The following is a 72,089-nucleotide window of genomic DNA, read 5'->3' as shown; positions in this document are numbered from 1 at the left end:
ACTTTATTCCCGACCTTGACTCGATTGGTGTTCCTGAATCGAGACATGAGGGGAGACTAAGCGGAAAGGGGACACTAGGGAGGAAAACATATATTGGTACGGATGATGATTATTTCAATAAAGCGCACTACACAGTTCTATAGAACTCCTCTTTGGTAGATCCGTATATTGAGACACACAAGGATCTCTTACGATCCGAGTTTCCAGGGAAGACTGAAGCTTGGATTACGCGTAAGCACATGGAAACTTTCGGCGGTTGGTTGCGAAAAAAATGTCAAGGTGATGAAAGCATCCATGAGCAACTGTATTTATTGGCTATGCAACCATCATGGCATATCGTCACATACAAAGGGTACAAGATAAATGGGAACATATTCTATACAGTAGCCCAAGATAAAAGGAGTACCAACCAAAACAGTGGTGTCGCATAGATGCCACAGACCCGAATGGGAATAAGCAGACATATTATGGACGCATAGATGAAATATGGGAACTAGAATATGCACCTACTTTGAAGATCCCATTGTTCAAGTGCCAATGGGTCAAGGTGACCGGAGGTGGGATAACAGTAGACAACGAGTATGAAATGACAATAGTAGACCTTAGTAATATTGGGTATAAAGACGAACCATTCGTCCTTGCCAAGGATGTGAATCAGGTGTTCTATGTCAATGATATGTCTACCAAACCAAAAAGAGGGAAAAACGATAATGACTCAACCAAAGAGCCAAAGCGCCACATAGTTCTTTCAGGGAAAAGAGTCATCGTGGGAATTGAGGACAAGTCGGACATGTCAGAAGATTATGAAAAGGATGACTGAATTCCGCCCTTCAAAGTGAACAAAGACCCTAGCATCTTGGTAAATGATGAGGACACTCCATGGTTACGACGCGATCATAACCAAGGGACATACGTAAAGAAGAAGTTCACTGCTGTGCCCACTTGATGATATAGTGATTTAATGTAGTGTGTGTTTGAGATATTATGTAATAATTGTGAATTCAGATGTTTATTATGTCATGTTTCAAATTAAATCAATGTTTGATTTGGTGGGATTTCTCTCTCAAAAAGGTAAATTAGGATATTGAGTGATGAAAAATTAAAATATTAACGTTAAAATGATGTGAAAACAAATTTCCTGTCCAAAACCAATAGTTTTAATAATTTTAATTAAACACTACATTTTTGCATTAACAAAATAATAAATATTAGTTACATTATGTTTTATAATTGTAACAAAAAATAAAAAAAGTTAGGTTATAGATTTTTCCTATGTGCAATAAAGAAAAAGAAAATCCATATTTTTAACAAAATAATTTTATGCCTTTTATTTAATTTACTATGTATTTAATAAAAACTATTGCATTTCTATTCTATTTAACAAGACTATTGCTTAAAACAGGCGGGAAACGAAATTGCAGGCCACCTTTACTCCCGGGTGGGAAGCCCACCCGGGTGTAAAGGTGGGCTGTAGTTTCGTGGCCCGCCAAAAAAACCCTTTACTCCCGGTGCGTGTTACCAACCGGGAGTAAAGGTATACCTTTACTCCCGGTTGGTAACTCGCACCGGGAGTAAAGACCCTTTACTCTCGGTTGGTGGCTGGCACCGGGAGTAATTCTCTCTAGAATATAACCGCCAGCGCGTGGCGCAGATCGATCCGCTCGTCTTCTTCCTCGTCGAACACCGCCGCCCTCTTCTTCCTCGTGCCGCTGTCCGTTCGCCTTCCGTGACACCGCCGCCCTCTTCTTCCTCGTGTGGCCTCCACCGCGCATGCCTGTGCCCCTCCTCCGCGCGCGCCCGTGGCCCTCCACCACGCCCTCCTCCGCGCATGTCCGAGGCCCTCCACTGCCGAGCTCGAGGTGATCAGTTCGTCTCTTTGTACATTCTCAGACGGTGGCCGGAAAACTTCAAAAAATGTTATATTTTGCTGTGATACCGAATAGATCTGAAACGTAGAAATTTGTTCTCCTGAACTGAAAACATTTCTCTTTTGAAAGTAGAACATTGTTTCATGAATCTAGAACATTGCCTTTGCTCAATAGAAGAATTTTTTCTATCTTCATAGATCAATGTTTGTTAACGAAATTTTATCCAAATATATTCATGTAGGGTCTTTTTTTTGAAGGATTTGTTGTAGGATATATAATGGTCAAATAGGAACTCAATTTGGATACCCAGTTTGTGAACTAAGCGTTTTTTAGTTTATAAAAAATATCACATGTGATGATGTAAGCAGTTTTGGTTGGACTTGCATGCATGGCTACAGACAATTTGGGCCACAAGAAAGAAAAAGTCCAAAAAGAAGATTACTCAAGCCGAGATGATGGGGTCAGCACAATACTCTAGTTCGATCGGTCATCTATTTAGCCATCCTTCGCTCTAGAGACTACAATGAATAATGTCTTTCTGCAATAGAGGGACCTTTTCAACATTGTTTCTCATTTCCCCCTAAATAATTGCACTAGTTTTTGTTCCTTATATCACTATTACATCGAGCCTTTTAGAGGCGCATGTAGATGCTCTATATAGGCGGAACTTAGACCATCTTCTAGAGTTTTTGTAAAGCTCACTCTTTATATCATCATTAGAGGGCTATTTGGATAAAAATATTTTCTATATCTTTCTGCTGCCCAAAAGTTTTTTATAGATGTTCTAAAGTAAATTACAAATGTCCTAGATTTTATATACGCAAATATCATATAAAAATGAAGGAAAACTTCAACGTTTCTTCATTTGTGAACTTTGAATATACAGATATAATATATTAATGTTGCTAAAGTAATATGAGCATTATATATTTTTTTCGGGAAGACTATCTTCAAACTTTATATCATAGCATCAGAGATGAAGTACTATGCCTGTAGAAGAAGAAAATAAATTCTTATCATTTCGGAAATAGTAATGGTTATATTAGCAATAAGACACATATACTTACATTTCATAATGACTTATACTTACATTATCAGCATAGAATTTTCTCATATGATGAATGACTACATGGTTCACATGGCACCACCGCCCTTGTTCATCCATGTGTACAGACATATATACGGCGGAGTGGAGCACCGCCACTCTTGTCACACCGCCCTCTCTCGTGGCCTAGTTGATCAACATTCGTATTATCGTTATCGTTAATGCTAAACAATCACACCAAGGCGAACCACGCTGTTGATGTCACCGACGTGGTTCGCCCTAGTCACCGATGCAATTCGCCCTTGGCCGTTTATGTATAGCCCTAATTCACCCTAGTACCGACGCAGTTCGCCCTAGTGTGGCGAATTGCGTCCGTGACAGAGGGGCAAGATTTAATAATGCATATTGTTTGTAGATTTTACGCATGTAAGCAAAGATTTGACGTACTATATATTGGTTTTGTTTTTTGAAGCTAGATGGCCGACCCGAGAAACATGGATGAGGAGGAGTTGATGATGAATTTGATCAACACTGGCACTCAAGTTGCCGGCGATGATGGTGCTAAAAATAACGTGCAAGAGGATGCAGATGACGGGAGTCAGTACTTAGCTCTTGAACAAAATGAGCAACAACATATTGGCCAAGTATATATTTTTTATTATTAGCTATATATATTATCATATGTCTTATGTGTGCTCATGACATTAAAAATAATGTTTATGTTTTGTAGCCCTCTGGATCAACATCAACAACTACAACAAAGAGTAAAAATGTTCAAGGTCCCAAAAAGCCATTGGAGGGCCGCTTCATCATCTCGGAGTTCAATGTGAATACAGGAAAACCGGGGGGGGGGGGCGAATAAAATGAAATTTGTGCACCACTGTGGTTACCTTGTACAGGACCGGCTCCCGATTAGTACCCGTGAATGGAAGAAGAAGACCAATGCTCCTCATACCAGTTTTGTCTCTGATCGTGACAAGATGTTAATTTGGAAATATGTCTTGGTACATTTCACGCTCCAAATAGATGGTTATGATGATATAATAGATGGTGATGAATTGAAGGAGCGAGTTAGGGATTGGGCAATGAAGAAGATGGCCACTCAGTTTCAGACTTGGAAGAAACACCTATACACGACGTATGTCAAGAAGAACATAGCACCAGATTTTACTGTCCCAGGCCCAATCTCAAAGCAGAGGCCCTATTAGGATGAGTTTGTATAGTACAAGACTTCGGAAGAGAGTGTGAGTCGGGTGATAAAGAACCAACGTAATGCCCAACAGAAGACATACCACCATAACTTGGGATCAGGTGGCTACCCGACTGCCATTAAGAAGTGGAACAAAATGGAAGCAGACCTTCTTGCCAAGGGTATCAGACCAGAATCACTCGAGTGGGGAGAACGTGCAAAGAATTGGTTTTTCGCTCATGGGGGAACACTAGACCAGGAGACAGGGAAGTGCGTTTATGGCGCAAGACTGCAAGAAGCAGCAGAAAGATTGTTTTATGCTCAGAGAGCTACTGCTAGTGGTGCGTTCAGGCCCAACAGAGAGAAGGATGAGCTGACATACGCCATCGGGACTATTGAACATGGTGGCCGAACTAGAGGCAAAGGAAGTGTCTCGTGGGAGCATGGATTCCCTCAGGACAGACCTTCCTATAGAAGCCGCCAGAGAAAGAAGGAAGAAGAGGCATAGCGGCTCCAGAGGTTGGAGGAAGCGGTGCGTGAAGCACAGGAGCGGGGAAAAAACCTTGAAGCGAGAATGCAGGAGGAAATCAGAAGGCAAGTGCAAATAGCAGTGAGTGCAAGCAAGCAGGCATTAGAGCCAGGAATCAACATTAGTCAATCTGTTCAGTTGAAAAGCAGCTGCGCTTCCACGGAGATACCAAATCAAGGGGACACAGGACTGCGCTTCCCTGTGGATGACGTCACTGAACCTTGTACAACGCGTGAGCTACACATTCTAAAGGGGAATTCCACAATCAAGGTGGCTATCGGTCTTGTTAATCCTATCGACCGAACCAAGACACCAAGGATTTATGGGAATATAATCCAAGAAGGATATGCTACCATCTTGGTAGATAAAGCTGAAAAAGGTTTTAGTGATTTGCCTCTTGACATTCCTAGAGGTGATGGCGAGAAGACTCTAGGAGAAGTGGAGAAGACATTTATTCTATGGCGCAAGCACTACATCATCATTCCAGGGATGTCGGCTCCACCTCCTCCTGAACTACCTCACCATAGGTACGTGCGGATGAAAACACTACATCATTAATTTGTATTGGCTTAAATAATTAACAATCTGCTCATAATAATATGTCATTCCTTTTTTGTAGCAGATCCTCCCCCAACCTAAATCCAATTGTTCAATCGCCAGATCATCATAGTGCTTTGTACGATGACATTGTGTTGGAAGGCGAGGCTGCATCCACACCATCTCCAACGAGGTCTCCAACGCCGCAGCCGCCACCTCCAAGGAGGTCTCCAACGCCGCTGCCAACACCTCCAAGGAGGTCTCCAACGCCTCCCCCGCCCCCGCCTACCAAGAAGCCTAGCAAGAGGCCAGCCCCTCAAATGAAGAACCAGTCCCCGCCTATAAAGAAAGCCACCGTGAAACCAAGGGCTATTCCCAAAATAATATCTGAAGAGAAGGAAGAAGGAACTGATGCATATAAAAAAGATATGTCTAGATTCTATGACAAACTTAAAAAGAATCAAGAAGCAAGGAGAAACCCAGAGAAACCGTACTTCTTCGTAGCTCCAGATATTCTAAGAAAAAGGGTGGCTTCTTACCAGCAACAACAGCGGGAATCTCGTAAGCCGTCCAAATCAACGTTATCGGACTATGATCGCACTCTCACCAAGTCAATTGAGACAGCACAGAAAAAGAAGTGGGCAGGGAAAGGAGTTGCCCAACTCAGACAACAAGCGCACCAATCAGTCCCCCCGCTAGTTGTTGGTAATGAATATGGTTCGAATTTAGGATTAATGCATCAGGCAAACATACCTCCGGATGTCGATTTGGATCACCTTGGTGAATTTATTGATGAGACTGGTCTCAACCTTTACCAGATGTTTGGTGATGGAAACATTGAGAGTGCGGCGGAGGTTGATATTTGGAAGAAAAAATTTGTACTAGGCCAGAGTCTATACAACCCTCAAGCCTTATCTGATCTGGGGACGCAAATGTACCTGCTAAACAAGTGGTACATGCAGGCGTCTACCGGTGGAGACTTCTGCGTTGGTGTCAGAATTAGAGACGAACATTGGTTCCGTGGTGATGATGTTATGTATGTTGACTTTGCAGAATTTCATCAACTATGCCACCTGACCTCTCTGGACAAAGTTATCATTAGCTGCTATTGCCTGTAAGTAATAATTCTTTTGATCTATTATTAAACTCGTCATATGTGTGTATATGCATATAAATTATCCTAACAAGTACTATATATATGTAGATTTACAATGACAGAGCTCAGAAAGGAAGGCTACAATGAAATTGGTTTTGTTGATCCCCATATAGTATTCAAAGACCCAATTACTCCAAAGACTAATTGGAAGTCTGAGTCAAAGAGTAACCTCATGAACTTCTTAGTGAACCAACGCCACAAGAAGGATATACTCTTTCCCTATAACTTCAAGTGAGTGTTAATAATGTCGATCATCCTTAATGGCTCATATGTTGATTCTAGTTAATTAATGAGTGTATTGCGTTATATCCTATAAACACATGCAGCAATCACTGGATATTGATGGACATCGATTTGGTGAAAAGTCACTTGATAATCTATGACTCGATGAGAAAACCACAACAAGACTACCAAGATATGATAGATATTATCCAGAGGTAATTTCGGGAACTCTAACAACTATATATACACACAAACATGATGATTAACTATATCTGATGACGTGGCAAATTTTTTATTGGGCAGTATTTGGAAAACCTTTATTGAGAAGCAACACATGGAAAAATGCAAAGCGCCACTGAATGTAATCCCTTTGAAAGTAAGTCCCCTGAATCGCATCATCTTTATTAATTAAACATATAGCTTTCACCGGATCACCAGATTGGATGACAAATCTTTTTCTCGTAAAGTGGTGTCTGAGGCAGGAACAGGGGAACAACTACTGTGGTTACTATGTTTGCAAGTTTATCAAGGTGGTCTCCCAAAGAACTCCTACAGAGAGACTCAAAGTACGTTAAAAATACACTATATATTCATTTAATTATTATTATTGATTGTGTTACTATGTCTTTATATATATATATGTACATATATTAATTTATTTTCCTTTAATTCAAACCTGTAGACTCGATGGTTGGAGGAAAAGGTCATACGGCAAGACCAAATCAAAGCAATTCAAGAGTCTATAGCCGGATTTTTTAATGAGCAGGTCATCGATTCCAAGGGCGAGTTCTACTTCGACCCAACACTGCCATGGAAGCCAAGCTAGAGGATGAGAGGAAACTTGTTATATCACAACAACTGTAATGCAATCTTTTTGTAATATATGCACATGAAATAATATAATGTAAAATACACATATGCATGCATGCATGTAAATATATATATGATGCATGCATGCATATATATATATATATATATATATATATATATATATATATATATATATATATATATATATATATATATATATATATATATTTCTATGCTTGAATTGTGTGATTTAATACGTTCATTGTGCTTGAACCGAAACATACTATACGCGCGTATAAATGTATAATTAGCAGCGTACAATATGACTTCGAAAACCTATTTTGAAAAGAAAAGAAAAAAGGAATAAAACCTTTAGTCCCTGTTTGTATTACCAACCGGGACTAAAGGTGCCGGCCATCGTGGCATGTCAGGAGACACTTTTAGTCCCGGTTGGTAATACGAACCAGGACTAAAGGTCCTCCTTTAGTCCCGGTTCCTGACCCGGGACTAAAGGACCCCCCCTTTAGTCCCGGATGCTTGCTCCCGGGTGGGGAACCGGGACTAGAGGGGGTTCCCCACCGGGAGTAAAGCTCCGTTCTCTACCAGTGTAATAAGATAGGTATATATTGGTATTTTGATTTGAATTACTATAGTAGGAGTATTATTAAATAAGCTAGGGTTTCCTTGCCATGTTTGCCCTTGAATGCATTGCCCTATCTCTTTTTCTACTACCGGCTGCTTGCATTGCTCGCTGCTGCTGCATGCATGCATACATCAGCGCACGAAGGTTCTATGGAGGAGACTGTACAGCTCCCCAGATATTCCCGGTCTTCCGCTGGTCTTGGGCGTACACACGAGTTCGTCACGTGATCCAAATAATAAAACTCCAACGAATCAAACGGACAAACACGTAGACGGCGCCGCCGGATAAGAACATTCTAGATGCTTAGAAGCTGTTTTTTTTTTTTACAACAAACGACTTTATAATTAGCAGCAACGAGCTGCAAGTATTTTTACATCGTCCAAGCTTACAGATTGTAGAGCTTGTATTAAAGAGCACTGAGAGACATGATGCTCATTGGAGCAGGAGAATTCTAAATGGGGCTCAGAGGAGTGTGGTCTTCTGCAGCATGCCGCGCCAGGGCGTCAGCTGTGGAGTTTAGTCGTCAGCGCACCTTGAAGATCCTGGATGATCTGGTTCTGGAATGATTGGCGTAGATCTGAGTGAAGTACTTGATTCTCCAATCAGGAGGATTGGAGAGGTCGTCCTTGTTGAGGAAGTGAACCAACTGTTCACAGTCCGACAAGAAGTTGATGCCGGAGAGATTGAGCTTGTCAATGACAGCCGAAGCAAGGGCTAGGCTAGCAGCCTCAGCCATGATTACCGAAGAACATGCAGCAAGTTTGGCCCTGATGTAAATCGCCTGGGCTAGTTGTTCCTGGAAATTAAGAATGAAAATGTCGAGTCCAGCCGGCCTGGACTACAAGTTTGGTTGGTCCGGTTCAGTGGATGCATCTAGAACCTTGTAGTAGCGCCGGAGTGATGATTTCATACCTGTTCGCCACTGATACCTGTGGAGGTGAATGTCTTATACCTGGTCGAGGAGATGACGGTTGTGGTAGTGTTTGTGTCGGTGTAGGTGGTGTGTCTGCATGCTCAGAAGACGATGCATTGCGGGTGGGCATTCCTGTATTGGGGCTGGGCATACCTTGCTGAGAACGTCTCTCCCGGTTCAGTGGTTGTGGTGTGTCTGAAGTGTGGTCTGCTGCAACATTTGGTTGAAGAAACATTGCATGAGTGTGAGTGTTTATATGTGCAGCCACCGCATTATGTACCTGCACAGGGGTCCATGTTTTCCTTTGGAAACGATTATCATTTCTAGCCTTCCAAATATACCACAGAGTGAAAAGGATTTTCTGAAAGAGAGCGTCAGATGTGGAGTTGGATATAAAGCTCTGAAGAATTAATTGGATGCCATTATTTTCTTGAGGGAGGTTATCTGTTCTCATAGAAGGTGTAAAAGTGAACCATACCGCTCGTGGAAGGTCCAAGTGGAAGAACAGATGGGCATCATCTTCCAGAGCACCGCATGCGGAGCAGTGTTCATCTATATGAGTGGAAAACCTGGCTGCTCTCTCTGAAGTGACAAGAGCTCGACTGATAAGCCTCCAAGTGAAGGCTCTGATAATGGGTTGGAGGTTCCTGCTGTTCCATCCACGCCGAAGGATCGGGTTTGCCTGGGGAAGAATACTCCTTGAACCCTGTTGAGGAAGTTGGATGGAGTTTTGGGCGTGGAGGTGCCTGTAAATATCTTTAGTGGTACATATGCCATTTTTGGACGGCATCCATCTAAGTATGTCCTGCTGATCATTAGGAATTGGGCGCACAGAGGTAATTGCTTGAATTGCCTGGTCGTCAAAAGTGTTAGTCAAAAGATCCATGTTCCAAGATTGAGTTGTTAGTTGATCTCCACCAATAGGCCCAACGGCCTATAGGGCCCTTGCCTCTGCGCCCTGATCGGGCGCGCCCAACCCTAATAGGTTGGTGGGCCCCTGTCGCACAGCACATATAAAGATAGGTGGGGATCACGGCTCGAGTAACGAGGTTGGTCTGAGCCGCCATGATCCCACCGATAGAAACCCTAATCCGATCTACAGTGTGCTGCCAGCGACGGGATGCCCCACCACACCGCCGTCGCCTCTGCAGGGTCTCCACCAATCCACTGGATCGCCACCTCGCCTCCTCACCACCGTGCCGAGCACCGGTGTAACATCCTAATGGGCCAAAGTGGGCCCAATTAAATTTCAGTATGGGCCGGCGGCTACTGTAGCAGAGGGTGTCGGGTACTGGAGCAGCTGGACTCCAGGCTACTGTTCACCGAACCACTGTTCACCCGAAAAATGGGCCGGCCAAATTCGGAGTACTGTTCACGCGGTGCTGTAGCACCGCGAAAACACTGTGCAACCAAAGTTTAGTAGAAATCCTGAAATCACCGGATCGACTTAAATACCAGGGCCAGGGACGCGTAGTAACCTTCGGTTAACCGTTTTGAACGAAGCGAGGACGAAAGTTCAAGCGGGTTGCTACGCGGGTGGGACCACTCCTAGGAAGAGTGGGCCTGGGCCATGTATGTCGGGACTGGACGTTACAACCGGCATCCGCGAGGCGGCATCTAGGGCAAACTTGGCGTCTACGTTGCTGCGGCCCAACTACGCTAAAGCGAGGAGCCTTACCCGGATCTATGGTTACACATAAAGGTACACCACGATCCTAACAATGGTATCAGAGACAGGTTGCCAGTGTGTAACCCTAACCCTAACCGAGTAAAAGCAAAGAGAAAAGGGATCGGGGTGGCGGACGTCACTGGAACCCCGGTCACCACCGCCACCACGCGGGGAAAAGATGCCGCACCGCCGTTCTCACCGGCGCACGGCAAGAACAGATCTAGTTCGGATCTGAGGAAAGGAGAGAAGAACAGTGGTTCCCCAACCCTAACCCTAACTGGGTGAAGGGGAAGAACAATAGTGAACCCGATTCGGATGAACTAACCCATCCTCATCCCAATCAGAATCAAAACCGTGAAAAGAAATCAAAAGAAAAGGTTCAACCGAACCGCTAACCCTAACTGGGTGAAAGAAAGAACAAAGGAAGAAGGATTCGGCCTAGAACAGAATCAAAGCCGAACCCTAAACTAGAGAAGAGAAAGGGGAAAGGATCTCAAGAACCCTAGAACAAATCCCCATCTTGATTTTGATTCAAAAGAAGCAGATTTAAAAGAAAAGAAGGGGAAGAGGGGAAGGGGATAATCTCGGAGATCTCAAATCAAACCAAAAGAAAAACCAAATTGGGTTCAACCGAACCCTAACCCTAACTCGAATAAAGAAGGGGTAGAGAGCGATTCAGATGAACTCTGAGAAGAAAGAAATCAAAAGAAAAGCAAAACTCTAACCCAAGATTCCCATTCGTATGAACTCCGAAAAGAAAAGAAATCAAAAGAACAGTGAAACCCAAACCCAAGATCCCCATTCGGACGAATTCCGAAAAGAAAAGAAATCAAAAGAAGAGAAAACCGAATCGAACGAATCGAATCGGAAAAGAAACCCTAACCCTAGAGCTAAACCCTAATCCCCAACACTGGTTCGGATAAGAGAAAAGCAGATCTAGATCGGAGAAGGGGAAAGGGGGAACGAACCTACCTCGCCATGCGTTGGGATGACCCTTTGCCAGCGCGGGAGAAGAAGACCGAGCCGAGGGAGATGTTTCGCTAGGCTCGGCCAAGGGGGCGCCGTGGCCCGGCCACTCGATGGCGGCGTGCTCACTCATTGGGGAGCACGCGCGCTGGCGAGGGGGCCAGCGACAGCGCCATGGCTGCCTCACTCCACCGCCTTCGCTCGCTCTCGGTCACTGTTGGTTGCACTGAGGAAGAAAGAACGAGGCAAAGAGAGAGAAGAGGGAGAGGAGAATGAGATAGGGTTTCAGGAGAGCGGCGCTGTCGCCATTTTTGTTCGGCCGAAGAGCACGCTCAGCCGTCGATCTCCATCGGACGGCTCAGATCGAGCGGGCCAGCGATCGGCCCAGGCGGGCGCACGCGGCCACGCAGCTTTGGCGGCCCAGGCCCAGGTTGTGGCCTGGGATCCCCAGCGCGCGTGTCAAGGGAGATGGGCCGGGCCGTTTTGCCGGCTGGGCTGAATGCACAGTAAGAAATGATCCAGTTTTTTGTTTTTTTCTTTTTCCAGCAAATATTTATTTCCTGGGAAATGAATAAATGGCTTAAAGAAAATAGAAAAGAGATTTGTCCTATGGGCAAAATTTATTAAATTGAAAGTTTTTCCGCTACTAAATAAATTGTTTATTCTCCAGTTAATTTGTACCAACGTGATATTTAATTGGAGAAAAAGATAGTTTTTCTGCTGCTAAAGAAATGTTTATTCTCCAGTTATTTTGAATCAACGTGATATTTAATGGGAGAAAAAGAGATTTTGACTTGATTATGATGTTGTTATTTTCTGACCAACGTTGTTAATAACAATATCGTAATTTTAAAGATTTTATGCATTAATTCTATTTCTGCCCAACGGTGATGTAGAATTAGTGTATAAGAACAATTGTAAATTTTAATGATTTATACATTAATTCTATTTCTGTCCAATGGTGATGTAGAATTAGTGTGTAAGAGCAAGTTATGAATTTTAATGATTTTATGCATTAATTCTATTTCTGTCCAACGGTGATGTAGAATTAGTGTATAAGAATAATTGTATGTTTTGATTTTGACCTACGTTGGAATCAAGGCATGCAAATGGTATTATTTTTGTGTTAAGAAAAGTTTTGACCTAGCCTTCATCTTGTTTGAGTTGGATTGGGTAGTCATTTCACCGTGTTCCATTGAGTCTGTGGCACCGATGAGGGAGACAAACAAGGCTGATGCCGTTTGGGTAACTAAAGAGAGGGATTTTGAATCCCAAAAGATGTTATATGCCCTTGAGCATAGGAAGTGTGTCACTGCCAACAAGAAATGTTTGGTTGTGATAAAGAACACAATTGAGCCTGCAATTGTGGGTTCAATCCCAGAGTGTGACACGGTCACCGAGTACCTCGATAGAATAAAGAGTCAGTTTACTAGCTCTTCAAAGACATATGCTATCCAGCTGATAAAACAGCTAGTGACAGAGTGTTACTCTGATAATGATGGCATAAGAGAGCTCCCGATGCGTCGTCGAAATTATGGCACTATTGTTTAGGCTATATTTCGAGGGGGGGAATAAAAAGACTAGTTAAGAATAATATTCTTCCTACATTAGAGCTCTCAGAATGCATAAAAGGAAAGTATGTAAAAAATATAACAAACGAAGTGCAGGAATTTTATAGATTATTCACACAGACATATGTGGTTATTTTCCTGTAAAGAGTGTGGATGGTTATGATTCGTTCATAACATTCACAAATGATTACTCCCATTATGGCTACATTTATCCAATCAAAGAAAGAACAGAAGCATTAGATAAATATAGATATTTAAAGGCAAAAGTTGAAATTCAACACAATTTAAAGATTAAGATAGTCAGGTCTGACCGTGGAGAGTACTACGGTCGGCGTACCCTAAAAGAATGGCATAGTAGCCTAGTATTCTACACCGGGTGAACCTCAGCAGAATAGAGTAGCTAAAAGAATCAATCGTACCCTGATGGATATGATGAGCAGTATGATAAGTTACTCCACTTTACAGTTGAGCCTGTGAATGGAGGCGTTAAAAACCGACATTCATATTCTCAATAGAGTACAAAGTAAGTCGGTGCCCAAAACACCGTATGAGTTGTGGACAGAAAGAGTACCCTCACTAAATCACTTGCGTGTGTGTGGGGGAGCCCTGCTGAGGCTAAAGTATTTAACCCAAACATTGAGAAGTTAGATCCTAAAACAGTAAGTTGCCATTTGTTTGGCTACCCAGAAAAGTCAAAAGTTTTTCATTTCTACTATCCAGAGAGACATACAAAGTTTGTGAAAACGAGACACGTTGTCTTCCTAGAGGATGAATTGATGAGGGGGAGCATGGTAGCTCGAGAAATTGACCTTAAAGAGAAGTGGGTGTTGCGCCCACTCCAATGATTCATGGGCCAATTTTCTCACTACCTACTGTCGTTGCACTGACAGTGCAAGATACTGTGGTGTCAGCACCTGATGTTATTCTGCCTGTGGCAACAATGAATGACGATGAGGAACCTATTCTTCAAGATCCTATAGAACCTATTGCCACACATGAGGGGGAGCAACAGCAGCCTCAAACAGAAGATGTGACAAATATGAAGGCCCCTAGAAGGTCTCAAAGAGTTAGAAAATCAGCTATTCCTGCTGATTATGAAGTGTACAACACTAAGAAATTTCAAATGGAGGATGATCCCACCTCGTTTGAAGAAGCCATGAGTAGTGATCATTTATCAAAGTGGCTTGAGGTCATGGAAGATGAAATGAAATCAATGAATGTCAATAAAGTTTGAGATTTGGATATAATTCCTAAAGGAGCCAAAACAGTAGACTGTAAATGGGTCTACAAAACAAAACTTGACTCTCAAGAGAATATAAAGAGATAAAGCGCGACTTGTGGCAAAAGGCTTTATGCAAAGAGAAGGGATTGATTACAATGAGACCTTTTCTCTAGTCTCATGTAAAGTTTTCTTCAGAATCATAATGGCATTAATGGCACATTACGATTTAGAATTACATCAGATGGATGTAAAGACGGCATTTCTCAACGGACACTTGGAGGAAAATGTTTATGTGTCACAACCGAAAGGTTTTGTCATGGAAGGAAAAGAAATAATGGGATGCCGCCTAAAGAAATCCATTTATGGTTTAAAACAAGCTTCAAGACAGTGGTACTTGAAGTTTGATCAGACAATAAAGAATTTTGGGTTTTAAAGAGAATGTAGAGGACAATTGTATCTATGCAAAGTTTAAGAATGGGAAGTTTATCTTCCTTGTCCTGTATATGGATGATATCTTACTTACTAGTAGTAATGTCAGTCTACTACAGGAGACAAAGAAGTTTTGTCCTCAAAACTTGATATGAAAGATCTTGGTGAAGTCTCGTTCGTTCTAGGGATCGAGATTCACCAAGATAGAAGAAAAGGGGTATTAGGACTGTCACAAAAGGCATACATAGAAAGAATCTTAAAAAAATCAGTATGCACAAATGTAGTCCCTCACCTACTCCTATAGTCAAGGGCGACAGATATGGGGATTTTCAATGCCCCAGGAACCAATATGAGCTCAATCAAATGAAAGTGGTTCCATATGCTTCAGCTGTCATAAGCTTACAATATGCTCTAGTATGTACGCGCCCTGACTTGGCATTTGTTACCGGGTTACTTGGCAGATTCTAGAACAATTCTGGAACAGAATAATGAAATTAGTAAAGAAAGTCTTGCATTATTTGCAAGGAACGAAAGGCCTCATGATGACGTATAGAAGATCTGATTCACTCCATATAGTGGGAAATTTAGATTCTGATTATGCGAGAGATGATAGAAAATCCACGACGGGGTAGTATTTACTCTCGAAAAGGGGAGCTATTTCATGGAAAAGCTCAAATGCAAACCATCACTACATCGTCCACAATGTATGATAGTTTGTAGTGTGATTTGAGGCAACGGGGCAGGAGAACTGACTAAAGAAGTTCATACCCGATTTGAAGGTGGTTGACGACATCTATAGACCACTTAAGTTATACTACGATTATAATCTGGCAGTACAGTATGCTCACAACAGAAGTCAAGTGGTGCTGCCAAACACATTGACATAGAGTATTATGTTGTGATAGATAAAGTCCGGGATCAAGTCATAAGTCTTGAGCATATAAGTATAGAAAAGATGCTCGCGGATCCGCTTACAAAAGGCTTACCACCCAACGTGTTTAGAGAACATATAGCTAGCATGGGTTTAAGAGAAAGCCTAAAATTCCTAGACAAAAGAAGGCCCAAAGATCAGTATCTATTTCAGAACAGAGTAGTGTGTTGTAGCTGTTAAATCTATCGGTAATGGACCGTGACGATGAGACATGCTCTATGCGCTAATCTGTAATGGAATGAACAAAAGTAAATGATATGAAATTGAAAGATGGAATGAGATCAAGGGGGAGAATGTTAGTTGATCTCCACCAATAGGCCCAACGGCCTATTGGGCCCTTGCCTCTGCGCTCTGATCGGGGGCGCCCAACCCTAATAGGTTGGTGGGCCCCTGTCGCACAGCACATATAAAGATAGGTGGGGATCACGGCTCGAGGAACGAGGTTAGTCTGAGCCGCCATGATCCCACCAATAGAAACCCTAATCCGATCTACAGTGTGCTGCCAGCGACGGGATGCCCCACCACACCGCCGTCGCCTCTGCAGGGTCTCCACCGGTCCACTGGATCGCCACCTCGCCTCCTCACCACCGTGCCGAGCACCGGCGTCCGCGAGGCGGCATCCAGGGCGAACTTGGCGTCTACGTTGCTGCGGCCCAACTACGCTAAGGCAAGGAGCCTTACCCAGATCTACGGTTACACAGAAAGGTACACCATGATCCTAACATGAGTATTAGAGAGCCAGAGGTCGGAGACTGTTGAAGGTACAGTGGTGACCGGCAGCAGCAAATGGTCATGGATAGAATTCCAGACCGGGCACCAAGGAGCAGACCAAATAGAAGTATTACCTGCATGGATCTGGTAGACAGCATTAGTGCAAAGATCTTTTTTAACCTGCATAATGGAAGACCAGAAAATGGACCTAGGTCCAGTATTATTAGCAGTCCAGAAAGAGGTATTGTGAAAGTATTTTGCTTTGAGAACAGCTATGAGGAAAAGATTTTTATTGTTAGCAATGTCAAAGGCAGCATGGGTAAGAAGGCTTCTGTTAACAGTGTAGAGGTCCCTGATGCCAAGACCATCATTTTTCTTGCTTTGACATATGTCCTCCCAGGATCTGAATGCAATTGGAGAGGTGGGGTTATCGTCCTGAACACCCGCCCACCAGAACCTTCTGATGATCGCATTGATTTTCTCCATGAAATTCTTGGAGAAAAGAACAGTAGACATATAGTAGACAGGAATGGAGGAAAGAACAGATTGTATATAGGTAAGTCTCCCAGCGTGGTTGAGCTTATTAGCTTTAGCCCTCGTTAATTTAGCTCTGTACTTATTCATGATGAACTCATGCGCATTGTTCCTGTCATTGTGGTTGAAGATGATGGGGTGACCCAGGTGCAAGTTATTGGGTAAAAGATCAGGAACAGGGAAGATGTCCCTGATTTGAGTTCTGAAGCTGTTGTACGTTCCAAGTAAACTTGAACATATATCGTCGCGCCTATGATCGCACATCTTGCGCCATGAAGGAATCTTATTCAGCTCATTAGATTGCCACGGTTTATCCTCTTCGCAACAAGATTTTTTTTATATCTACTAGGCAACTGAGACTATGCATCAATATTTTGGATATATCACCACGGGAAACAGTAAATATGATGAGTGTTTATTTATTTGCCGAGTGCAATTAATCGGGCACTTGGCAAAAAGCTAATTTGCCGAGTGTAGTAAGTAAGACACTCAGCATACATATTACACTCGGTAAAAAACAAGATTTGTCGAGTGTAGACTATAAGACACTCGGCAAACCACAATACGACACTCGGCAATAAATTAACACTCAACAAAATCGTATCACGTGACCGGCATGTGCAACGACCATCTAATGGTGTGCCGGCCGTTAGCAAAAGTGCAACTTTGCCGAGTGTTTTTCCAAAGCACTCGGCAAAATAATTAGTTTGCGGCAAAATTATAAGTTTGCCGAGTGCTTTTCCCCAACACTCGGCAAATCCAAAACTTATTTTTCTCTCCTGCCCTCCAAACTTTTTCTACCATCCACATACAACATGTGTTGCTACATGTTAAAATTTGGTATATTTCTGAATCCGTTTGATATATTTAATTAATTTATTGCGTTTAGAGGAATTTTTTGGTATAAGTCAAATTTGAACTGCAAGTGATTCAAATAATGGAATAAAATGAGTGGAAAATTATATTCATGTTATTGAGTCCATTTTGAGGCCTTGCCCAGGAAATGAAAAGAATTTTTGAACATCTTGTTCACGAAACCCGACCACGAACGTGTGGCCGAATGGTTTTAAAATTCTAAAAAAAGCAAACGAAGTCTGAAAATCATCTCATGATATCATACATGGAGGCTATGGTAAAAATGGAGAAGGTTTCGGACAATCTGTCACATACGATGTTTACAATCCGAAGTATCTCAGAAGAAGAATCGTATCATAGAGAATGATCCGGTAAGATTTGGATTCAAAGTGGCGGTCGAATTGGGGTTTGACTTCAAACTTTTTGTATAGGCAATAGAGAACATAGATTGATTCATGTGTAATTTTGGTAAATTTTTGGATCCGTTCGATAATTTTAATTTGTTAAGTGCAATTATAGAATTTTAATTGATATACATTGAATTTGATCTACAACTGCATGAAATAATAAGTTTTTTTTTCACTCCTGACCTTGAAACTTTTCTACTCTCCACATACAACATGTGGTACTCCATGTTAAGAATTGATATATTTTTTGATCCATTTGGTAGGTACATACAACATGTTAAGATGTGGTATTGCATGAAATAATAAGTTTTTTTCACTCCTGACCTTGAAACTTTTTCTACTTTCCACATACAACATGTGGTACTCCATGTTAAGAATTGATATATTTCTGGATCCATTTGGTAGGTACATACAACATGTTAAGATATGGTATTGCATGAAATAATAAGTTTGCTGAGTGCCCGATATATGGGCCTAGCTAGGTGCTTCTTCTTTTTTTGAAGGTTATTTGTTAACTAGGCCTGATTAGCATTGGAAGTTTGTGAGTGCAGGTTCCAATACGTCCACGTAGATATCAAACTTGCACAATCACATGTCTAGGTGTGCGACTCGAAGAGAACTTTCTCAGATCAATGACCTACCCATGGTGCTAAGTAAGTGAAGCTAGTAACATATAATTTTCTAATCACATAGCACATTCTAATTTCACCGCCTTTCACACTTTATAGTGTCACGCTAAGTCAAGAAAAATATAGACGGGCGCAGGAAGAACCATTTCGAGGCTCATTATATGGAAACACATACCCCTAGAACAGTTAATAGCCAACAACAAATGCGGGTTCTATGTGATATGGGCAATGCATTAGTACCTCAACGAGAGCACAATAGAAGGAAATAAAATGGTGTGTATGTTTCTCATTTTATGTATATTGGTTAATTCAATAAAACACACTACTATTTTGTCTAACACTTGTGCATGTTGATGTCATCTTGTTTCAACGATAGCATGAGAAACTTAAAACCCCAAAAGCTATTAGACTTCGAGATCAAAGAACTACAAGACAAGCTAGCATCCTTCGTCACGGACGATGTCTTGAGTAAAAGAGTATCTTTCAGGATTGATGAAGCCAAGGATAAGAGTAGTATAGATCCAGAGATGACGAAACTTCTATCGTAGTATATATATTTTTACTGTAACGACATATACATTATTGTAACATTTGTAATATAAATCTTCATGGATTTGTGATGCATGTGATGCTTTAAATATCCAGTCCAGTAACCATACACTACTGGAATCTTGCTTTTTTCTGTGGGTGCGAAAACACACAAAAAAATACGAATACCGTCAGAAAAATATTTTTCTGGCGGTGTACCCTCAGAAAAATACCCACAGAAATATAATGACAGAAAAATCAAATTTTTCTATGGGATCACCGTCAGAAACAATTTTTCTGTGGGTCTCACACGCACAGAAAAATTGTTTTCGCCCAGATTAAAACTAATTTTTCTATGTGTTAATCCACACAGAAAAAAGAAATAAACCAACAGAAAAAAACATGTTTTTTCTGTCGGTCTAGGTGAACTCACAGAAAAATTCATTTCGCCCAGATTAAAAAGAATATTTCTGTGTAGCCAGCCTCACAGAAAAAAAAAGAGTTAAACGTACAAAAAATTTATTTTAAAACAGTAGCAACAACATATTAAAATATATACTTTCCATACAGTAATTTCTGTGCATGACAACAAGGTTTCATTCAAATAATACATAAATACAGTACTCGAAGGGACCTTGATGGGTGACCACACAACCGATCAAGTATCAAGAGTACCAAAACAAGTATCATGCCCGATGTGGCTGGGCGACAAGCAAACTTCAAATGACCGACATCAAAGTTCTAAACCATCACGAGAGGACGACTAGGACACCATGATGAGCTTCACTACTGTGGCGGCGGTAGCTGCTCCTGCTGCTGCTGCAAGGAGTGCGGCGACAGAAAGGTGGCAGTGGTAGGCATGGTCGGCGACACTCCTGCAGCGACAAAGAAGCAAGTGTTAGGACTAAGTTCTCTAGGTTAGGACTAGGTAACTCATAAAATCCAGGAAGGCGAAGAAAAAGCTAAGTCAATACCGATCGAAGCTGAGCCTAATGTAGTGTATCCCTGAGAGTATGATGCTGGATAGGACGCCGGAGCTACACCTGCAAGAAAGGCGAGGTTTGAGTCAGAAAAGCGTAATAAGGAAATTTAAGGAGTGAAACGCGCAAGGGACACAACTTGAGCAATAAATAACAAAGGAATACCTAGAGTCGCCGGCTAGAAGATCTGGTAGAGGTGTGCAGCAAGGCTGACCTATGACTGCCTAATCTGCTCAATGTTTTGAGCATTGGCCGCCACATATGTACTTTTTTTCACCGGCTAGAAAATTCATGGATGCAACTGTATCCATCTAGCCAAAAGATAACTGTAGCAAATTTACTCTCAATGAACTAATCCATATAGCTGAAATGCGCAGATAAACCCCACATATTCATGTCGAATGTATATCAAAACAGAGGAAAGGTACCTCTAATTCAAATGTTATAGCATCTTCCTGTTTGGTAAAACGTTCCTGCTGGCTAAGGTTGTCAAGATAATCAAGGGTCTCCAGACCTTCTATCCTCACTTCACTGGAATCAAGGTGGAAAGTATCAACATATGCATAATATGGTAAAATTTCTAGTAACGTCAGGAAAACAGAATGCTTATTTGTTCTTCTGAAATAATAAACAATGTCATTTCCATAATAATCAGTTAACAAGTATTCAGATAAATGGTTGGACCAAAATTATACTCCTAGAAACGCTTAAAATACAAACCATCTAATTATCCCATAGTAGTAATAAACAGGTCCAAATGCCTACCCCAGCATCTAATAACCAACCTTCTTAAGCCACAATGAAGATCTAATTTCAGCCTGATAGAGTACCAAAATTACAATATTAGCTTCAGGAACCAACCATGTGGGACACCAAGTGTTGTATAATACTTAAGTTGGAGAGCAAAATATTCAGAAAGGCAGCTCATGGGAAAATGGCACAACAATGAACTCAAGTTGGGAACAAAATGCTAGTGCTGCGAATGATTCTGGTGACTGGGGAGGCTGGGGTAGTGGAGTTGGATCAAGATAACTCATGGGAAGTGCATGCTAAGGTGCAGGACAATTCCACTGATCGGGGAGTTCATCATTTCCTAAGTTACAGAAATTATTTCACACAGAACCACAGAACAGCAGTGACATGCTTAAGCAAGTTGCATCATAATAAGAGCACTTAGTTGCAGCCCAAATTAGCATATCTAATTTTTCTCAAAGACACAGTAGCCGGGGCTCATAAACTAAAGATCTTCTATGATATAGTGTAGGACAAGGTTAACTGACGGTAGTCGGGGCTCAAGTTGCATACATACTTATCCCATGGACAAGGTTAACTGACAGACCCAAGTCCCCGATACCCTACTGTATTGCAACAAATTCTAAAAATAAACTGCACAGTTCAATAAGAGCCAAACCTGATCCAATCTGAACAAACATTCAAGTCCTAACTCTTAGCATCAATCGGAGCATAAAAACAAGCTCAGATACAGGTGTCAGCTTAGCTAATATATTGAATTAAAAAAAGTCATGTTCTTCTACAATTAGCAATGCAAAAATCACAGAGGTTTATTGAACTGAGCTAATAGAAAAGAAACTATTGGTCATTCCATATCCATTAGAGAGCAGTATGTCAAAAGCACAAGAACTACATATATTTCACCTGGAGCAAAAGAACAAGAGCAAAAGAACTCGAGAAATGGCTCAGATTTACCCATTATCAGCATAACAACTGCAACTTAATTCACCTGGAACTTAATTTAATTCTCTCTCTCTAATGGGAATTGAACTGGCCACAAAACTGGTTGCTTGTACCGGTACAAGCCATCCTAGTTAAGCAGCAAACAGAACAAAATATCCCAAGTAATAGCTCATAAGGTGCTAAAGTGCAGAAGTTCTCTAATGGAAACTTGATTCATCACAGCCACTCAAGAGTAGTACAAAACAAAAAAAGTCACAAGGCATAGTTAGGGAAGGGGAGAGCAGCGCGGCACGAGACTGGGGTTGATATATGTTGATATTCAAGATACTATTTTCATAGCATCTCCAAGCTGCAGGATGCACCCCTAATTTCAGTCCCCTAAAGCTGAAATATTTTTGAATGTGTCACCTCAGTTTTCCCATCTGAAACAATGTAACAAAAAAGCCTAAGAGAAGGAACTCACTTGGAGCAAAAGAATTAATAAGTGCTGCCCCTAGCTGCTACAATTTGAATAAGCTGTTGCTACCATTTGAGCCTGACACATTCTTTACCTCAAAGACAGAGTAACTGCTAATGCATGGTCTGAATTTTTAGACGCAAGCAACATATACGCAACTGTATTTTCAATTCTACTACGAACCACATATCAATCTCACTAGATCTATTTTTAATTTAATTCTAACACAACCAGACATGACATAGAAATAGTAACTTTTTACTAAATATACAAATGTTACTACTGCTAGTCATCATATAAATTCACAGGACTTATCCTTACTGGCACTTAAAGGCATTGGAATCACCAACCCACAAACTAAAATAAGTACAAACTATGCAATGTAAATATGTGTAACAAGATGAAAATCTGTGTAACATAATTTTAAACAGATGCAACTATGCAAGCAAAAGCCTAGCAGCTAACAAGGCATACCTAGCACATTTTTTGTCAATGTAAATATGATAGTTTTCCATGAATTGTTACCCGCAGGCTAGGGTTTCGTGGAGCACAAGAACCGACGCGGACCGGCTGGAGGAGGCAGCACCGGTGAGCAGGCACGGCGCCGGCCACCGGTGGAGCCCAGCCGCGCTGTGCTCTCGGCCAGGGGGCTTAGCTCGCCCTTGACCCGCGCAGCCATCCCCTCCGCCGCCGCCGGGCCCCCGCCGCTAGATCTCGCCAGTGGGGAGCGGGAGGGGAGGGGCCGCACCGGGGAAGAAGGTAGGGGAGGGGGGAGAGAGGGAGGGGGCGGCACCGGCTGCCGGATCTCGCCGGTGGGGAGCAGGAGGGGAGGGGCCGTGCCGGGGAAGAAGGTAGGGGAGGGGGGAGAGGGAGGGGGCGGCATCGGTCGCCAGATCTCGCCGGTGGGGAGCGAGAAAAGAGGGGCCGTGCCGAGGAAGAAGGTAGGGGAAGCGGGAGAGGGAGGGGGCGACACCGGCCGCTGGATCTCGTAGGTGGGGAGCGGGAGGGGAGGGGCCGCGCCGGATCTCGAGAAGAAGGTAGGGGAGGGGGAGAGGGAGGGGGCGGCACCGGCCGCGCCGAGGAAGAAGGGGAGGGAGGGAAGGGGCGGGATCCGGCGGAGGATGGGCGGGTGCGGGTGCGGGAGGAGGGGAGGGGAGTGTGGGGGGGCTAGGGAGGGGAGGGGAGGGAGGGGGCGGCACCGGCCGCGCCGAGGAAGAAGGGGAGGGAGGGAAGGGGCGGGATCCGGCGGAGGATGGGCGGGTGCGGGTGCGGGAGGAGGGGAGGGGAGTGTGGGGGGGCTAGGGAGGGGAGGGGAGGGTGCGGCGGGGAAGAAGAAGGGGAGTGAGGGGAACGTCCGTGCGTGAGGAGCCGAGAGCGGACGAGTCCGCGGCGGGTTAGGGTTAGGACTTCTTGGTTTTTTTTCCGTGCGTGGGTATGTTTTTCTGTGCGTTTTAAAATAACCGACACAATAATAGCATTTTTTTGTGCGTGCATATATTTTTTCTGTGCATTTTTAAAGAACCGACAGAATAATTTTTATTTTTCTGTGAGTGCTGATTTTTTCCGTGTGTGTATTGTCACGCACAGAAAAATTATACAATTATTCTATGGGTTTTCGTATTTTTCTGTCGGGATATTTTGAAACCCACAGAAAAAATAGTAATTTTTCTGTGCGTACCGAAAAAACGCACAGAAAAATTCGTCACCCACAGAACAATTCGAGTTTCCAGTAGTGATAGGAAATAAAAAATATATTACATAAAAATAATAAAATAAAATAATGAATAGGCATATGGAAAAATCAAATCAGTTTACCGAGTGCCCGATATATGGCACTCAGCAAATCTCAATTTTGCCGAGTGTCATACCTGGTACACTCGGCAAACCCCTTCACAGCCCCACCGAGTAGTTTAGTTATTGAAAATAAAAAAACAAACGGGGCTTGCCGAGTGCTAGATCGCGGGCACTCGGCAAACCTCCCTTGTAACCACCCCAATCCCCACCCGACCGCACACACACGCACAGTCAAACACACAGCCGCGCGCGCGCCCACCCACACCGCCGGCCGGCCCCGCCGCCCGCCCACACCAGCCCCCGCCGCCGCCTGCCCACACCCGCTGACGCCGCTGGTCCCACGACCACCCACAGCCCCCGGCGCCGTTCGCCCACACCCGTCCCCTTCGGCCCTGCGCGCGCCCGGCGGCCGGCACCCCCTGTTGGCCGGCGCCCGGTGCCCTCTCCTGGCCTCGCGCATCCACGCCCACACAGACTCCCGGCAGCCCACGCCCTCTCGCCGGGCGACCCAGCCACCGTCCGCCCCTCGCCGAGCAACCCCGCCGCCGTCCACCCTCTCGCCGACGGACCCCGACGACGTCCACCCCTCGCCGAGCGACCCCGCCGCCGTCCAGAGGCACCGGCTCCAGCGCCGCCTCTCGCACGGTGCGTCGGCCCCCGGCGTCCCGCACCCGGCGCCTGTCCCCGCGTGCCGACGACGTAGGCTCCCGCGGCTGGCCCCCGGCATCCCGCACCTGGCGCCCGCCCCCGCACGCCGACGACGCAGGCTCCGGCGCCCGGCCTCCCGCGCGGTACCTAGGTAATCCCTTGTTCATCTCTTTCATGTTCATCCCTTGTTCAAATCCCTTGTTCACCATGGATTATTAGTTCGTCGACGCACAAGCACTATTTTAGTCGCCTTTCCTGCTGTATCATATCGTTTCAACGCGAGCTACTTATTACCCTTGCCAGTTCAGTAGTGCTGTTTGACCATCCTAGCTAATGGCACTGAGAGGTAGTACATAGTAATCACTCCTAAGCTATTTCAATTCCCAGTGAACTGAATGAGTTAGTGATGAACTGAAAATGCATGCAAGAAAATTTTTATCTCCGGATGGCAGATGACCAATGATAGATGTAGTAGCTGGTGTTCCATTGGATCCCCTATTCCCTTCCTCTACTTGGACAGTTATTGTTGGGACCCCAAAAAATCTACTGGCAGTACAGCCAAGCTGACTGCCATTTGAGTATATATATGAGATTGTTTGCTAGAGTGACACTCCAGACAACAGCTTGGGCTGGGAGCAATTCAGCATGCATGCAGTGCAACGCTGCTGGTGTCACTTGAGGTCAGCATGCCATGCAGCTGGGAGCCAAATCCTAAAACTCATAGACATATGAGAGTTGACTTGTCCAAACTTTGTTGATCATTTCAATGTGGAATTTTTAGCATTGCAACATGATCAGTTTCAGGGTTTTATTTGGACAGAACAGCAGCTGTCAGCATAATAAGCATATAGAAAGGGCACGCGTCCAAGTAGTAGACAAGGATACTTACTCGGACCAATTGGTGAATAGCTCCTAAGCTTGTACCATATGCTGCAGCACCTGGATATAACCCTCTCTCAGCACCAATAATCTGAGTCAAGAACACAATAGATCCACCAGATTTTGTATCCTGGAATCGCTTTGTGATCGCCTTCACAAGAAACCAAGGTGTTATCACATTTACTTTGATGGTCTTCCTGTACTCATCTTCACTTATACTGAGACAATCTTGCACCTCCCCTGGTCACAAAAACACACACAATAATGGGACATTTAAAAAAAAGAATCGGCTGAAGCAGGACGTAAATGTGGACAAAACTGGCATTTCGTTCTGGTGTTTTCAGTGTTAAGACTACATTTAGACTAGCGATACCACTAGAGCCTCTGGTTTGTTTAGGATGCAACATCTCACATGCTGGACCCGTGACAGTTAAAATAAAAGACAACATATCTGTAATATGACACAAGTTATGCAACGGATCAATTTAATTATCAGGGTAGTTCAGTTCAGAGATATGTCTGAACCATGATATACGATGCAAATTCAGTTCACTGGACCCTGTATTTTCCCCACTCCCATAGTTTCCTACGGTTCTCTTTTTTTTTTTTTTTTTTTTGCTAAAGGGGCGCGCTTGGTTAAAAGCCGTAGTGAAATTGAAAGCGTTAGCAATTCAATCCACAGTCCACGAGCATCCCCGTTCACCGTGCAGGGGAGGTGCTGCCGAAATTTACAATTAACACTATTATGTTCATTTGTTGCAGGAGAGGCTATTGCATGGATCATTCCCCACCGTCCTCGACTCGTCACTTTACAGGACAGCAAGGTGAGGCATCCTACACCCCTCTTTCCATATCATGTTCGTATATCGCGTAACCTAGCTAGGCGTCTCCCGTTCGAAAGAGATATGGTTGAAAATATACAGATCTTTGCATATCTATAACCGTATCTGTTTCGAATTGTCCACGTTTTTTGACAGCCGGAGGATGTGTAGATGGAGTTAGTTTCCATGCTTTACTCGGATCCGAGACAGAGTTTCAACAGCATCTCCCTGTTGTTCTCCGGATACACAATCTCCTTGCCAGGACGTGTATTTGGAGAACAGCGGAGAGGTGCTGCCGAAATTCTGTCTCGAATAGGAGTAGAGCATGGAAACTAACCCCATCTACACATTCTCGGGTGGGATTAGAACCTATCTTCACCTATTAGATAGTATAGGAACCTATAGATGTAATTGATTTTTATATTACTTGGTGATATGTTAGAGGATGGATGACCGTGAGTGGATGTACACGGGCCGCTCTAGTCAGGGTTCGATGACCGATGAATGGATTGTGAAGACCGATGCTTTCTTGGAACTAGCATTTGCAAGGGTTAAAGGAGCACGTGGTACTTGGTGTCCCTGCAGCATTTGTGCAAACACGCGTCGACAAACAAAGGTGGTCATGGGTAAACATCTTTACAAGAATGGATTTACGACAGACTATACCCGATGGATTTACCATGGTGAATCCGATCGTGTGAGATACGAGGTCGTGAGACAACGCATCGAGGATTATGATGCTGATGCCATGGTAGGAGACATGTTAAATGACTATCATGAAGCTCACTTCGCTGAAGGACATAGGGAGGAGGAGCCAGAGCCAACCACAAAGGTGTATTACGATATGTTGTCTGCGGCACAGCAACCCCTTCACGGGCATGCCAAGGTTTCTCAACTGGATGCCATTGCACGCCTAATGGCCATAAAGTCCCAATTTAGCTTGAGTTGAAAAGCCTTCAATGTTATGCTGACAGTTGTTGGTAGTCTGCTCCCGGATGGTCACATCCTACCAAAGAGCATGTATGAGGCACAGAAACTCCTTCATGCACTTAAGATGCCATATGAGCAGATACATGCTTGTCCGAAGGGGTGCATCTTATTTAGGAAAGAACATACAGAAGCAAAGTACTGTGTGAAGTGTAAATCATCTAGGTTCTTGGAGGTAGACTCTGGTGATGGTCAGAAGAGGCAGGTCAACATCCTCGTGAAGATCCTACAGTACCTTCCATTCATACCAAGGATCCAACGGCTTTATATGACTGAGGAATCCACAAAACAGATGACATGGCACAAATACGGACGTCGATACAATCCTAAGAAGCTGGTGCATCCATCCGATGGTGAAGCATGGACAAGGTTTGATATGATTCATCGTGAGAAAGCTCTAGAGGCTCGTAATGTACATGTTGCGCTGGCAATAGATGGGTTCAATCCTTATGGAATGGCTGCTGCCTCATACACTTGTTGGCCCATGTTCATTATCCCTCTCAATCTCCCCCCTGGCGTCCTCTTTCAATGATAGAACATCGATGGCAAGGCTGGTCCATGGCCCAGAGTATGATCCGAGTGCCCATGACCTTGATGGAGAAGTGGTCATGAGGGCGGGAGGAGGCAAGAAGCATGGTCGGTTCTGGATTGGCAACGACACCATCGACACGGCCAGTACTCCCACTCTCTCCTAGATTCGAGCACGAAGCACGGGTTCTAGTCCAGCGATACGCCCACAGCCGAACTGTACATGGTTCCAAATGAACGCACTCCAGGTTATTTCTATTTTATTCATCGTTCATTGATTTTTATATACTTTTGCATTGCATTGTAACATTGGGATGAAATATTGTAGGCTCATCTAGAACAAGAAACGAGGCACCGAGAGGAGCTAGAGGTGAAGATGGAGGCAGAGCGCCAGAGGACGGAGGCAGAGCGCCAGAGGATGGAGGCAGAGATGGTGGCAGAGCGACAGAGGTGGAGCTACAGATGTTTGAATATATGAGGGGTGTTTATGCTGCAATCGATCAACCTCCACCACCGTTTTCAGACCCTCCTCCTCCTACTCCAAATACTGTTTCAGGCACTGTGAATCGCTTTACAACCTTATAATCTAGTTTATGCAGAATCAATCTTACTTTGCATCATTTGAAAGAGATCCACTGATAAGGGAGGATTTATTTACATCACCTTCGAGGCTTCAAGGAGATCCACTGATCCACACAATAGTTCATATCTAGCCAACTAGAAAATGGTGTTGCAGTTACGATAGCACTACTGGATGTTGCATCTACTCATGGCTAGGAACATGGTTTTAAATCTTAGGCTATGTAAAATAGCAACAGCAGTTAGATTAAAATGTGGTTTCAAAATTTTACTTAAAATCATTGACATTTGCATCACAAATTCAAAAAAACAAAGTATGCAATGTTGTTTAATCTTGTCTCACACATGCCAATCCATTCTCCTTTGTGCAGCATCAATCGGCGGCATCGAATGAGCCTCATGCCCCAGCCCCGTCCCCGTCGTAGTGGAACTCGTGGCCTAAGTGAAGCCCTGTCGTAGTGAACTCGTGGCCTAAGTACTTGTAATTTTATTTGTATTTGCATTTGTGGATTACCTGTGACTATTTGTTGTTGTGAATGAGTTGTGACTACTATTTGTGGATTATGAAGTTTATTTGCATCTATGTGTTGTCGATATATCTATATGAATTGCCTGTGATGCCTATTGTGAACTATCTATGATGTTTATTTGAATGTGGTCGTGGCTATGACTGAACCAAATAAACTGATTATTTGTGGCATCTTTGCCGAGTGTTACACTCGGCAAAGAGGCTTTTTACCGAGTGCCAGCTATAAATCACTCGGCAAAGTAGACACGTGGCAAAATTCTGTGCATCCTGGGACTAAAATGACATCTTTACCGAGTGTCTGCCCTATAACACTCGGCAAAGAAGCCAAATTCTATGGATTTTGGAACGGTCTTTGCCAAGTGTCCATACTTTGACACACAGCAAAATGAGTCACTTTGCCGAGTGTCCCCTCTTTGACACACGGCAAAAAGGCCATCTTTGCCGAGTGTTCATACTTTGACACACGGCAAAAAGGCAAGCTTTGCCGAGTGTTCAGAGTTTGACACATGGCAAATGGTTATTTGACACTAGGCAAATGTGCCGTGACCGTTTCCGCTCCGTGACGTACTCTTTTTTTTTTTTGCCGAGTGCCTGACAGAAAACACTCGCCAAAGACGCTGTTTGCTGATACTGTAGCTGTCGTGTGCTCTTTGCCGAGTGTTCAACTCCGTAAACCCTTTGCCGAGTGTTTTTCGGGCTTTGCCGAGTGTTCGTGGCACACGACAAAACTACTGTTTCCGATAGTGTATACAAATGGACTTTAGCCCCGGTTTGGAATGGGCTTTAGTCCCGATTTCCCAACTGGGACTATGAATATGTGACTAAAGGCAATGACTCTTTGTCCTCGTTGTCTTGAACCCAAACTAAAGGTCCTTCGAGAATAAAAAATAATGCCTCCCACCTCCGTGTCTCACGTGAGATCCGAACCCCTTGAACCTAGACTAAAGGTCCTCTAAGGATAAAAATTAATGCCTCCCACCTCTATGCCTCACGTGAGATCCGAACCCAAGACATCATGCATAGCCTGGCTCGTACCTTTTCACTCCACCTACATAGCACATGTGACTTTCAATGGGATGCTTTCCTTTTGAACTAATCCATCGGAGGACTTTTAGTCCGGGTTGGTAACACCAACCGGAAATAAAGGGTCTACATTAGTCCGGGTTGGTGTTATCAACTGAGACTAAAGGATCAAGGCTCTTTACTCCGAGTTGGTAACACTACTCGGGACTAATGTAGACCCTTTAGTGCAGGCCGGTGTTACCAACCGGGACTAGAGGTCCTCTGGCGCCCAAAAAACTTGACCACATAGTCCCGGACCCAATTCTAGCCGAGACTAATGTGCTGAACCAAAAGTCTTGTCTCTACCAATATATATATGAGCATCTCCACCAGATTGACAATAAGTGATCCACTTTTTCTATAACTAGGAATAAAGGGATTGAAGGCAAAATCAAACTCCAGCATATCGCTTTTCAATCCATTTTTCTAAAAAAATTCTTGTTTGAGAGAAAACAACACCCTCAATCCCTCGGAAAAAAGATAAAGAATCAGAGAATTTTCTCAATCCCCTTTCTTGCCTCCCCTTTGTTTTGATTCCTATATTTTCTATTCCTTTGTTTTGCATATGCATTTCCTATCATATTCCTATATTTTTCCTATTGCTACATTTCTTCAATCCTGCATTCCGAAGGGATCCATTATATGTTAGTGTATTATGTATGTATGCTACATGCTATATATATGATGGGCTCCAATAGTGCAATCCATGCACGAATTATATATCCTAGCTAAGCTAGGTGTTACGGTGATGAATTCATTGAGAGAAATAAAAACATATATAGATGTCAGGGGACATCGGGTAGATAGACATGAAGAGATCAATGAAGAAGATAGACACGCATGAATCCACCAGTGGCTCTGCAAGTACTTGCCACTTGGTAGCTACGCTTGTACACCTCGCCGGGGCAGGTGGCGCCTATGCATGTTAGAAAAATATATCTCTAGTGTTAATTTATTATTAAATTTCCTAAGCTATCAAAATAGTGGAGAAAAAATAAGATATATTTTCCTAACATAACTTATGATGTTATTTATGACCTCACAAAATTTGGTATTAAAACTCAACTTATACGTGGAGAAACAAAAAAAAAAGTCTGTTATGGGATAAACTAGACCAACTAAAATAGTTAGAGGTAGTAAATTGAACTAAATGTTAGTTTAAGAGGTTATCTGGACATAGGCCAAACTTGGGGAGTAATTTAAACATTTTCCTTTCTATTCTGTATTATATATAGTTTATGTCAAAAGATCATTTGCACCACGGTTTTAAACTCTTAAATGCACATAAATTGCAATAAAAGTAGTTGGATTTGTTTCTTTAATAGTGGAATGCGCTGGTGGGGTAATAATGAACAGAAAATAGGTATATATTGGTATTTTGATTTGAATTACTTTTTATGTCATGGTAGTGTGGTGTGTAATAAATATATAATTATCAACATGTATACATAGGATCATTCTTTCTATTTTTTTCCACAGCCTAATGTCGTTATTTCTAAGCCTTGTGGGTGAATCCTTGAATGTACTATGTAGAAGCTTCTTTCATTTTCCAAAAACTAAGATTATAAATAGAGGCCCTCATATCAGATATGTAGGAAAACGAGTGAAATACTTGCAATAATGCACTGCAGTTAGACAGTCTCATCATGTTTTAGTCCACTACTAGAGTGTGCCCTTTATTTGCCGGCCCTTGTATCTTTTTGGCTGAACCTTTTTCTTTTTTCTTTTTTTAAACAAACCAAAAGCAGTAAAGTTGTCAGTTATATCAATTAAAGCTGTCGGTTATATTAATAAAGAAGAAGATCTAGATTGAGCAAACAATGGTACCATAGAAAACAACAAAAACACTATGACAGAGATAACTCGGCCAACAACAAGAAGCCATTGACAACATGAGCAAACACCAACATAAATAACCATATCAACGTCGAACTCCTACGACCCATTGCGGGAGGAAAGAGACCTCTGCCACAAGGTCTCAGAAGGCATGGCCTTTTAAACCTCTCAATGATTTGAGGAGGTTTGGCGGCAATAGTTCCTTCAAGCAGTCTACAACATCTTGCATTGTGTCCTCATTGAGCTTTCCGTCCTTTCCATCAATGCCCAAATCTTTTAAGACACCACATTGTGCAAGGCAGACACTTTGACGAAGTGAAGACCTATCAAAGGACTTACGTCGGCGTGTCTTGCTGTCATGGCAGGTGGTGAAGGAAAGATATATAGGAGGACATGCCACGTCTATCTTCCTAGCTATGGCAGGCGGAGAAGATGTTGATTTTAGAGTAGATCCTCTTTTAGCTGGGGCACTTCTGCTTTGACCTCGGTCATAGATTGTGTAAGGGTATCTTCAATGGTGATGAGAAAGATAGGGTCCTCAACTATCACTTGTGAGGTCCTTAGCATTGCTTGTTCCCAGGAGCTGGGAGCCTGGGGCTGGGACCATGGTCGCCTCAAACAATGTGTTTGTTACCTACCTCTACCTTGGGCTAGGAGTATTTAATTACTTTTTAACAAGCATATATCTAAATAAATCTATAACTAAGTTATACATAATCCAATGAGTATGAAATTTTTACTATAGTTCAAGCGTACAATAATTAGCCCATCATAAAAATTTCACGACTACAACTATGAATTAATTATAAAAAGCATAGATCTAAAGCTACACACAAAAATATATACTAAAGCATACTATATTATATATTCACTGTGTAGATCTACTCATGTGAAGTCCAACAAAATTTGATTTTCCATTTTATGATTTTTCTGTGATTTACTATGATTTTTTAAAAATTCAGTCGAAGTAAAAAAGAAAAGAAAAAAACAGAACTGCTTTTGAAAACCGCTTATAACCGATTAGGGAGGTAAAATGAACAGTTTTAAAAGTTTAGGGAGGTGGTTTATCTAGTTTTAGAGTTTAGGGAGAAAAAGCAAACTTTTGCAAAGGTTGAAGGAGGTAATGTGCACTTTTTCTTAGAAAAAAGCCCTTCCCCGTAAGCTTCTTTGGAGAAGATAATGGGCCCAAAATCATGGGCCAGTATTCGGCCTCGGACCTTACCAGCCCAATAGCAATACACACCACGGTGGCATCCATTTCTACCCATCCACTTCCAATCGGGTGGTTTGCTCGCTGTCGCTGGCCTGCCCAGAAGAACTCATTTGTGCACGTATCTGTTGAATTGCGATCCGACCAAACAAAAATATTCATTCGTTTCGAGAGAAAAAAAAAAGGTTAAACTGTTAAAGCATCTCGTACTGGCTGTACAATCAGCTCGTTCGTTTGATCGTATTTGGCTTATAAACCATTACTTATCAGCCAACAAATAATATTTTTCTCTCACACCAAATCTATCAACATTATTTTCAGTCACAGCTTATAAGTCAAACAAACCTAAAGCGAATGACAGCACCACTGGAGGGGAAGCACGCGCTCTACACGAGTGAGGAGGGGGCCGAGGCACAGAGCCCCACAGGCCGGTGTTAGCGACGGCCGACCGCCGTCAAAGAATAGTAACTTCATGTGAATCCATTTACTTTTCACCAAGTCCGATTTACTTCCCAATTAAAAAAACGGTTCTTTTAACTTCTCTAACGTTTTAAAACCCTCTGAGTTTGCTCTATAAGCTTACAAATGATCACGTCAGTCATTTAAAGTTTACATTTGTTGTGGCCAGCACGCGCGCTGAGGATGTCCACGATAGCAAATGGAATGCTGGCCGTCCAAGTCGTGATGGGTGGTTCTCGTTGCGTTGACCAACGGGCGTAGGCGTCGTCTGGTCAGAGCCCTGATGCGCCCAGGACGTTGTCGTCTCGCCATTGGTCAGCTCGTGGCCAGTGGCCCGCGCGCATGGGCGCGCCCGAAGGACTAGTCTATACTGTTTATTAGGACCTGCGGTCCGCGAGAGACCACTATGCGAAATGGTCTCTAATGTCATCTATGGTCCTGTTCGCGTGTCTTTAAATCTGGCTTGATCCGTTTCTTTTTTTATTCGGAACAGTGTTTTCCTCTCACAAATTCCTTCAGATTCATCCATAATCCTCCAAGCGAACTGGGCCTATATTATTTAGAATTAATCATTTTGATACATTTCTTATTTCATTCGTTCCTGTTATTACTATGATTATTTTTCTGTTCTAACAACTAGATTAATAGAGTAAACAACTAGATTAATAGAGTAAAGAGTAGGAATCTTGATATAATTATTAGTCTATAATAATGTTTAGTTTTTTTTCAACTTTCCTTTATATTGTAATGAACAAACATTTATTTAGTTTATGTATCTTGTCATACATGATTGTTGTCGGTTTAAATACCATCTATGTCCAAATCTTGGCTGTGTCCCTGCAAGGATGGATGTGTGTTCAGGCGTGTATAAGTGACACATGTATTCATATTTTCGAGAAGCAAGATGTGCATTTGGGGCAGTTCCAATGGCATATTGATGGTAGTTTCTGTCTCTCTTAATTAGACTGACAACTCAGCAATTTGTTGACGTGGCAAAGAAATTAAGGTAGAGGAAAGAAGAAACCGTTTCTAGATGAAGGGACGACGTCCTCTCGCGAACCGAGACACGAAGAAACCACGGAAACGGCGTTGGGGAGACACGACTCGTTTCCATCCACTACTACACAAACTTTACTGGAGGCGGGCGTTCTCGATTTCCCGCGGCGGGCAAAGCCATCTGCCGCGGCCTAGAGGCCACGGTAAATCATGGCTTAACCACGGCGGGCGGCTTTGCCCGCCGCGGTTAACTGATTTACCGCGGCGGACGGTGTAACGTGCCCGCTGCGGTAAATATACTTTTACCATGGCGGGCACGTTACACCGCCCGCCGCGGTAAATTATTTTACCGCGGCGGACACCTTTTGTGGCCCGCCGCGGTTATGTTCATTAGCCGTGGCGGGCTTTATTATTTGTCCGCCTCGGTAAATTATTTTCTGAATTAAAAAATACAGCAGGCATATAAATTCAAATAAAATACAGCAGGCATATAAATTCAAATTCCAATCACATCCAGATTTCACAGATTAAACTTAAAAAGTATGCAGGCATTACACATGAGATAATATACATATATATACATTCACTTAGTCGTTCTTGTCATCGTTAATTCATTACATTTACATATTAAAGTCGTTATACATGCGCTAAGGTGTAATCCTAGGGACGCATCATCGTGGGTCATTTCCTCATCCTCTCGTACTCCGGTAAAATCGCTAGCGGGCTATTCTCATTGAAGAATGTGCCCCCTTCAAGCACGCATTTGTCTAAGACAAACTTACATATGTCCGCCTTTGTCTGCTTGAAGCTGTGTTGAGTGCTCTGCACGTCTCTCGACCAGTTCAATCCATTCTTGAGCACCCTCCAACTGCTGTTGTACTGCTTGCACACCCTCAGGAACTCACAGGCGTAGAAGCCACAGGTTTGTGATCCTACCGGTTGTTTGGCACACTGCATGATCGATACACAAGCATTACAACACAGGCATTAGAACGCATATGAACGGAAAGCACAATTAAACCTTTCAAATACTTACCGAAAAGTTGCGTCTGATTTTGATGCGGTTCTTATGCTTAGCCTTAAATTTCTCTGTTCTTCAATCATAGCATTCAGGATCCTTCACGTACTCCTTATAAGCGCTATACGAAATGTACTAGTATTAGACAGGGCATTAGAACGCATATGAGAAGACAGTTCAGTCACTTACACTCTGAGGCAATCTTCAAAGGCCTTGTACCCTTTTAAGTTTGGCACTGTCAATGAATCAAATACGCAGGCCCTACCATCCTAAGGGTAGATGATAAATACAACCCAGTGACCCTCGAGGCCTTGGCTGCGCCATTGAAACAAAATACAGGTTACGACGAGAAATAATAATTCTAGCTAGCTACCCACTTATCTCTACAGGCATGTCTTCGACTTACCCAAAGTGGTAGGTAGCTAGGATACACCCATTTCCCCTGATCTTCTTCATTGCTCCTAGTATGTACCTTGAAATGTTCAACTTCTCATTGTCCATCAGTTTCTTCCTGTGCGCCTCTTTCTGTCGCTTGGTCAAGTCTTTCATGGTTGGATGATTGTCATCTAGGTGGTAACCAATGATGATTCTTTGAGCAATATGCATTGGAGATAGATAGATAACATCAAGTTTTAGTTCCTTAGATATATAGGCCATCAATCTGCAAGGGCAAACCATCGTGGCATATATAAGTAGTCTTGACCGATTCAAAGGCAGGTGATATGTGAAACTCGTAATTCATCACTTACATAGAGAACAAGGTGACTTGGGCGATGTCAAGGTCTTGTTCTCACAATAGTCTGTACATGTCGTGGAAGTCCACGGGGAGTTCTACATCGTTGATGGGCAAGTGGAAGTACTCCGCCACAACCTTGACTAGAAAACCATGCAGGCCAGCTTTTGTCGCTTCCATGTACCAGAGATGAAACCTCCTTGTCTCCCACCTTTCCTCGCCGACGAGTTGGGCCTTAGTTATCATGAACTTCCCATGCTCGTAATGGCCAGGGCAGTCATCCGATTCAGGAAATAGATGGAATGGTGATCTCGGCCTAGGATAGAAATGTTAGTACCATATTATGGCAAAGAAAAGTTATTAGCAAATTATGCTCGCCGCTACCATACCTTTTGAACTCAAGTGAGTATGTGAGCTGCCCTTGGTCGCCTTTAGTCTTCAGCGGCGGTGGAGGACAGTGGCTTGTGCTCGCAATGGCAGCAGGTGGTGTCTTTGCCCCCAGTTCCTCCATGCCTCTCGGTCCTTTGCTCGTGCCCTTAGACGGACTGTCAGGAGGTGGAGGTGGACTTGTTGTTGGAGAAGGAGAACGAGGGTAGGGCTTGTGCCTCCTGGTCCTTTGCTCGTGCCCTTAGACGGACTAGTGGGAGGTGGAGGTGGACTTGTTGTTGGAGGAGGAGAACGAGGGTGAGGGCTTGTGCCTCCTGGTCCTTTGCTCATGCCCTTAGACGGACTACCGGGAGGTGGAGGTGGACTTGTTGTTGGAGGAGGAGAACGAGGGTGAGGGCTTATGCCTCGGGGTGAGTTCCTTCCCTTGTCATCCCTGCCATTGCCTTCGTCATCGCCGTCACCGTGATCTAGATCATCGGGGGGACAAGATCCAGCAATGGATGGTTGTGATGCTGGTGTCGCCGTCAGCATAGAAGTCAGCGTCGAGAGAATGATCTCTATGTCATCCTTGTTCCATAGGACTTCGGAACCCAAGGTAGCTCCAAGGATCGTTACCCCTTCTGCAGTTGGATATTCCATTTCAAATTCTTCATATTCGGTCGCATACCATGTAAGTATCACGGTAGCATAGTTGGCAGGGATCTAGTCTTGGTTGAAATCTTTGATATCTTCTTTGGGGTGCATGTAACCCTCACCCACGGTCAACTTTTTCACCCTGCCGAATGGGATCATGAGGTGGACGTGCATGGGTTCCCGGATGTCGTCGACGGGGTGCCTTGGGCGATCCTCGATCATCGGTAGTGGCTGCCCTTGTGTCTGCCCTTGTGGAACTTGAGGCATAGCCACGCCAGCCTAGCGAAGCATCTGTGACCTCATCGACACCATATCTGGGTCATTGCTCGTGAAGGCTTCTTTTATGGATCGGCTGATCATTTCGGCCATGCCTTGATCATAGCCCTTCTTAAAGATGCCCTCCTTGTACCTCTGCCTTGACCGGTATGTGGCAGCGTTGGATTGCCATGACTCCACTGAATTCTAGCTCATCTTTGATGACATGCCACGGACGCGGCCATGGTGCTTAGGGGTTCCCAACGCCAGGGTCAGCAAGTCCTGGCCCCTGCGAACCTCGAAGCTATCCTTGGATTTAGTGGCCTCGATGATAGCCCTCTCCACCTCCTCAAACTTGGGCTCATTGAACTTGCTCGTGCCCTCCTTGAGCTTCTTCGGCTTGCGGGCATAGATGAAGTCCTTAGCCCTCAAGTCTACACCGTTGTATAGATCGGGAAGCCCGGCGGTAGCTCTAGCCCTTTCTTCCTCCGGCCACTGGGGCCTCTTACCAGCAAACCCAGTCATGCCCAAGTGGTGGGGGTGCAGGTTCTTCATGAGTGCGCTGAACTTGGCGCTCTTTGCCTTTGCTTCTTCTGTTGTTCTTTGTTTGCAAAACTCTTCCCAGTGATGTTCCTTCACCATAGTGTATTTGACATAGGGTGACTTGCCTAGCTTTAGGTAGTACCTGGTTAGCATGGACTTGAAGTTTCTAAAGGCTCTTCTTGCCACGTGCATGACCCACTCCCTGCACTTGTTCAGATCGGCATCCTCAGGATAATGGAAGCTCCTCGTCACCTCACCCCAGATATGTGTCTTGTAGTCGACCGGGACATTGTTCCACTCCTCCCAAGTGATCTCCACCTTGTCCTTGACTATACATCCCACTTGGTTGCTAAACTTGGCAAGGACCGTGGGTGGCGACAACGGGTTTCCCTCTGGTCCCACCTCATGGATCTCATGGACTTCGTCGTGGGTTTCCCTCCGGTGCCTCCCATGTTCCCCCTTCTTAGCTTTGTCCTTTGACCCCTAGACTTGCCTGAAGTGGTTGGAGATGGAGCGTGGGGTTCTTTGTCCCTGACTTGTTCCTCCTTGAAATTCAATTCTCGAGGCACCACCGGCATCTGTTCAGGGTTTGGAGACCACGCACTTTCAACTTTGTTGTCCCTCAGTTGGTAGGTCGGATCATCTTCATCCTCTATAAGATGTTTCTTTGTTGGCCTCGGGGTCACGGACACTTGGCTCTCGAGGCTAGTTGATGATGATGCACTAGGGGTAGGGTCACGCCATTCGCTTATCGGTTCCTCCGCCATTGGAAAGCTACAATGAATACATATTTCAGTTGTATAGACATAGTTATAGAGTAGTAAAGTAGAGTAGTACTAGAGTACTAAAGTAGAGTAGTACTAGAGCAGTAAAGTAGTAGTAGTTGGCTTAGATTTGCCCCATTGTCATCACATAGCTTTTAAACTGGTTGCTTGTATCTGGTATACAAGCCATCCTAGTTTAGCGGGGGCACTCGATCATCATCGCCGCTGCCTCAACATAAAAGGGTTCACATCATTGCATATGCCACTGCCTTAGCTTAGAAGTGTGAAAAGAATCATCATTGCAAATACCAAACAAAAGCCATCAAGATAGTTTCAAAATTTGGCCCCAAAGGGCTAAGTCCTTCGGCCATCAAGATAGAGTAGAAGACTAGAGGAGGTGAGAGTAGAGTAGAGTAGAGTAAGAGCTGTACAGCTCAAAAGTTTGTTTGGCAACATAGGCAGCAATAAACCCCCATCATAGCTCAATCAAATTTAGTCAGTAAGAGTAAGAGTAGTAGAGGAACTGCTCAATTTAGTCAGCAAGAGCATAGTAGAGGAGTAGGCAGTAGAGGAGGAAGGAGTAGAGGAGGAGGGAGTAGTAGTAGGCAGTAGTAGTAGTATACTAGTAGTAGTATACTACTAGAAAGTAGTAGGCAGTAGTAGTAGTATACTACTAGAAAGTAGTATACTAGTAGTAGTATACAACAGTAGTATAGCAGTAGTATAGGAGTAGTATAGGAGGACAGTAGTAGCAGGCAGTATAGGAATAGATTAAGTAGAGAAATAGGTAGCACCACCACCAAAATTATATCAAATTTGGCAAAATTGCAGCAAAGTGACCAATTCATCTCAAAATTCTCACAAATTTAGCATTGATCAGTTTAAAGGCAAGGTGCATCATAGGTAGTGGCATATGCTCATAATTTTGTCACAAATTTCTTTGGCATCATAGGCAGCAAAAAGAATTGAATTCAAATGCTACGGTTCGGCATCATAGGCAGCAAAAAGAATTGAATTCAAATGCTACGGTTCACCAAAAGCATCATAGATCAGTAGTATAGCAGTTCAAAATTCACCAAGTGTAGTATATCCTGTACAATTTTTAGCTATCCATTCCAAAAGGAGTTTACTATATCCTGTACAATTTTGACTAGTTCTTTGAACCCTGTATAATTAATTCTTACCATGGCCATATCAATATTCAAATATAAATGAATTATAGAAGATGTAACTGTAGCTACACATCATATTTTTAGACTTTTCACTCTGTTGAGATGTCCATAGTGGAGACCCATAGTTTACATTACAAATATCTGATAAAAAGGAAAATAAAACAAGCTATGGCAATGCTGTTGAGATTCAAAGCATGTAATTACAGAACCAAGGTACTACTACCAGATAAACTTCTCCAGAAGGGATCATTTGCAAGAAACAAGCAAGCAGAGTAGAATTTAGTTTGCTGGAATGTAGTTCTTACCTCGGCCTAGGCGCAGCAGGTTCCAAGTGAGGAGGCAGCGGTTAGAGCCCATCTGTGCTCCGAGGACGGGGCCCGGCGTGTGGACAGTGACCGGGGAGGAGGACGGGGATGGTGACTGAGGAGGAGGACGGGGCTCGGTGTGTGGCCGGTGACCGCGGAGGAGCTCGGTGGCCGGCGCTAGGGTTCTAGGGACGAGGCCCAGTGTGGAGGAGCTCGGTGGCCGGAGCAAGGGTTCCGGGGAGAGGAGGACGGGGGTGGGGCACGGGCATAGGGGAGGAGGACGGGGGCAAGGGGCGCGTGCGGTGGCCATGGAGGAGCTCGGTGGCCGGCGCTAGGGTTCCAGGGACGGGGCCCAGCGCGGAGGAGCTCGGCGGCCGGAGCAAGGGTTCCGGGGAGAGGAGGATGGGGGCGGGGCACGGGCACAGGGGAGGAGGATGGGGGTGGGGGTCACATATATAGCCACTGATTAACCATGGTGGGCAATATAAGCCACCCGCCGCGGTAAATGTTTACTGCAGCGGGCACCTTAGACTGCCCGCCACGATTAATCTATTAACTGCGGCGGGTGCTGTTACATGCCTGCCACGGTTAATATTTTTGCATTTCCTCATTCAATCTAACACTGATATTTATTATCAATCTAAAACTTATTTTTGCATTTTGCATTTGTTGTGTAGTAGTAGTAGTAGTAGTAGTAGAGTAGTGCTGTGTAATAGTAGAGTACATGTGAGTAGTAGAGAGTAGTATTAGTACAATAGATAGTAGCAGTAGGTTGAGTAGTACTAGTAGAGTAGTATTGTATAGTAGTAGTAGTAGATTCAGTAGTACTAGTAGAGTAGTATGGTTCCATGATATTAATAATAAGTTACAAAACTTGTCTTCAATAGATCGAGCTATATTATTACATATATGTCTCTGGGATACATATATCATTTTTGGTGCAGGTGCTTTCACCGTCCTCTTCTCACCGTTAGGGCGGGCCCATGGCATCATCCTAGACTTGTTGAATCAATCCTCGATGGCCTTGATCTTCTTTGGATGATCGGTAAAAAGCTCGAGCTCTGCGTAGTTGTTGTATTGTTCGGGACTCTGCACCCCATCAGCTCCCACAATCCGCTGCTTTCCAGACACAACCACATGCCTTTTTGGGTCCTCTGCATATATATAGTAGGCCACTTGCGCGACATTGGTTGCTAGTACCCACGGGTCATCTTTGTAGCCGATACTTTTGAGGTCCATGGTGGTTAGCCCATAACTGTCCACTGCAACCACATTCGGTTTGACCCACTGGCAATGGAAGATGGTTATGCATAGGTTTTGGCCATAGTCAAGTTCCCATATTTCTTCAACTTGCCCATAGTATTGCCTCCTCTGGCCTATGGACTCTTCTTCGCCCTCGTATCGAACACCGCAGTTCTATGCCAAGCTCTTCTTGTCCTTGTCTTTCGTGTGGAACCTATAGCCCTAGATGTCATACCCTTGCCACGTGGTGATTTGGCTGGATGGGCCTAACACAAGCCTCTTAATGGTCTCCGTATCTTCATTAGGGCATCCTTCAAGGGGTATGTGTTGCTCTTTGAGCCACTCTATGAAATTGCTCTTGTGATGGTTCTGGACCCATGCCTCCATGCACTATCCGTCATTAGCGGCGCGGATCTCTTCCAGGTGCTTTTCAATGTATTTCTCCATGCTCACTAACTGATGAAGGATGCTATAATGAGCTTCTTGCACCATTCGGTTTACCACATCAGTGCATACTTTTTGGCCTGTGCACCCCATCCCTGAGGTTTTGCCTTCGTGGTGATGGACAGGCAGCCCAATCACCCTCCCATCTTTTATGTACCTCATACACCAGTTCACGGCCTCCTCCATTGTGTATGCCTCGATCATAGAGCCCTCTGGGAAAGCGTAGTTATGGACGTATCTATTGAGGGTGGACATGAACCGCTCGTACGTCCACATCTGGTGTAGGTACACGGGGCCTAGTTGATGGATCTGATCGACCATATGCATCATTAGGTGTGGCATAATATCAAAGTAAGATGGTGGAAATCACATCTTGAGCTGGCAAAGGGTCTCCGCAATGAACTCCTTCAGGGCAGGCACCTCAGCCTTATCAATGACCTTCTGGGTGATGTGGTTAAAGAAGTATGACATCCGTGTGATGACCATCTTCACATACTCTGGACGGATAGCCCTAATCACAATTGGTAGGAACACCGTCAGCATGACATGGTAGTCGTGTGAGTTGTAGCCGATCATTATGAGGTCTTTCATGGAGACCAGGCTCTTGATGTTGGAAGAGAAACCAGTTGGCACCTTGATACCCCTAAGCAACTTAAGAAAAGTCATCCTCTCATCTTGTGTTAGGTTGCAGGCCGCACCTAGGATATTGACTTTACCGTTCTAAGGCGGTCCCGGGTGAAGGTCCGGCCTGATGCCTAGATTAACAAGATCCGTTTGTGACTTGATACCATCCTTTGTCTTGCCCTTGATGTCCAGCAGGACACCGATCGTGCTTTCAAAGACATTTTTCTCTAGGTGCATGCAGTCGACGGCATGGGGTGTATTCAGTGTTTTCCAATATGACAGGTAATTGAAGAAAATTGACTTCTTGAAAGGAACGGCGGCGGGGACTTCCTCCGTCTGGTCCCGCTTTCGCTTCCTTGTCTGCTTGGGCCCCTCTTCAGGTGGCTTCTTCTTCTTTCCAAACTCCACCTGATCCATGTCCTTGACCATCTCATACACCTTTGTCCCCCAACTAGTCTGCGTCGGTTGATCACGTTGCGGCTTGTCCTGATTGTCAAAGTATTTGTTCATAATACTTCTTCTATACCTATGATTTTTGGTGAGGAACCATCTGTGCCACATGTACACCATCTTATTGGATCCCTTAAGGTAAGTGTAGAAGGTCCCGTCGATGCAAATTACGCAGCCGGTCTTCCCTTTGATCTGCCTCGACAGTGAGAAGAGACCGGGGTAATCGGTGATGGTGACAAAGATGATTGCTTTTAGTGTGAACTTCTCCTTGCGGGATGCATCCACCATCTGGACCCCAACATCAAATAGTATCTTCATTTCCTCCATGAACGGCTCTAGGAACACATCTATATCGTTGCCGGGCTGCTTCGGTCCGAAGATAAGCATGGTCAGCATAAGGTACCTATGCTTCTAACATAGATGGGGAGGTAGGTTGTACATGGTGAGCACGATAGGCCAAGTGTTGTGCGAGCTACTAAGCTCACCGAACGGGTTCATCCCATCGGTACTCAGTGCGAACCTAACATGCCTGGGCTCCTTGCCAAACTCCGGGTAGGCCTCGTCAAAATCCTTCCACTGCTTGCCATCGGATGGGTGCCGTAGCTTGCCATCGTCTTTCAGGTGGTCAGCTGATGCATGCCAGGACATGAGCTTGGCATTGTCCGGGTTCCCGAATATTGCACATAGGCGATCGGTCATGGGCAGGTACCACACCGACAGTGCTGGACTTTTCCTGTGCGTGTAACCCTCTTCTTCATTGTCCTGCTGAGCCGAGATCTGTTTGGCCGCACTGCTCTTCTTTGCCCCCTTCTTATTCTTCTTCCGACCACCCCGCAAGCCTCCCTCGTCTTCTGCATCCACGCGACAACCAGCATTTTTCTTGTACCGACTAAAGCCGCAGTGCGGACAACTCGTCAAATTCTCATACTCATTGCCCCGATACAGGATGCAGTGGTTAGGGCATGCATCAAACTTTCTAAGCTTCATCGCCACTGGCCAGATCAGCTTCTTGGCCCAATAAGTATTGGCGGGCACCTTGTTAGCCATTGGGTACGTGGTGGCAAGGTAGCTTAACAACTCATTGAAGCTAGTGTCAGACCAACCATGATGAGCCTTCAACATCAACATATGGAGGTTAAAACGGAGCGCCGTGCACTCCTTCGGACAATCGCCGCCGTCCTTATAGAGAGGATCAACTACCACTTGCTTCAACTCTCTGAAATTCTCCAACCACTTTGGGCAACCCAACACAACGTCGTCTTCATCGAAGTGTTTGACTAGATCTTCAACAAGCTGCACATCCTCGGGTTGGCTCACAGTATCCTGACCATCCCCACTGTCGCTGGCTTCATCGGCCATGTCTTGCATTAGATCATCCACCGTGATGTAATCACGATAACTGTTGTCACTATCGGCTGGCGCAACTGCTGCTGAAGATGATGAGGAGTCGGGTGCTCCTAAAGGATCTTTATTCACCGGTGGTGTTGTCGTCGTCGACGTCGAAGAGCTCACTCCAGATGCACTGCCACTCGCACCAACTCTTTCACCGTGAAATGTCTAGACTGTGTAGCCCTCGACGAAACCATACATGATCAAATGAGTTTGCACCTCACTGTCTCGGTGGGCTTTCAGGTTCTTGCAACGAGAACATGGACATATGGTTGTCATCCGCTTCAGTCTCTTACGGTGAGCTTTACCAGCAGCAATAAACTTCCTTAATTCAAAGAGGTACCGCGGATCATTCACTCTATCGATCCGGTACATCCATTCCGACCTATCCATCATACCTGCGAACATTATCCGTCACAATCAACATTAAATAAAGAAGAATTAGGAGAAATTGATGATTTTTACATCCAAAATCATGAAAAAGAGAGGAAATGATGATGTGAAAGATGAAGCATGCATCTATGATGAATCTAAAGTTAAAGAAATACATGACATTATTTTTTTCATTAAAATTGATCTAGATCTAGATCTAGATCTAGAGAGAACTCTAGGTGATGGAAATAGAGAGGGAGGATGGAAGGAGAGATGGAGAGCCTTTATGAACCTCTTATGATGTCCTCCTCCCTCAAATCCAAGCCCTTCAACTCAAATCAAAAGTTTCCTCAAATTTTAGGGCAAAGCCTCCCCCCATGAGTTTGAGAGAGGAAGACCCGTGGAGAAGATGAAGGGGTGGTGCTGTGTATTCGTACAGGCTTTACCGCGGCGGGCAAGATAAAGCGTCCGCCTCGGTAAAGCAACTCTTTACCGCGGCGGGCAGTTTAAAGAGCCCGGCACGGTAAATCGTATTAACCGCGGCGGGCGATTCATACCGCCCGCCATGGTAAATAATGATTTTCTGTGGCGGACAAGTAAGGTGGCCCGCCGCGGTAAACTCTTTTCCTGCAGCGGGCGCCTCGGTGGCCGGCCACCGGTTAACCGAGGCGGGCAAAAGAGGTGCCCGCCATGGAGCCTATTTTGGCCACGCTGCGCAAATTGATTTTTGTAGTAGTGATCACCCCTCCTCCGGATCCAGTACGCCACCGCCATCGTGCCAAACCTTCACGCGCTTCTCCTCCCAAGCGGCCCCCGTGCGCGCGCTTCTCCCAGGATCTGCTCAACGAAATTTGTCTCCCCCTGTTCCTTCTCCCGTTTAACTAGATCAGACAGATGTGGACAGATGGCCACCGCCTTGCCGACGCTGCCCGTGTTCGCCCCTCCGGCAGCCAAGGCCGCCTAACTACGCCTGACCTCACTAGCTCAACTTGGCCACAGACCACCACGAAGAGGCCACCGCCGCCCCTCTGCGGTCTGCATGTACGACGCCATGGTCGAGGTGTGCAGCCGGCCCTAATTGCAGAGAGTCTAGTATGCTGATTCGATTTGATTTGTGCATTTTTTTTATTCGATTTGTTTGAGTTTATGAACCCCATGACTCTGCTGCTCATCAATCCTATAGCGGGGAAGGTTGAGGATATCTAACGCCACCGAAAAATGCAGCATGCATGACCTCGTCGCTGCAATGGTCTCTGTTCCTGAAGGTAGCTTGGTTCCCTGCTATGTGTATTGGAGATTGATTTCTGGACACATAACTACTACATATATCCTTGCTACAACAGATCAAGCTCTATTTGTAAAAAATACATGTGATCATTAATTTTTACAGACTTGTAGAAAGGGAAAATTAGCTCAGTACCATTAAAAGATCCAATCTTTAGAAAACTACCACTGAAAGATTCAACTGCAGAAAAGTACCATGGAAAGCTTTCTCCGTTATATCTTTTACCATCCCCGTTTACTGCACGTTAGCTGAAGGGAAAAATAAAAAAAGAACAGAGCCAACAGCAAAAACGCACGCAGCCTGAGAAGGTCTCGGACCTGAGCGCGACCTCGAGCGGCGCTCTTTCTCTCGCAGCGGCGGTCTTCCCCTCGGCGATGGTGCTCCTCCCCTCGGCGACGACAGCAGTGGTAGTGACTTCACAGGCCTATCCTCCATGGTGAGCCCCTCTTCTTCCCTACTTTTCTTGTTCTCCATTCTTTTTGTCCTCTTCTCATGGTCTGAACCCTAGGTATTGGGAATTTTGTAGTGCTGTGACAAGGGATTAGGGATTTGATTGAAGATGGATGCTACTAAAATACTAGAAGGGTAATCTCCTTGGACACATTCTACATTCTTCCAATGTGTATCTATTTTGCTGGTTTTTTTAGGGTGGACATAGCTATCTAAACGTACTGAATGAGGACCTGATTTATTTTTGTGAAATTGGGCCTTACTGTTTTCCCTTTGTTCTATGTGTTTCGGGCTGCATTTCACAGGATTGATCCAAAGAATGCTTGTAGAATAGAGGTCACAGTGAACTCATACTTTAGTATTGTACATGATAAAAAGGTCTACAATAGGGGCAGAGATGTAAGCTGGGTTGTTGATTCAGAAAAATATTCAGTCATTAATTTAGAGAAGGATATTGCTTCGCACTTTACATGGGACAGCAACCAGCAGGCAAATTTCTGGGTTGTAAAAGGGATACATTGGACAGACAAATTAATTTCAGATGGTCAGCTTCACAGCTTGCTAAGGGCATCTCAATTGGTGGAATTTATGATGATAGTGGGCAATCGTGTGGAGGTGGAATTTATGATGATAGTGGGCAATCGTGTGGAGGGGGATGACATGCCTCCTGCAGTGAACATGGATTGTGAGGGCATGCCTAATGAAGTGCCAGTTGTTGAGAAGAAGATGGAATTTGAGGGATTTGAATGGGCAGAAATACCACAATATGGAGAAACCATAGCAGGGCCATCAATGCCTGAAGAGGAGGAGAAGGAGCACTTCATGACTGTTGGGTGTGACCCTAATGGGGATGAGCCAACCGGAGTAGATGAAGAGTGGAGATACTTAAAACCAGTTGATGCTGCAGTTAATGATGCACAGCCAACAGAAAATATTAAAGTAGAGGTGCAGAAAAGAAAGAGGGCAAGGCCTATTCTGGACTTTGATTCTGAATGTGTTCATGATGATGAGGCTACTATGCTAGATGATTATGCTGCACCTTTTGCAACATATGACAAAGAGAATCCGATCATTAATGAAGGAGATACATTTGGAGACAAGGACGAGTTCATCATGACCTTGAGGACATATGCCATAAAAAATGAGTTTGGTACTAGGGTTGAACATAGTGACAAAGAGAGGTACAGCTGTGATTGGAGAATTTTTGCAAAGAGACTTCATGGTGGTGACACATTCATGGTTATTATTCTTTCTTTATAGCTTATAATCAAATATTCGTTGTACAATGATACATTTTTTGCAAGCTGTAGCTTATAATCAAATATTCGTTGTACAATGATACTTTTTTTGCAAGTTGTAGCTTATAATCAAATTTATTTGCAGGTGGTCAAACTCTCAAAATTGGATGATCACACTTGTCCTAGTTCAGAAACGGTGAAAGGCCATCAAGCTTCTACAGCCTGGATATCTCAAAGAGCAAAACAAATTATTGAAGAAGATCCCACTCTTAGCGCAAAGAAGTTACAAAGAAGATTGGAAAAGCATTACAATATTGAGTTGTCATATTTTAAAGTGTGGTTTGGGAAAAATCATCAATGGATGATATTCATGGCACTTGGGAGGAGAGTTTCATAATGTTATGGAGATTCAAAGCAGCTCTAGAAGAAACATGCCCGGGTAGCATTGTTGAGATTGATTGCAAGAAGATCAAAGGCAAAATACATTTCTCAAGGATGTTTGTGTGCATTAGAGCATGTGTTGATGGTTTTTTGTCAGGGTGTCGGCCATATCTTGGTGTTGATTCTACTCACTTGACTGGAAAATATAATGGACAATTGGCTGCAGCAACTGCAATTGATGAACACAACTGGATGTATCCAGTTGCGTATGGGATTTTTGATAAGGAAACAAATGCCAACTGGGCATGGTTCATGGCAAACCTGAAGAAAGCAATTGATACTCCACCTGGGTTGACAATCCATACTGATGCGTGGAAAGGATTAGCATATGGTGTCAACAAAGTCTTCAAAGGTGATGCAGAGCACCGCGAGTGCTTTAGGCACCTAATGGCTAATTTTAGGAAGAAATTCAGAGGTGAGGTGTTGAAATACATGTGGCCTCTTGCATGGGCATGTACAGCTCGAAGGCATGCTGCATTGTTGGAGAAAATTGGAACTGAATGTCCTAAAGCAATTACCTTTTTAGACAACCATCACAAGCTGATATGGAGTAGATCTAAATTCTCCAAAGAATGTAAAGTTGATTATGTTAACAATAACATATCTGAATGTTTCAATAATTGGATTAAGGATTATAAAGACCTTCCAGTTGTTGATCTGATGGATAAGATCAGAGAGAAGATCATGGAGAAAATCTACACAAGGCAAGAGATAGCCGTCAGACTTCAAGGGCACATCCTCCCTAGTGTGATACATGAGCTGAACATGAAGAGTCGAGGGCTACAATATGATATCAACAAAAGTGGTCTAATGTCAGCAAAAATTTTAGGAACAACGAAGGAAGGAAAAACTTGGAAGTATGCGGTTGACCTTTCGAAAAGAGAATGTGGCTGTGGGCAATGGGAGGTGTCTGGAAAACCATGCACTCATGCTATGTACTTATTTGGGAAAGTGCGGCAACTAAACATTGAGGACTTTGTACATGATTACTATTCTGTGGATAGATTCAAGATGGCTTACCAATTCCAAATCGCTCCTATGAATGACAAGTCTCAATGGCCAAAGGTTAATCTTGGTTTTGAAATGATTCCTCCACCACTACAAAGGGCTGCTGGTAGACCAAGAAAACAAAGAGTAAAGGCTAGAGGAGAGCCAGGAAAAAGAGGACCATACCAATGCAAAAGGTGTTTTCAATTTGAACATATAGAGAAGGGTTGTAATGCTACTCAAGCTGAATTAGAACAAGAACTTCCACCACCTCGTCCAAAAAAAGGGAAAAAACAAAGGTAATATAATATTTTGTTTCTTTTACGTGCTCAAAAAGTAGTTTTACCAATCCAAATTTTCAAATGTAGGATAAACAACTCTGAATCTATTGGAGCCTCCACAACTGATGCTAGGACATCTAAAGCAGCTGTTGAACCCTCTCCAATGCCTCATTCAAGCCCGGGTGTAACAACTAGAAGGATGTCATCCATTTCTCCGACTAGCCCAGGTGTAACAACTAGAAGGATGGCTGCAATCTCACCTGGTGGAATCAATCGGAGGCTCATCATTGAGTAGATGAATTAGCTATATTAGTACTGTAGTGTGTGAATTGTGGTCTTATATATATGTGTGTAATTTCTGGACAAACCTTGCTGAAACTTTTAGAGAAACCATGCTGAAATTTCTGTGAGAAATTTCTAGAGAAACCATGCTGTAGTGTGTGAATTGTGGTCTTATATATATGTGTGTAATTTCTGAACAAACCTTGCTAGAACTTCTAAAGAAATCATGCTGAAATTTCTACCTTGATGAGTGTTATATCCTGTGGGTTTAGGCAAGGCAACAACATATATGCTGCAGTCAGGTCTGGAGGGCTACTCAGTGTTTGCTTTTTTTTACATGTTTGCTGAAATGAATCGGGTGTGAAAGGCTGCTCAAATGAACCTTTCAGTAGGAGTTAACGTTGAGTTAACAGATGTGCTAGAAGCCTACGACGGAGAAATCTTTCAATGGTATTTTTCTATAGTTGAATCTTTTAATGGTATTTTTCTAAAGATTGAATCTTTTAATGGTACTAAGCTAATTTTCCCTTGTAGAAACTATACATGGGAGAGGTAAGGTCTAAACTAAAATTTATTACTCTTGGAAACTACATCTAGAAACTATGTATTGGGACTGCCCTTGTTTTAGGACGGGGGAGTAATGAATAGGGTTGAGTATAAGGTGGTTATGTAGTACATATGTTGTCAATCGAAATCAACTAAACTTCTATGTGGTCTAGGTCGTAATAGATAATGTGAGTATATATACTAACAAATAAACATCAGAAGAAGACAGTATAAGATTCAAATAATCCAATCAAGGCACTATAATATAAAGCATGATGTTAGAAAAAAAATGAAACCATCATTTCTTTAGGAAAAGCACTTATTCTATGATATTTCTAAGATTTTAGGATTTTTAATTTCAAAACTTTTTAGAAATTTTTTGGTTGCCTTATAGAAAACCTTGTTCTATAGTTTTTTTTAATAAAGTTTAATTGACTCATGAACCATTGATGAAGTTCAATTTACCTCCTTCGTGGTTAACATAGTATCATGTAGAGCGGTTGACATAACACTACATCCAAAACTGTCCAATGAACAATTCAAACAATTTTCAAAGTTAGAGGAGGCTAAGAAACAGTGTTTCAGTCAGGTGCTCTATTCGTTTGGACTTGTTTAGCTGATAAGTCATGACTAAAAGTACTGTTGGCTGGTTTGGTGTGAGAGAAAAATACTGTTCGTTGACTGATAAGCTATGACTTATGGGCCTGTTTGTTTCCGCGTCTGCGGCGCGTTTGAGCGGCAAACGCGAAAACAGCCCGCCAAACGCTCCGTGTCCGACGCGCGTTGGCCGGCCGCCCGCGACACGAAACGCGAAAAGTTGAACTGGACGTTGGGAAATCACGAACGCAGCCTCGAAGCTGTGTTCACTCAATACGGCCACGACTCCCAGAAACAAACAGGCCCTGTAAGCCAAATACGACCGATCGAATATGCTGAGGAGAGGTTAATGGAATTCACGAAATCGGAGAAGGTGAAATAAACATTTTTTTTTACTTTTCCTCGCAGCGGTTGTGGTGCGCCCCTCAACTGACCCCACAAAGGGTGGTCCCACAGCGGTGTTCCTCTTGCTACCTCTCTTTTTCTAATCTTAATCTGATCTGAAAATACACATATTTTATTACTCCATAATTAAAAGTCCCATCTATTATTAATTAATTAATTAATGCATATGAGACCAAAGTCACCATTTCATAGTAGGGCCGTGTTCTGCAAATTTTTTTTAAACCCGATGAATAGTATCACTTTCATCTTATTTGGTAAATATTGTCCAATCATGGACCAACTAAGCTCAAAAGATTCATCTCGTGATTTCCAACTAAACTGTGTAATTAGTTATTTTTTTTACCTACATTTAATACTCCATGTAAGCGGCTAAAAATTAATGTGATAGAGAGAGAGTGAAAAAACTTAGAATTTGGATGGTTTGGGTAGTATTCTTTTTCAAGCTGTGTACCCTACTGACCGCTGTCTTTGACATGTTGACTCCGATTCCCAACCGAAAGCGAAAGCGACGCTTTCCCGAAAACACCCCTCCGGATCCGGCAAATTAGCCCCTCATATACCTCCGCCGCGCGCTCCCCCCATTCCTCTCTCTCTCCCCCCTGCTCTCCTCCCTCCTCGATCCCCTGCTGGACCGTGCCGCCGCCGCTTCTGCCGGCCGTAGCCCCCAAACACCGCCCCCCCCCCCCCCCCCCCCCCCCCCGTGGTTCTGGTGCGGGCGGATTCGTTCGGCGCGTTCTTGGCCCGCCGCGGCCCTGTCCGTGCCGGAGCCTCGCGCTGCGCCGTGTTCCCTCCTCCAGTCCAGGTGCGCAATCCGGTCCCGTGCTCTTTCCCTGAGCCGAGGATTTGAATAATCCACCCCTCCTGAATCCTGATGGGCCGTTTCTTTCGTTCCTGCGCAGTTTGCGTCCGAGCCTTTTGAGATTCCCGGGAGATCTGCTTAATTCGTGCGGCTCTCTGATTCTGATGTGCAGACGCTGCTGCCCGTGAGCGTTGCGAGGAGCTTGAGGTCCGTCCGAGGTGGAAGAAGAGGAGCTCGTGGCTGAACGAAAGAACAATCCTTTCTTTGCGCACTCGGCGGCCGCGGCTGTCTCCATTCAAGGTCGGCTTCCAGCCATGGAGGAGGTGGAGGTGGCCAACAGGGCCGCGGTGGAGAGCTGCCACCGAGTGCTGGCCCTGCTCTCGCAGCAGCAGGAACCTGCCCTGCTCAAGAGCATAGCTTCAGAGACGGCCGAAGCCTGCGCCAAGTTCAGGAAAGTAGCCGCCCTCCTCGGCAGTGGCAGTGGCAGTGGCAGTGGCGGCGGCTGCGGCCATGCTAGAGGCAGGTTCTCCAGACGAGTCCGGCCTCTGGGGCTCGTCAACCAGAAGAGCCCCTTGTGGACCGGCGGCGGCAACCCGCTGGAGATGATGCCCAGCGCTGCTGCTGCTGCTGCGGCGGCTCCGTCTCCATCTCCATCGGCTAGCTACGCGCAAATGCGCGCTCGGCTCAACGGTGTGCCAGACTCGCGAGGGCTGGATTTGGCCTGCTCCAGCAGCAAGAGTGGCAGCCCTCATCCATTCGGAGCCCCCAAGCTGGTCCAGCCGCTGTCTGTGCAGTTCCAGATTGGGAATGTTGCGCATAGGTACCCGTTCCACCAGCAGCCGTCGCGGCAGAAGCTGCAGGCCGAGATGTTCAAGAGGAGCAACAGTGTGATCAGCCTCAAGTTCGAGAGCCCTAGCCCCAGTGGTGGCGCTGCGGGCATGATGTCGTCCACGAGATCGTTCATGTCGTCCTTGAGTATGGATGGGAGCGTGGCTAGCTTGGAGGGGAAGCGGCCGTTCCATTTGGTTGGCACCCCGGTCGCGAGCGACCCAGCAGATGCCCACCGCGCACCACCCAAACGGCGGTGCACGGGTAGAGGGGAGGATGGAAGAGGCAAGTGTGCCACTTCCGGCAGGTGCCATTGCTCAAAGAGAAGGTGAGTTGTGTTCTTGAAGCCATTCTTATGCTTGTTGTTATGTCTTGTTGGGTGCAATATTGACTCCCTTGAATCGTGCTGCTCTGTTTGACAGGAAACTGCGGATTAAGAGGTCGATTAAAGTGCCAGCCATTAGCAACAAAATCGCTGATATACCTCCTGATGAGTACTCGTGGCGGAAGTACGGGCAAAAGCCAATTAAGGGTTCCCCCCACCCGAGGTATGATATGAACTGAACAAGAAATATTCAACTAACATGAAAATGTGTATCAAATCCTTTTCAGTCATCATGATTGATGCATTATTCCCCTTGTTGCACCATGAGAGGTGGCATATCTGCATCAGGCTCTCAGGCTGCCCCTTTATCTGTAGAATAATTGTTGGTTGATCCTCCTCTCCACTTTACCTTTTCCTTCCTCCCAAGTCCTTCTGCAACTAAGGCCTATTGATAACTCAGTAGCTAGCACAATTAAATATTTAGTTAGTGGATAATCTCAGGGTTCAACTCTTTTTGTGCCAATTTACTGAGAAAGCAATGATATATCATGGGGACCTAAAGTAGGTAAATTATTATTGCTACATGCATTTGAATGCCATGTTAGGCTATCTACATCCTACAGCCTGTTCAGGTTGGCTGGGCTGGATCGTGAATTATTTACTGCTGGCTGGTTTGGCTGGTTTAGTGTGAGAGAAAAATACTGTTCAGCTTATAATCCACAATCGTATACGATCGTTTACGGCCTGCCGAACAGGCTGCTAATCTTGATTGCGTTCATTCCCCTACCCCATATCAAGCTTTAATGTCTGCCCTCGATGATAGGAAAATGTAGCTATACCATGAAGGCAAGCACATGGGGCTGATTGTTCCCCCCATTTCACATATTCTGATGTTCTCTTTGACTTCAATCCAATGCAGGGGTTACTACAAATGCAGCAGCGTCAGGGGCTGCCCGGCAAGGAAGCACGTTGAGCGATGCGTAGACGACCCAGCGATGCTAATCGTGACATACGAAGGCGAGCACAATCATAACCAGTTGCCAGCACAACCTGCCCAGACCTAGAAGATCAGTAAACTGTCGCTCCATTCAGGAAGCACCGGGGCCAGGCCTTTTCTGAAGGATGACCTAGCTGGTCATGTTAGAATCCCACGCCTTTGATTTTTGAATGCAGCAGCGATGAACATGGATCCATTTGAGAATCTGATGAGCTGCTTGGCCCCTCTTCTTGAGCTACACGCTGTTACAGATGCTATAGTGGGGACTGCTGCCAAGTTGTTCATCTTTCTTGTGAGCTGTGGCATGTATTATGACTGAAAGATGGTGCAGGAAGGAAAATGCGGCGTCCGATAGCGACCGGTGAGCTTTGCCGGTGAGTCTGAAGGGTTGAAAGCAAAGATTGACAAAAGGAAGTGAACAACCACGCATTGCTGTAAAAGGGTGGATTAGGATGGCAGGGTTGGCTTTTAGCGTGCACAAGTTCACTTGCCATGACTTGCCTGCCCTGTGTATGTTGCTTTTTGCTTTTCTGAAATATCAACATCACCTCTTTTGTTGACAAAAAAAAAGTAGCATTCCAGTTTCAGAGGGAGGAGGTCCGTACTGACCGCTGCAAGCTACGTAGGACCATTTGGGTTTTTTCTAGGTGTAGGCATTCCAGAAGGAAAGGTGCAAAGCTGTTGTTGGTGTGTGATTTGCCACCCCATGTACTATTGCTCTTGTGTAAAGCATTCTGTGTTAATGATTTCCCCATCAATCTGTGCCACTCTTCAATCTCGAGAGGTGATCTAGAAGATGAATGAATGCTCTTACGAAAACTTTGTACTTATTGAGGTCCTCTTTTTTTTGGAAGAAGGTTTGTCATATTTTTGTCAAGAAAATTCAGGAGGGCCCAAGAGAACAAAAGTAGGCAGGAAATAGTTTATTAGCATTTCCAGTCTCATGTTTGTTCTTCTTAGCTTTCAATGCTTCTAACAAGAGGTTGACAATTGAACACGTTAGCTGACGCTTACGAAGGAGTGATCCGGACATAATCACGCACAAGGTAGCATTATTGGAGTGGAGCAGCTCACTGGACAAAAATGTGTCACCAACCGACGATTTATTGCATGGTCAACCACACTTAAGAAGTTCTTGTCTTCGGCCTGTTCGCTGGTTGGTTTCTGGGCTGGTTTAGGCTGGCTGGTGCTGGTTTATTGTGAGAAATAAACACTGTTGGTTGGCTAGTTTGGGCTGGCTGAAACCAACAAGCGAACATGGTACTTATCTATACAGGGAGATCTAAAAATTTCGTACAGGGAATTTAAGGTGGGTGATCTTGTTGCAAGATTATGTCTCATGAACTGCAATTAAAGTGACAGACATCGTACACTACTGTCTGGAGGTCAAGGATGGGATTTAGCTTCAAGCAATGGCCCAGCATTGTACACTACTGTCTGACGTCCAAGCAAGGACATGACATAATGGCAAGCTACTTTTTTTTCCTTATACTCCTTCTGTCCAGAAAAGAATACAACTACGAGTCGCGTACCAGTAAAAAGTGATCCACATTTGACTAAATTTTGAGTGAATACTATTTACATTTACGGCTCCAAAATAATTTATTATGAAAATACATTTTGTAATTAATCTAATGATATTTATTTAATATCATAAATATTAATATTTTTTATCTATAATTGATTGAACTTAGATACTAAACCCCCTGCTAGAATTGTATTGTTTTTCGGATGGAGGGAATTTTATATTATTATTTATATTTTTTTTATAAAAAATTCTATTTGCCACCTGCGAGTTTGGCACGAGTCATACAATTTCAGGAAGTCATTTGAAATACAGCTGCACTTAATGTTTTACAAAATACAGCTGCTTCTGCTTCTTTTTTTTTTTTAAATGCCTTGATTTCTTTCTTTATCAAGGCTCTCATTATTGAGCGACAGAACAGGCTAACTTGCCATCTGTCGGCTGTCACTATTATCTGGCTAAGAATGATTAAGACACTGATAAGCTAAAACGGAAACAAAATCGATTGGAACATCCTAGCAGCATGCACATCTGGCCAGTGCCAGAGGAGGGGAGGGTTGGAACGTTGGATACATCGACAGCTGCTTATGTCTGACGGTCTGACCAAACATTTGATACGCTTGGAGGAATTCTGGAGGAATTTGGATGGTTTGGAGAAATGCTGGAGGAATTTGTAAGAGAAAAACATGTTCTGGATGAAAAAAAGAAACGGATTAAGCCAGGTTTAAGGGCACGCGAACAGGGCCAAAAAGTCTTCTTTTACACCTATGTGTCTTCTGTACTTCCATCACTTTTTTTTTCCAGGGAGCATAATGATTAACGGTTGGCCTATTCTGCTGTGACATTTGAACAAATAATTAATATAAACAATAAGCAAGTACCTAGGACCAACTCTAATTTGTATCGATCAACTCATGAATGATGGATTTCAGTGAGTTTTTGGCTTCCTTACATATCATATCCTCTCTTTGTCCTAAAATGATAAGTGTATTTTAATTAGGTATAAAAGTCAAGCAAAAACCTATTTTGACTCTTAATTCTCTTATATAGTATGTTATTTAAAAAAAACTAATATCATCTCAGAGGCACTTTGAATACAAATCTAATGTTACAAGTTTTTTGTCCTAAAATTGTACAGAATTTGAATAGTTCTTGAACAAAGTTTGTAAAAGTTGACTTTTCCCTATATAAATATGTTTATCATCCCGAGATAGAGGAACTACATGTTTATATATAACTAGCGTGAGCCCCCACGCTGCGCGTGGAAAGGAGGGTAGGAAAAAAAGGAAAAAAAAGACATAACGGGTGTGTACTGCGTCATAACGGGCGCGTACACGCTGCGCGTGGGAAGGAGGGCGAGAAAAAAAAGGGGAAAAAGACGTAACGGGTATATACTGTGCCATAACGGCCACTTACTGTTCCATATCCCCACGCTTTGCGTGGGAAAAAAATGAAATTTTTTTTATCGGGCTGGCACTGTTCCTTGGGGGGAATTATCGGGTTCATACTGTTCATCCGGTACCCGGTACTGTTAATCTACAGTGTTTTTGGTCTCCGTAATCGCCGTGTGAACAGTACGCGGTGCTGTGAAAGGCCTCAAATTTAAAGTTCTTATATAGATATAGATGATATATGATATGATATACTCCAGTCTTTCTAGAAAGAATAAAATTCTAGAGCATTCGAAGGTCCCAAAAATAATCAGCCTGCTGGGTAGAGCTGGCTGCGGGCTAGAATGCAACTGCCACTGTCGAACAAATTGCAACAATAGCTGCACGGCAAACGGTGTATCGTAGTTGCAGTTGCAACACAGCTGCAGCCATCACAACTGATTGGAGCCAATGCAACTCTCGCTTAGGATTAGCTTGCGGGTCCAAAACTCTATGTATGGTATCCCACGAAGAAGTGTGTCATGTAGTTGCTTGATGGTAATAAAATAGAGAGTTTTGTGGATGTAATCAGTTACCTTAGTCTAACCAACACATGGAAAGAATAAAAAGCAGGGGCAGATCTAGTTGTGTTTGTCACGATCCGTCCACCCGGATGAAATTTGTAAATTATTTAGTAAAATACTGTTGGAACTCCAGGAAATCTATGTCATGTAATGAAGTACCCATGACAAAAAAAATATAGGGTCCATGCGTTTATTTTACTTGTTTATATTTTTTTCTTAGAAATATGAGAATCTTTTATTCTTTTTGAGTGGGGAAGCAGCGAAGGCGAATTCTATTTTATCATATTCAAACCGGTTCTTTTAGGCTACTCTCATATCTCATATATAGCTGGGATATTGGGAGCCCCCGGCTCCATATAGGTAATGGAGAGTCCCAACTAGCCTCCCTAGCCAGCCCAACTATTTAGGTCCGCGGGGCTGACACGCACGTAGGTGGGGGACCACTATAGATTTAGCAGATCGGATGCATAAAATTCTAGGTTAAGCTGCACAGAAATGTTTTTTTCGCGACGTTGCATAGAATTTAGTCGTTGAATGAATGAAAATTAATTTGCTCCAGCGGACACAACTAACAAAGCTGACGCATGCATGCATGCAAGCATCTAATCTAATCTCTTTTGTTTTTTCATTATAATTTCTCAACGATGCATCCGATTTAAAAATGGTTTTCACCATTGAACTCCTGACATTTTGGTGCATGATTCAAGATCCATTGTTAATATTTTTTCAAAAAATTTAAAATTCATAAATTTGCACATTAAGGTATAGAGTTTTATGTATCCATCTAAGCATAGAATCTTGTGAATGAGAGCATAGAAACATGGAGACGATCTCGTCTTCTCCAAAATTTGAAATTTGAATCATGGCACGTGACGGCCGATTGGATGCATAGAATCAATGGTCAAGAAGCGTAGAGATGTTTTTGCGCTGACGTTGCATATAAATTAGTGGTTGTATGAATATTTTTTTGTTACCGCGTAAAAACCTGTCCACGCTATGGACATTCCACATGACAACCATGATTGCCTCCACCAATATCATGCTTTCCACTATGATGGTGTATATGTATAATTAACATGGGAACAATGCATAAAATGTGGAGACAATCTCGTCTTCTCCAAAATTTAAAATTTGAATCAATAGACGATAGGATGCATAGGATCAATGGTCATGATACGCAGAAGAGTTTTTAGCACCGACGTTGCATAAAAGTTAGTGGTTGTATGAATAAAAATTAACTTTCTTATAGTATAAAAACCTCTCCGCGAGATGGACATTCCACCTGTCGGTGTTTCGAGTTACCGACGAGTAAATTTATATTTGCGCGTCTGGCTCGGATGGTGTGCTCAGAAGACACAATGGTTTATACTGGTTTGGGCAGAACATCCCTACGTCCAGTTTGTTGTTGCTCGTGTTACCGGCACTTAAAGTTTGTAGTAGGGGGTATAAATAGGCGAGAGAGAGAGAGAGAAATGATCTCAAGTCTCTAGTGGAATGAGTGAACAGGTGCTAAGAACTCAATCGCTGCTCAGCCGTGTGTTTATGTGGTGTTCTTGTGTGTTTCTAGATCTGGATTGAATCAACCCCTTTCATGGAGCTGCCTTGCTTTCCCTTTTATAGGCTAAGGGAAAGCGTGGGTTACAGCGGAGGGAAAGGAAAAGAACGAGAAAGAGAGAAGAAGGCTGCCAGGACCGTTGGGTCCTTCTTCTCCTTCATGCGGGTCCCGCCAATCCTAGTAGACGTCAATAGGGACGGCTCCATGTCGTAGCTCTGTTCATCACTAACGCCATGTGCAGGCATCGTCTGCTGGTCATGGCGTCCTATTCTGTCCCGGCGGGCGTCGTGGTGAACTAACGCGTCTATCAGCGTTCGTACGAGGGTTAGGCAGAACAGCACCGGCATGCCCGACGCTGTTCTTGATGTGAATCCTCAAGTATGGCCCGTCATGGCCATGGGTTACATCAGGGCATGCCAGTCTCTTCCTTGAGTTTTGACCCAGGCCCATACACCTAGACCTGGAGTGGTTGAAGGCGGTATGGGACCCCGTCGGGCAAGACGAAGCCCGCACCCGAGGGGTTGGGTGAGGCAGAGCGCAAACCCAAGGGTTAGGCGAGACAGACCCCACAACCTCAGGGTTGGGCAAGGCAGAGCCCGCACCCAAGGGGTCAGGGCGAGGCAAAGCGCAAACCCAAGAGTCAGGCGAGGCGGAGCCCACGGCCTTGAGGTCGGGCGAGGTGGAGCCCACGGCCTTGAGGTCGGGCGAGATGGAGCCCACGACCATAGGGTCGGGCAAGGCGAAGCCCGTGCACCTAGGGGTCGGTTGGAGCTGTAGTCGCACTCTTGACTGCTCGGATGAATCAATGTTGATGGCCATTAGCTCCTCCTCTTCGGGTACCCTAGTATTGGTCCCCGACAGTAGCCCCTGAGGCTGTGGACGAGTAGAATACTCCTTCGGAGGATTTTCTAAATGGGAGGACTCTGATGGCCTTATCCTCCTTTTGTTGCCCATGGTGTGTCCTAGGGACACCGATTCCCTTTCATCGTGATCGGACTCCTCAAGGGTATAGCCGTGAGATTTGGTGGGTCGGAAAAGGTCTTTCCTGATTTTGACCCCTATGGGGGATCTGTCGTTCTACGACCACGCGTTTGGTCTCCTTGTGAGTCCAACTTTCCTCGAGCCCCCGCTAGTAGCAGGGGTCCAGTCGAGGATCAGCTCGTCTTTGCGATCATCTTCCCTCAAGCATTTTTTCTGATAAAACGAACAGGCTAAGCGTGCCATGATTTTCCTCTATGGACGAATCATGGTGTTCGATGAGCTGTTAACGGACTAGTCCGAGTGGGGCCTCGGCATCCCATTCGCGAGGGTCTAGCTTGGGTCAGCTGGTGACTGACTCTAGATTCTTAGCGGTCAATCCCTATAGTTCTCAGGCCCGTTCGATCGGTCCTAAAGGCTCTCTGCCTTTCTTCAAGGAAAAACCATGGTTCGTATCCGGCCGAGACTCAAACGTGTGCCAGGACGCCTGTGGCGCTTGTGCACTTGGGTAATGGCCGCTAGTGGGCCCGTCCCTTTCCACCCCTCACTCTAACGATGTTCGTAGCGATTGTCAAACCCATCGGTGGGCCAACCTTCAAACTCCTGGGCCTAGATGGGCCATAGGAGCATTTTTTGCTCTGTATCCCTCTTACCTATGACGGGTTGTGGCCCGTCTGAGGGGCGCCAATGGGTTGCGTGTGCATGCCCCACGATGAGATGTGGTAATAGGTCATGGCAGGCGCGGAGATCTAGGGGGACGGTTGGTTTTCTCGCACCCATCGCCCCTATAAAACCAAAAGGTTAGCCCTCCGTGTTTCATACACACGCCTGCATCCTTACCTTTGTAGCCATGCCGCCATCGCCAACACTTAGGTTTCCTGCCTCTGCATCTCCACCACTATTGAGCTTGCATCCATCCGTCCCCACCTCCAATGGATCCATGGTGCCATTCCGACATCACCTTCCAGCACATGGAGGGCCTCGTTCATCATGATCTTCTCTGCACATGGACCTCAGCTGAGGAGTGGTTGCTACTCAGCAATGAGGATTCACCATCGCCGCTCGACGGCTACATGGTGTCGTTCGCCCACTTCCACGAGCATGGGCTCATGACCCCCGCCCACAAATTCCTCCGGGGGCTGCTGCACTTCTACAAGATTGAGCTGCAGCATCTCAATCCCAACAAGATCTAGCACATGGTGGCATTTGTCGCGCTGTGCGAAGAATTCCTAGGGATCAGCCCCTACTTCAACTTGTGGAGGTATTTCTTTGCCGTCAACCTCTAGAGGAAGAGGAACAAAGGCAGTAAGCAGGAGCTGCAATTGCTGATGGGGTGCGCCGACATCCAACTTTGGAACAATCGGGTCAGCGAGTACCCATCCATGAGGCTCTCGACGTCCAACAAGGGGTGGCACTCATAGTGGTTCTACCTTAAAAATGATGCCACCACCCCTCTGTCGGAGTTCACCAGGTGCCTAATCAAAGAGGTCCCGGAGTAGTGGAAGAAGTGGGGCATCCCAGAGAAGGTCAAGAAGAAGATCCAAGACCACATCACTGCCATCCACATCCTGAAGGAGAATGACCTAAAAGGGTCAGGCATCATCGGGGCTTACCACATGAGGAGGGTGGCGCTATTGATGATGCACGCACTCCCGCTATACGCGATGGCGCCTGAGGCATCGTTCGATGGAATGGCGCTCACCGAGGGAATGCTCCCTAACTCTGAGATCATGCAACACATCAAGGAGGCGATGGAGCCTTTATGGGACAACATAGGTGCCACCCTCGACTTCATCTACCTGGTGCTAGGGCATCCTCTGATGCAGCCTGCGCTAGGCTACATTGTCTTTGTAAGTTTCCCTTTCTCTTGCCTTCTCTTCAATTGATTTTCCAACCCCGTGAGACTAACTCTGAGAGGGGTGGGACCAGTCGAGGGACCTCATCCTTGTGGATCACCTAGCACCACTGCTAAGGGATTCGGACATGAGGGTGGTGAATCGCATCGAGGGTGAGCAGCTAAGGAAGGCGAAGGAGGACAAGAAGAGGAAGAAGTAGTGGAAGCTACGAGCGTGGAAATAAGGGGAGGACACTGATGACAATGATGACGATGATGATGGTGATGAAGCAAGAAGAAACAGTAGTCGACAATATCGAGTGGGACAACCTAGACAACGAGGATGCGCTGATGGGTATCGGTTCGTCCTTGTAGGCATCAGGACCCTTCCCATTCCATGGAGGGGAGGGCATGTCTAGGGAGCTAGTGGAGGCAGGACATACCGTCAGCCTGCCCCATGAGCCAACAGAGGTGGGCGGCTATGCTGTTGCGCCCGAGGTGCTAGCGGAGGCGGGCGGCTTCGTCGTCGCGCCCCAAGAGCTAAGGGGAGCGAGGCGTTCTGCTGATGTGCCCTAGGAGCTACCAGGGGCAAGCCTCTCTACCTAGTAGTAGGGGGTGGGCTCGAAATGACCTCATTCTAACGAGGCGGAGCAAGGGTCGAGGGGTTCGTCCCCCAAATGCATTTGCCGCCCGACTACGTAGAGGTGAGTTATCAATTCCTCTATTTTTCTTGTTTTAGTTGGATTTCATCGTGACTTATGTTTTTCGTCCCTTGCAGCATTGATAGGCATCGAAATCCTTTGGCATTGGCACCAAAGAAGAGCATTGTCGTCCAATTAGGGCGACGGCCATTAGCTAGTGTCACGCCTGTTTCAGGCGGGAGCGGTGCCAGTGTGACCGTGTCGCTAGCCGGTCAGGCGCCACCCACGGTGGTGCCTATGCCCTTGGCGGGATAGGTGGATGCGGGCGCTCAAGGGGCGCCTTTAGATGTTGTGGAGCTACCAGTGATGACCGCGAGGCCGCTGCTGATCATGCTCATGGTGCCGACCATGGCGGGCATGACACAGCCAGTCATGACCACATCGACGCAGGCGGAGGTAGCGGTGGCCATGAGAGATGGGTCATAGCTGGGCACAACCACTACGTTGTCTGAGGCATTGGCACGACCTGTGCCATTGGTAGCCTAGGTGATGGCGCCTAGCATGGGCTGAATGGAGGGGGACACGACCAAGGGGTCCCCGGGAGTCATGGTGCTAGAAGAGAGGTTTGTGTTTGCACCGTTGATCCCTTCCATTGCCGGAGGGGGCATCCCAGTGGGGATGTTATGGCGAGAGGGGTCGGTGGTGTTTGGGGTCGGTGGGGAGTCATCCCTGACCCTGATGTTAGTGGGCAGCGGCTCACCTGCATGGGGCGAGCCCCTACTCCGGTGGGCGGATCCATAGGATCCAGCATTGATGCTTTTTACCCTTGATGAGACTATAGAGAGCATGGAGCTAGAGAGCCTCGACATAGGGGTTGCATCCATGCTCAAGGCCCTAGACCACACCACAGGGTGCTTTGTGCGATGTCATTGTTCCCTCTAGGCCGGGTATTGCTTGGTCCTGCTTCTTGCCCTTTTCTTCCTCTATATACTATTTTGTATCCTGACCATCGTCTCCCTGTAGTCCCTTATAGCTCACAGCTGGGGGAAATCTCGGTTCCTTCATCAATAGAATGAAGCCTAGGACTGCCTCATCAAGGAGGCGTGGCTACACTAGGAGGTGATAGATTAGCTCGTTGCCGCTCAGCAGAGGGTGGTCGAGCTGACTCCCCTCACCAAGTAGGCATCCAATCTTCGTTCATAGGTGGCTAAGGCCCCATTGAGATGCTGATGAGGCTGGGAAGGTGTTCGAGACCTTGTCGGCGAGGTCATGGAAGGATGATGAAGAAGCCGCTAGGGTTAGGAAGGAGCGGGATGAGTTGGTCCAGAAGGACGCTGAAACCTGCCAGTGGATCCTTGACCTTCTAGGCGAGGTTGAGAAAGAAAGGGGTCTGAAGCTAGGGGGCCAAGGAGAAGACATGGCCTTGGAGAAAAGGGCGAGCCTAGATGCCGTGACAGTCGCTCGGCTACACAAGGAGCGGGATGTGCTGATCCAAACCACGAAGAGGCTCCACTCAGAACGTGGCGCGGCTTGTGAGGAGCATGACCAGGCTTTTTAAGAACGTGACTAGGCCTGCCAAGACCGTGATGACACATAGCAGAAGGTCAGCTCCCTCTAGGCCAAGCTCAAAAGGGAGATGACTTAGAGGCTAGAGGTGGAGAGCATTTCTACTAGGGCTAGCTATGGATCTCGCCAAGGTGAGGAGAATTCTTTAGGTGAAGAGTGACGAGCTCGGTATCCTGAGTGCCACCCTTAGAGAGGTCTGCGATGACCTTGAGGTGGTATGGTCGGAAGGGGACCAGCTCACTCGTGGCTTATGCCATTGAGATCATGGCTTGGGTGCACCAGCTCGAGAGGAATGCCCTTCACGCCCGGGTCAATCAGTCCTTCATGATTGCTCATTCTCATTATGGGGACATCATCGATCTAGAGGCGATGAGCCATGGCTATGTGCTCGGTTATGAAGTCCACGAGCTAGAGGAGATGGAAACTGCGGTGGCTCCCCTTTCGCATGACCTAGAGGATAGGATAGAAGGCATAGTTCTCCCCCGGATGGGCTAGTTAGTTAAATAGGTTGGGCGATCATTTTTGTAATAAGCAGACAAGTTCTGACCCTTGTGTTTCATTTAAACAAGTCTGTTCTTTTGTTTTGTTTGAACAAGTCTGTTCTTTCTTCCTTTTTATGTGTAAGAAGGGGTTAATGTGTTTCAACCCTTCCTATTGTTAAGACCATAGAGTTCGAGGTGTGGGCGAGAAACTCTGATCATGCTGGTAAGCAAGAGTGCTATAGCCAATAGGGTGTAGGTTTCTTGGACTCCGATCAGCCGTACTTAGTCGTTCATTTCCGCAAACCTTGCCTCTAGGTTTTTAACATGAGGAAGGGGTCGGGCACGGCGACTATTTCAGAAAGGGTATATATATAACCTTATCAGCCCCCAAGTGAGACTTGACCCTTTGCCATTGATGGGTTAGGTTTCACTATAGATCGAGAAGACGATAGCGAAACTAGTAGGGAAAAAGTGTCTATTGTTTTAGAAACAGTTATTCTTAGTTTTCGTATGTACCCCTTCCCTAGGATCTGAGCCATCGTTCTATGACCGTGCATTCGGTCTCCTTATGAGTCCAACTTTCCTCGAGCCCCCGTGCGTAGCAGGGGTCTAGTCAAGGGTCGGCTCGTCTTTGTAATCATCACCCCATCCGTGGTTTCCATAACCGGAGGGTTTCAGCTAATGTCGCTTGCCTCGATGGCTCGAGTGATGCACTCAGTGAGCTCGCTAATGGGCATGTCCGAGTGGAACCCAGGTCCATCATTCGTAATGGGGTCAGCATAGCCCTCATGTGGCATTCCACTGCTCCTTAACCCACCTCCCGATAGATGCTCGAATCATTTCGGAGACCAATTTAGGTGGCCCGCTGGCCTCTCCTCGATGGAGATTCTATGGGCTTGGCTCAAGGTTAGGATCGAACAAGAAGGTTGAGATGACCCTGTCTGCTTCTGAGCGGGTCAGGCAAGGGCCGCTAGGGCTCATCTATGTTTTCTCCCTGGCTTTGTTTGACATGAGGCGGCCTCGAGCCCTTCGTAGGCTGGCCTTTGAATCTCAGTCGGTCGTCGCTCATATCGAATGAGATGACTATCGCTTCATGACATGAAGCATTGTGATGCAATAATTGCATATGCGATGCTTGGATGTATGAGAATGGATGAATGAATGCTCATGCACTAGAAAAGTAAAGTGTGGTTTGGTAAAGTTACCTTAATGGCTCGAGTGACGGGTTTGAGGAGCTCTTACCAGATATGTTCGAGTGAGATCTAGGTCCATCATTCGTGATGGAGTCGACATAACCTGCATGGGGCAACCTGCTGCTCCTTACTCATCTCTCGACAGTGGCCGGAGCCGTCTGATCGACTTAGGCAACCTACTGGCCTCTCCTCGATGGAGATTCTGCAGGTGGGCCCCTCTAAACCCTTCCTGGGAAGACAGAGGCTAAAGCTTGGGGTGTGGCCAACAAACTCTAATCACGTTGGTGAGCAAAAATGCCATATCCGTTGGGGTGTAGGTTTCTTGCGGTCTAACCAGTTTTACTCAGTATTTGTTTCCACAAAATTGAGGTTTTAGCATGAGAAAGGGGTCGGGCATAGAGAATGTCTACCAAATAGACACTCTTGCCATCCCCCAAGTGAGGTCTAACCTTTTGCCATTGCTGGATTCGGGTGTCACTTAGAGATCGTGCAGTCGATAGCGAAACTAATAAGAGAAAACATACATAAATTAAGGGTGACCCGTCTCTCAGCAGCGGCCTAAGCTGTCCAATCGACTTGGGTGACCCGCTGGCATAGGACTTACCTTGATGGCTCAAGTGACGGGTTTGGGGAGCTCTTACCGGATATGTTCGAGTGGAATCTAGGTCCATCGTTCGTGATAGGGTCAGCATAACCCGCATGGGGCATCCTACTGCTCCTTACTCGTCTCTCGATAGTGGCCCAAGCCATCTGATTGACTTGAGTGACTCGCTGACACAGGGCTTACCTATAGAGATAGAGGATGGGTTCATCCCCCCTAAGAAATTAGTTAGGCAGATAACCCAGGCGGCGAACTCGTAATAAGTGGACAAGCTCTTAAATTTCGTTATGGCCAGACAGGTTTTTAGCCCTTCTCTCCTTTTTGTATAAAAAAGGTTAGTGTGTTCCAACCCTTTCCATTGTCAAGGCCGTAAAGCTAGGGGTACGGGTGAACAAACTCTGATTATGCTGGTGAGCAAAAACGCCGTAGCCGCTGGGGAGTAGGTTTCTTGTAGTCCTGACCAGTTTTACTCAGGCGTTTGTTTCCGCAACCCTTGCTTCAAAATCTTATCATGAGAGAGGGTTAGGCACAGAGAACATTTGCCAAGTGGATATACTCTTAAATGCATTCTGACTCTTTCCATCATTAAGGTCATAAAGCTTAGGGTGCGGGTGAACAAACTCTGATCATGCTGGATGAGCAAAAGCACCGTAGCTACTGGGGCATTAGGTTTCTTGCAGTCCAACCAGTTTTACTCAGCTGTTTGTTTTCGCAACCTTTGCTTCTAGGTCTTAACATGAGAAAAAGTCGAGCATAAAGAATGTCTACTAGATAGATATGCTCTTATCAGCCCCCGAGTGAGGCCTGACCCCTTACCATTGCTGGGGTCGGGTGTCACTAAAGATCGAGGAGTTGATAGCAAAACTAATAAGAGAAAGCAGTGCGTATATTAAGGGTAAAAGCGACATAGCTGTTCGATGTTCTAAGCTTTGATGAAGACTTTATCGCCGATGGTCTTGAGCTTATAGGTGCCTAGTCGGAGCACCTTCATGATGACATATGGTCCCTCTCATGGTGGAGAGAGCTTGTGGTGGTTCTTGTTGCTCTAGACGAGGTGGAGCACCAGGTCCCCAATGTTTGAGGCCTGACCCCGCACTTGACGGCTATGGTACTGGTATAATGCTTGCTGGTACTTGGCTGAGCGAAGGAGGGCAACATCTTGTGCTTCATCTAGCTAGTCCATGGCATCCTCGAGGGATGCCTTGGCTCCCTGTTCGTCATACGCCCTGACCCTTGGCGCTCCATAGTTGAGGTCGATTGAGAGGATAGCCTCAGAACCATAGACCATGAAGAATGGCATGTAGCTAGTGGCCTGGCTGGGGGTCATCCTTAGACTCTAGAGCATCATGGGAAGCTCCATGACCCATCATCTGCCAAACTTGTTCAACCAGTTGAAGATCCTAGGCTTGAGGCCTTATAGGACCATGCCATTTGCGCGCTCGACCTACCCATTCGTGTGGGGTGTGCCATGGTGGCCCAATCGACATGGATGTGGTATTCATCACAGAATAGGAGGAACTTCTTTTTGGTGACTACGTGTTGTTGTCTGTGATAATGGAGTTTGGGACTCCAAAGAGATGGATGATGTCAAGGAAGAACAGCACGGTTTGTTCTGACTTGATCACGGAGATCGATCGAGCCTCTATCCACTTTGTAAACTTATCTATGGCGACAAGCAAGTGTGTGTAGCCCCCGAGCACCCTCTTGGGAGGTCTGACCAGATTGAGCTCCTAGACCGTGAATGGACACATGATGGGGATCATTTGGAGTGCTTGGGCTGACAGGTGGGTCTACTGAGCATAGTATTGACACCCTTCATAGGTGCGCACAATTTGTTTAGAGTCGGCTACTGTGGTCAGCCAGTAGAAGCCTTGTTAGAATGCATTTCCGACAAGGGTCCTAGTTGTGGCATGGTGCCCATAGACCCCACCATGGATATCGCTCGGCAACCGCTTTCCTTGTTTGATGGGGATACAGGGCTGTAGGATCCTAATGTGGCTTCACCTATAGAGCTCGCCCTTAATAAGGACAAAGGACTTGGCACAACACACGAGCCATCGAGCCTCTATTTTGTCCGTCGGTAGCGCCTCACGGAGGAGGTAGTCAAGGTAAGGCAACCTCTAGTAAGCCAGAGGGTCAGGCTCTATCGCTGGATTCTCATCAAGCTCCATGACTTTGGGGTCGGATGGAGCCAATGGCTGGTTAGCCCCTAAGCCCAGGGTAGGTGGCCCATCATCGGCTTGTTTTGGCTCCTCGTAGTGGACCAAGGGCATGAACTGATCGCTGGTGAAGACGCTCGTTGGCACCAGCTCTCGCCCGGATGCCGTTTTCACCAGCGCATCGGCCGCCTCGTTGTGACGCCTCAGGATGTGACTGAGCTCAAGACCGTTGAACTTGTCTTCAAGCTGGTAGACTTCTTGACAATATGCAGCCATCGTGGCATTATGGTAGCTTGACTCCTTCATGACCTAGTCGATGACCAGCTGGGAGTCGCCTCAGACATCGAGCCATTAGATACCCAACTCGATGACTGATGCATATGTAACACCCTAGGTGTTAGCCTTGCATAAATTGACTTGCATTGCATGAGCATGAGCATCAAGCATTCATATTTAAGCTTTTACAATTGAAACATGTGATTGAAACATTTGCAACATTGCTTGTTATTTCATGTTTCCCTATATATATGCATATGATCATGAGTGAATACATGTAAGTGATGGAATGTGAGTCACTAAAACATATTAGCTACACTTATGATGACTAGTGGAACAATGTTCATGAAGATCATTTTGACTAATCAAGTACTTAAGTGATGCTAGGTGTGTTGAACTGAGAAGCTCTATGTGTAACCAATGCATGAAATGATTGTGTGACCTTACAAATAGCTTAGACATGTTTAAAATAGCATTATGAACCACTTTGGTATTCATGGTTAAGGGTAATTTGGTCACTAAGACAAAAGTTTAAGTGTATACCATCATTTGAATGTAGCATATTTGACCAAGTTTGAACTATGTACTAGAGACCTTGCATGGAGGTGGTCACTAAAGCAAAATTGTAGTATTAGGCAAGAGGGACAACTTTTATATTTGGGCCATAGACTGGTTTAGCTCCTAGCATAGCTTGAATTAGGCTCACAAGAATCATCAATTCCCTGTTTTCCACACTTAGTAAATTTTTTCTAAGTCATAAACCCTAATAGTGCTGACAGGCGTCACTTTGAGATGATATAACTTGAGTTTGGTTGAGAATTAGGGCATGATTTCTAAACAAGAATTTGAGATGGTACTTAGGGCTACGATTTTCATTTTGGAGTCATTCGCTGAATCACTTTGGATCAGGGGTAATTTCACCTTGAAATCGCTCTGTCAGGCTTACATCGAGGTGCTGATGTCTGAAACCGCCTGTTCTTCAGTGGCCGATCCGACTTCAGAAGCTAGGCCACTACGTGGATGCAAGGATGGCCACGCGTCATGGGCATCCTGCCTAGCACAGCTGTATCAGGCCCGAGCATGCCTTATCACCCCCAGTGCTCGCCCATGATGCCCACACTCTCATTTCGCCTTGCACTACTTCCTCCTTCGCTATTCGTAGCAGTGCAGCCTCATCACTGAGCACGGCATCACCTCCGCTGTCGCCTCGTGTGTGCTCCACCGCACCACCAACGTCTCCATCTCGCGCTAGAGCTATGCCGCGTCCACCTCCACCGCCTCGACGTATTGACTAAGTCAATTGAGCTTCGGTGAGGGCGTATTGCCTTTTTCCCCTCTCGTCAGAACCTCGACCACCATGACTGCCTCCACGGCAAGCTTGCCACCGCTCGGCTCACATGCGCTTTTCTTCTTGTTGTTGGTGTTAGAGCTTGGTTAGGATGGGTATTAGCTTGTGTTATGATGTTACCCTCCATTAGTGGTCCCACCGGCATGGAACACGATGACCCGTGCTACCGTGTTCTGACCTTCCACGCCACCGCACCGTGGCCATGCTTCTTCGGAGCTTCTCAAGCCACCTAGGTCTCATAGATCGGTTCGCACGATCACCATGATGCTATAGCGCGTCTCACCTAGCTTCACCGTAGCCTGGTGATGACAGGCGCACCGCTGAGCAGCACCGCCATGCCGCCAAGATCACCACATTTGGATAAGTAGAACTTCAGTTATGAGTAAAATAAGTAGCTACTGTTTTGCGGTGTAGTAAATGCATTATTGAAGTAGTTGATTTAATAATCAAGAAGAGATATGCACATACTCAATAGAACATGATGCACTTGTTATTACTTTAGCACCGTACTGTTAAGAATACTTACAAGAATGCATTCATCATGTATCATCATATTATACTTGTCAGCATGTAAGCATTCAGCAATATCTTATGTCATACTCATGCATCTAGGATCGACAGAGGAGATAACGTTGCTAGAGTTCAATGAAGGAGAGGAAGGGGACCAGTAGGAGATTCCTCAAGCCATAGTTCCCGAAGGTGAGGAGCAGAACCTAGAAGAGCTTTTGGAGTGCCCTGATCACTGCCCCTACTTCCTTTCTAAAAGGCAAGCCCTGGAGCATTCTAAGTCTCCCTAGTATTTTACCAAATATTACTCAAGTCCTTATGATTGATGCATTAGGTTATAAGAGTTGATTTGAACCACTTGATGCATATAAATTCCTTGTCCAGAAATACTACCTTTAACCCTATATAGGTCCAGGATCGAATATATGCTTAGCCATGCTTAGACCGGTAGAAGTCGAGTGATTTCCTATCACCTACGAGATATAGGTGGATACCGAATCACGGTTGGCTATATTTGCTATCAGTGGAGAAGAACCATAGGGGTAAAAGTAAATCAAGGCTGGGTGAAGTCTATGTGTAGGTTGACTCATATGATTCCATCTGTGCCAATTAAGGACCATACCATTGTTGGCACTGTTTGATAAGATTGAACGCATGCCTATCACTTAGCTGGCCAGATAACTCGTTCCGATCATGAAGCCGAGTAGCTCAACTCAGGCCTGGGCCCCACTCTATAAGAGTGCACACTCTGTATGGTAGTAAGGATGTGCGGGGAGCCAGACTGAGCCCAAGGGCAGGCTGGGCCTGAACGTCCTAGCATTTGGTTGTCCCTGATTGTGCGACGCTAGGTGCAA

The 72,089-nt window shown here is 45.1% G+C and overlaps 1 protein-coding gene across 2 annotated transcripts; it reads left to right on the top strand.

Annotated features, from left to right (window-relative positions):
• The first annotated feature begins 52,341 nt into the window (after positions 1-52,341).
• Positions 52,342-55,446, top strand: LOC136507882 (protein WRKY1-like). 2 transcript variants are annotated; one of them, XM_066502477.1, is made up of 4 exons: positions 52,342-52,469; positions 52,567-53,622; positions 53,717-53,842; positions 54,539-55,446. In XM_066502477.1, the coding sequence occupies exons 2-4, from the start codon at positions 52,781-52,783 to the stop codon at positions 54,681-54,683; spliced, it is 1,113 nt and encodes a 370-aa protein (XP_066358574.1). In that variant the 5' UTR covers positions 52,342-52,469; positions 52,567-52,780; the 3' UTR covers positions 54,684-55,446. The 2 variants fall into 2 exon arrangements, with proteins under 2 accessions (XP_066358574.1, XP_066358575.1); XM_066502478.1 differs by having other exon boundaries at positions 52,352-52,469; positions 52,639-53,622.
• The last annotated feature ends 16,643 nt before the right edge of the window (positions 55,447-72,089 follow it).

The sequence above is a fragment of the Miscanthus floridulus genome, chromosome 15 (genome assembly GCF_019320115.1).
Source record: "Miscanthus floridulus cultivar M001 chromosome 15, ASM1932011v1, whole genome shotgun sequence".
NCBI lineage: Eukaryota > Viridiplantae > Streptophyta > Magnoliopsida > Poales > Poaceae > Miscanthus > Miscanthus floridulus.
The sequence above is the reverse complement of the archived record's forward strand: the minus strand, read 5'-3'. Positions and strand labels throughout refer to the sequence as shown.

Excerpts from the sequence above, each read along its gene's own strand:
- LOC136507882 (XM_066502477.1), top strand. The coding sequence starts at position 52,781 with ATGGAGGAGGTGGAGGTGGCCAACAGGGCCGCGGTGGAGAGCTGCCAC. Across the intron at positions 53,623-53,716 it reads TGCCATTGCTCAAAGAGAAG|GAAACTGCGGATTAAGAGGT; the intron begins GTGAGTTGTGTT and ends TCTGTTTGACAG. Across the intron at positions 53,843-54,538 it reads AAGGGTTCCCCCCACCCGAG|GGGTTACTACAAATGCAGCA; the intron begins GTATGATATGAA and ends AATCCAATGCAG.